General features: G+C 35.3%; 4 protein-coding genes and 1 pseudogene across 8 annotated transcripts in view; 1 reads left to right on the forward strand and 4 right to left on the reverse strand.

The window, feature by feature from the left end:
• Window positions 1-5,037, forward strand: part of LOC126705484 (vacuolar iron transporter homolog 4-like) — a 6,232-nt gene extending 1,195 nt beyond the window's left edge. Inside the window, exons 1-2 of one of the 4 annotated variants that reach the window (XR_007648298.1) lie at window positions 1-415; window positions 2,058-2,333. The exon at window positions 1-415 is cut by the window's left edge and continues 701 nt beyond it. Coding sequence is in view for 2 of the 4 variants with exons in the window: in XM_050404516.1 (XP_050260473.1) it covers window positions 4,187-4,867 (681 nt within the window). In the remaining 2 variants the exon portion in view is untranslated. The other 3 variants (XR_007648297.1, XM_050404517.1, XM_050404516.1) reach the window with 3 other exon arrangements.
• A 9,176-nt stretch (window positions 5,038-14,213) lies between these two features.
• LOC126704802 (vacuolar iron transporter homolog 4-like) lies at window positions 14,214-20,625 on the reverse strand (annotated as a pseudogene).
• On the reverse strand, window positions 16,777-19,986 carry LOC126706945 (uncharacterized). Its single transcript, XM_050406536.1, has 2 exons — window positions 18,356-19,986; window positions 16,777-18,008 (listed from the first exon to the last, which is right to left on the reverse strand). The coding sequence occupies exons 1-2, from the start codon at window positions 18,897-18,899 to the stop codon at window positions 17,974-17,976; spliced, it is 579 nt and encodes a 192-aa protein (XP_050262493.1). The 5' UTR covers window positions 18,900-19,986; the 3' UTR covers window positions 16,777-17,973.
• An 8,375-nt stretch (window positions 20,626-29,000) lies between the features above and the next one.
• On the reverse strand, window positions 29,001-30,118 carry LOC126707099 (vacuolar iron transporter homolog 4-like). The gene has a single exon (XM_050406701.1). The coding sequence runs from the start codon at window positions 30,034-30,036 to the stop codon at window positions 29,356-29,358; it is 681 nt and encodes a 226-aa protein (XP_050262658.1). The 5' UTR covers window positions 30,037-30,118; the 3' UTR covers window positions 29,001-29,355.
• An 11,497-nt stretch (window positions 30,119-41,615) lies between these two features.
• On the reverse strand, window positions 41,616-54,042 carry LOC126705722 (uncharacterized). Of its 2 annotated transcripts, XR_007648412.1 has the most exons (3): window positions 52,404-54,042; window positions 43,423-43,477; window positions 41,616-41,869 (listed from the first exon to the last, which is right to left on the reverse strand). XR_007648412.1 is itself a non-coding variant. In XM_050404895.1 (2 exons), exon 1 carries the CDS (start codon window positions 53,934-53,936, stop codon window positions 52,404-52,406), a length of 1,533 nt encoding a protein of 510 aa, XP_050260852.1. In that variant the 5' UTR covers window positions 53,937-54,041; the 3' UTR covers window positions 41,616-41,869. The 2 variants fall into 2 exon arrangements, 1 of the variants encoding a protein (XP_050260852.1); XM_050404895.1 differs by lacking the exon at window positions 43,423-43,477 and having other exon boundaries at window positions 52,404-54,041.
• Window positions 54,043-70,298: the final 16,256 nt, after the last annotated feature.

A 70,298-nucleotide genomic window follows, 5' to 3' on the forward strand; every position in this document is an offset into this window, starting at 1 on the left:
ATTTTGTGCCATCTGTGTGTGTTTGGTTCCTTTTAAAAGGGTCTTCTGTATGTAGATCCATTATTTACTCCTTTTTTCGGCAGCTGCTTTAAAAGAATATATTTGATGTTTTCAAACTCAACACATTTTATGATATGAGCCTAAAATAAAATTGACCTGAAATTTTATTTATTTATTTTTTTGTGTGTATAAAATTATCCAATAAAGATACATCCAGATGTCTTTTTTATAACTAGTCAACACTAAGCTGCCCTTGATCTTTGAAATTGTATATGGTTGCTTCACTAAGGCATTCAGTTCATTTCGGCATTGGAATATATTACCAAATGATATTGGTACCTCACTCTTCGACAACAAATACAATTTTCTTCACTACCCTCTTCAGCTCCATGAGGCAATATACGATTCACTCTTGGTATGCAACTCTCTCTCGCAGTATTAAAACTTTAGGGTCAAGGCCATACAATCCCTAGAAGTATACTTTATCATCTAAGACCAATTTTTGGGTTAGAAAGAAAAAATATTTTGAACTCTTTTGCTTTCATTCTAAAATTTGTGAAATCATTTGGGGGAACCAACCATGGTGACCCTACTTGGGCTTGACCATAGCAGGTTTCCACTCACTATGGAATGAATGCCTGAGGGCTCTACATAGAGAGGAGGCCACAGGTGCTCCCTTAGGTGTTAGCCTGACCTCAGTGCCACTGATTTTAAGCAGTGGAAGGCTATAGTCCTTTAGCTAAACTAGAGTCACGCTGTCACCCCTAAAGTTTCAAACTTAGGACCTACCCCAAGACTGAAACCATGGGGCCATGACCCTAGGTGGTGTGAAATCAGTTGCATTAGCATGTTACCCCATAACAAGTATAATTTCTTTACTTGTTAATGGCTTTCCTAGTGTTATGGTGGTTGCTAGAAATGATGGCGTTATGCCATGTCGCTTGGGAGGCATTTGCCATCCTCCAATGATACAAATGTGTAAAGAAGGTAAGACATAGAAATAGTAAGATTGGGCAAAATTTGCAGATGAATGAATAACATTTGTTATTTGACAAATAGGTGTACTCATGGCAAAGTGATTGCAGTAAAAGCCGAGTAAACTAAAATAGAAACTGATATTAGATCAGTGATAAGGGCACATTTGGCTTTTCACTAAGGAAAACCGTTTGGTTTTTACTACTAATTTATGGTTATACCCATAAACTTAGTAAAGATGGAATATGCGAGGATGGAAAAGGTAGGGCAGAAAAAAAAGGGATAGAAAGGAGGGAAATGAAACACACAAAGGTAGATCTGGATGGAAAGGAAAATTGGATAGACTCCCCTCTCTCACGACTCTTTGAGGAATTGGAATTCAGAGCTCTCATATAATTGATGTCTTTAAGTAATAATTATCCATCATTATGATATCTGATGGTGTGTTTCCTTTCTCTTTTGTCTAATTTCTGTGTCATGAACTTGGTATAAAAATTTTAGGTGTTCTTCCAAGAGGGCTGTCAGTGCTTACATAAGATATTATTAAAAAAAATCAGAAACGGGGGGGTGTATATATACATTTGGAATTCCCACATGCCAAGTCGCAGAAAATAGGATGACTGACAAAATGGAAATTGCTCACTGATCTTATGAGTGCATAAACTAAATTCATATATTGCTTCTCTGTAGTTGAATGGATAATTCAATTTTACTTTTGATAGATCATGGGATGGCATGGTACGTATCAAGAAATTTTATCTTGTCATGAACAAAATATTGAAAGAATGTCTGCAAATCTAAATCCATTTAGTAGGGATCTTGTACATTGTAACTGAAAATATAGAGAAAATGCCTTCGTAAGCCTTTTACAAAAAATAAAATAAAATATTTTTCATATGCATTATTGTCACTTAGGTTTCTTCTTGTCATTCAAAAAGACTGTTTAATTGCCCTCTCTCTGTGGTTATAGTTTTGCCCTCTTTACCAATCCTCTCTGAACAATGAACCTAATTAACTATGTTTTTTGATTTCCCCTTCTTATAATTGTTGATAATTGTTAAGTCAAGTTTGCATTATTGCAGCTCTTTGAATGAATGCAACAAAATGGGAAGATAAATGCTTCATCTTATAGCAGTTATATGGAGTTCATGAGAAAGAACATAAATCCTGTAAAGGCAATGGAGATATACAATGGCATTAAAGATGAATCAGCAAAAAACAATGTGTTCATATGCAATTCTGTTCTTAGTTGTCTGGTTAGGAATGGCAGTTTGGAATGGCAAGTTTGATAGCAGCATTAAAATGCTTCATCAGATGAAGCAGGATGGTTTAATGCCAGATGTTGTTACACATAGCACGGTATGATATTTCAATTTATATTATGTATTTCCAATTTTCCTCCTAGCATCTGTGTTCAAATGTTGTTCATATAACCTGAAGTTGCTGCCACAGTCAGCTACACGATGATAATACACTACTATATAGGGCACTTATCAAACAGCTTTCAGAACTCCTTTTTTTTTGCCCCATGTTATCACTTGTTTGTACAGAGAATTGAAATGTTTAGAAAATCAAGTGAATAGTTTGTTTCTACTACTGACCTTTCATTTACCAGTTAAAAATATATCCACTCAGATGGTTACGTGAATGTGAACACACACACATGTAGATAGTAGAACCATGACCTATGTCTAGCTTTGATCACCATGTGTAGATTCTTTGAGTTTGTGTTTATAACCTTGCTAAGGTTTTAAAGCAGCATGCTCAAAGATGACGGTTTGAAAATGAGGTCACACTTTTTTTTTTTTGATAGATAAAAAGAGTTTTATTGATGAAAAAGAACAATGTGTTTACGATTGTAAACTCACTACCCTTGAAACAAATACAATCAAATCATAAGGAAAGACTAATAGAGATAAGGAAAGCAGACAAGGAACTACAGTGCGTAAGCTCCCAAATACGAGACCACTTAAACAAAGTCTTATCAAGCAAGGTCTTCAACAAATCTATAGGACTCTCAACGTCCTCAAAAATTCGGGCATTGCGTTTCTTCCATACTAACCACATAAGGCATGCTGGTACCAAATTCCAAACTTTTGAAGAGTAAGTTCCCAACCAATTCCTCCATGCATAAAGAAGAGAAACAATAGTGTCCGGCATCACCCACTGAACCCCAAACATAATAAGGACCTCACTCCACAAAGCAGATGCAAACCTACAATGGATCAAAAGGTGATCCACAGTCTCCCCATCACACCTACATAAACAACACCAGCTAACAAGGGGCAAGTTCTTCTTAATGAGGTTATCTATTGTGAGAATCCCACCCCTAGTAGCAGTCCATAAAAAGAAAGATACCCTTTTAGGTACCTTTACACACCAAATGCTCTGTCAAGGGAAAGAAACAGAAGGGGCTTTCAATAAAGCAATATAAAAGAATCGCACATCAAAGACACCACTGCGATTCAACTGCCAAATCAAGATATCCTCACCCTCCCCACAAGGAATCCTGGCAGAGACATGCTCATAGAAAGAATAAAATCTCCTCAACTCCCATTCATTAAAATTGCGTCGGAAATGGAAGTTCCAACTCCCACCTCCTCCGTTTGGTGCAAAAATAATCATGTCAGAAATCAGAGCTTCCTGAACCACAGCACATGCAAACAATTTCGGGTATAATTCCTTCAAAGGAGTAGGACCACTTCAAGGGTCATGCCAAAACCGAATACGATTGCCCTCTTATACTTAGAATCTTTAAACTTATTAATTAAGAAAAAATCACATGGATTTTGTGTGTTTTCCATATAGATAAACTGACATGTATGGAGGATGCATTTATGAGTGTGTGTCTATGCAAATATGAAACTGCATATGTCAAGTTTCAATTTGCATGCTACTTTATTTCACTGGAGTTAAAACTATTAGAATTTATGATTTTGCTCAGATAGTTGCATCACTGAGAAAAATATTCTCATCTCAAATGTTATGTCAACACAATGGAACTTTCTTGTTTGTCATTATTGTGATGTCTAAACAGCACCATAATCTTTGAACAAATCAAAGATGTTTCATGGTAACTAACTCCAGTTATAGTTTCCCTCTATAAATACCAACCACAAGAGGCATGTGTTCACCACAAGTAATCAACACACCCTTTCCTCATATTCTTCCTTTCTGATCATAATTGCCAATTTGCCTTATTCTCCTCATCATGGCTGCTGCAACTCACAACCAACTCTCAAATAACAGCTTAGAAATTCCTATTTATGCAAATGATATTATGGACTCAAAACATTGCCAGAAGATTGAAGAAGGTGAAAATGTTGACTACTTTCAAAGGGCACAGTGGCTTCGAGCTGCTGTATTGGGAGCCAATGATGGGCTTGTTTCTGTTGCATCGTTAATGATGGGTGTTGGGTCCGTTAAAGAAGACATTAAACCCATGCTCCTTGCTGGTTTTGCAGGTTTATTTGCAGGCGCTTGCAGTATGGCAATTGGGGAGTTTGTGTCTGTGTACACCCAGAGGGACATAGAAGTGGCACAAATAAAGAGAGAGAACTCAATGAAAGTTGGAGGAGAGAATGAAGAAGAGGGTGAGAAGGAGAACCTTCCAAATCCTTTTCAAGCAGCTTTTGCATCAGTCCTTGCATTTTCAGCAGGTGCAGTAATGCCATTATTGGCAGCTGCATTTATAAAGCCACATAAAGTAAGACTGGGTGTCCTAATTTTAGTGGCTAGCTTGGCCCTGGTTGTTTTTGGAATTGTAGGAGCAGTGTTAGGGAAGACTCCAAAGGTGAAGTCTAGCATTAGGGTTCTTGTTGGAGGCTGGGTGGCAATGGCAATCACCTTTGGGCTGACCAAATTAATTGGCTCCAATGGACTGCAAATGTGATTTCTGGGTTTTGACTTTTGTCCTTTTGTTGATTGTAAACTTGTTTTCCTTTGGCTACCTCTACTTTTTGGTTTGACCTTTCTTGAGTATGCTTGTGTTCAGTTTTTAATGTGTCATATGTCATGGTCCAAGAGTTTTCTAAATGGAAGTGAAGGTGTCAATTGAGCTAATCTAACTAGTGATCTTAAGACTTTACTTAGCACCAGATGGCTTTATTCCACCTTCACCCTTTTGGTTGTGGTTCTTTGGACAGAGGAAGAGCTACCCTCTTATATGCGGTTCACCCTTTGGAGAAAATAAAAGTTTGTAAATGGAAATGAATAATAATCGGTTGTTTGAAAGGAAGATATCAACTTGATTAATTTGCTCTGCAACAACGCTCTCTCTCTCTCTCTCTATCTCTCTCAAAATTAAATGGCTAAACAAGCATAACTTCATACAGTTCAATGCTTGATAATATTATAAGATGAAAAATTGATCCCTAGCATCAAGAAGCGGATTGCTAATTGCTTCACCTCTGTAATTTTTAATATCTAAAAATAACAGATTGAATAAATACCAAAGAAGTAGAACCCCTTTTATTTTTGGGGGAGCTTCGTAAGCTTTGGATATATGTATTGATGAATAAGCTTTGGAAATTCTGATTCCAAGCTAGGGTGAAGTGACCAATCTTTAGGTGGTTATAATAACAGAAAAATCAGAAATCCTGGTTTCAATGAACGTGACAAACATGTGAGTTGGAAAGGATTAATTTAAATACTCTCTTTGTTTATCTTCAAATAATTTTTAAAATCTGAGATATTGTGCTAATCAAATTATGCTTTCTATATGATTCTCCGAATGCCCATCTTTCTTTATTCTTGATGATTGTATTCCATAGGGAAAGGAAACTTTATTTATTTAGGTTGAAACAAATGCAACCTAAGTTGTTGGATCACAAAGTTTGCATGTACAAAACATTTAGTTATGTCCCTAAGTTTAACAATCCACACTTTTGTTGCCTCTGGGATTCAGGCTTTCAGGTCGAAAATTAGTGTGTTATGAGTTTCTGTGTGGCATTGGCACTTTAGAATGTAATGAAGGTTTTTCTTAATTAAAGAATGTAATGAAAGGTTACGATAATTCATTGGCTATTCTTTTGTTGTCAATATCAATAAAATGTACCCTGCCTGCCACCTATCAGGAATGAGTTTCTAGCCTCTAGGTAACAATATACATATTTAAAGACTTACTGTTCTTATTTATTTATTTCTTTTTGATAGGTGAAAACTACCTAAAAATCCAAATATAAAAAATTCTTCTAATTCCAAAAGGAAAATAATGAAGATATCATCTTTGACTGAGGAAAGAAAAGAATGATTACAAAAAATGTTTGGAAATGCATATATTAATTATTTAGTTGTGCATTCACAATAACAACAATAATAATAGATTTAGAATATAACATTTTTTGTTATGTTTAGTTGATTTGACAACAATTGAAATAAAAACAATAAAATATAAATATTTTTGAATTCACTTTAATTAATCTAATCATTCAGATTTCCTAACTCCTATTCTAATAATAATAAAAAAAATTCCTAACTTCTTTCAGTGACATGTAATATATATATATTTATATATAGAACCAACAATGTAGTATCTATATAATTAAAAAGAGTATTATTAGGATAAATATATTTATTTTGTTATATTAATTATTTTAAGTGGTGCATTAATTACTTAAATAAAATGAAATTTTGATTTCATTTTTTAAAGATTTATATGAGAAATAATTGATTTGAAGTATGACATTCTTGATTAAATTTAATTAGTTGCTTTTAAAATAATTGAAACAAAGTCTAGCAAAAGGGGAAAAAATAAATAACACATTCCAATCTTTGATTGAGATTTTGTATTCCTTCATCTCACCCATACACAGGACCTTGTGAGTTGAGTGAAGATTCTTGGAAACTTTAGAAGCCATTTTCAAAGATCCTTTAATAACCATCTATCTTATTCTCACAAGTGATGGGGAAAAATCCTATTGACCTTATCTTAAAAAATAAATAATTAGTTTTTGAAGAAATTGTTCATTCTGACCTTATTGCATTGTGTTAGGTTCTAAAGATTTATGATTAAATGTTTAGAGTCTCAATTTTTATATGTTGGCAAACTGAGAACAAAAACATGTTTAGGATAGGTGTTAGAAATTGCTCAAAGTAGTTCATGTCAAGACTCAAGAATATACAAGTTGCAGGAAAATGAATTGAAATTCTATGAAGCTCGACTGATCGAATATCGCAGAAAAAGGATTTCTGCAAAATTTTTAAATAGGCCCAAGCCCCGTGAAAACGTTTAGGGTTTCAGTCCAACACTCTTATGTATAAAAGGAAAACCCTAGTTACATTTTGAAGATTCTTGGAAAATTTGTGAGTTACTTCTGTGAGATCTGAGAGGTTTTGTACCTTCTAACTTTACAAGTGTCTACCGGAATAAGATCTACAATCAAGTGCTAGTGGAATCTAGTTGCTGCAAGATCAATAAGCCATGATTTGAAACCTTTGAGTAGGATCTCAAAGTTACAAGCGTGGGTGCTTATGTGGTGCAAATCCAAGAGAGAAGAAGTTCGTGAATTCGGAGCTTGCATGTGGTCGTGCTAGTAAGTTATTACTGGAGGTAGCAATAGATTTAGGGTTAAATCTTATTGTAAAAAATTCAATTCTCTTACAGTGGATTTGTTTTACCTTGAGGATAGTTAGGTCAAATCTTCCCTAAGTTTTTACCTTGAGACGGTTTGTTTCATAGGTTTTCCTGGGTGATTAGATTGTTGTGTTCTTTTTTTGTCCACTGCTGTGCATGATATGATCTATCCTTGTTTAACCTAGATCTTATTATTAACCTAAGTAATCACTTGGCTAATATATTAGGTTAAACAATCTAATTTAAGGGGTCTAAACAAACAAACACATTGATTGGTTCCATTCATTGAGCCATTGAATAAAAGTCCACATGGCCAATATTGGCCATACTCTAAAACAATATATAATATGATACAAATTACTATAGTTTTATTATGGATCAACTCTTTTTTTTTTGTTGATTACCAAAAATCTTGTAACTAAGTGACATTGACTGGTCTCTTATAAGGGGAGAAACAAGATTTAGATCCCTTCCTTCAATTTATCAAAAAAAAAAAAAAAAAAGACTTCTTTGTTATTACCAATTATTTTCATGTGAATTCTAATTCATCGACTCCTACACTCTTTTTCAATAGGTAAATAGAGAGGGAGGAGGAAGGTGAGGTTGGAGCCACATGCATGAGGCATCGCAAAAAAATGCCAATACTATAATTTGAATCCTAGTTTCTATACTCTCAAATGTACTTAAATTGAGAATTTTAGCCGACTCTAATAAACATAGGCATCAATTAAAATCATTCTTTAAATTGACCAGGGCTAGTTGGTGCCTAATTAGGTGAGTTAGGCCATTGTTTAAGGCCCCTAAATTTTAATATTTGTTTAGCGCCAAAACCAACCAATTAATAAAAAGTATTATTTCTTAAAAAAAACATAAAAAATAATGATGGTAGAGATATTACAAATCTTATTACTTAAAGCTCACATACGAATGTGCTACCATTAAAAAATATTAAGCAATTGAGATTTGCCAATCATACTCATTGCTACATTTATTAGCTACTTAACTTCAGCATTTTACAACTTGTAATTTCATACTCAAAAGCTGAAAAATCATTCTCTCTTAATTAAGAAAAACTAAAATCAATTTTTTTTTAAAAAAAAAAAAAAAATTTTGTTGATACCTATTTTCCCGACACATTTCTTACAAGCTCAATTCAACCAAACCCAACTTCCTTGTGGGTTCAATTCATGTATTATATTTTATTTTATCCTTTTAAGCATGACCCAAACCCATGCGATATACTTGGGGAAATTGAGAAAGTGTTGTTTGGAGGATATGGGTCAGTTTCTTTCGGACCTTTTGCATGAGTCCAGTCCATGCGTGCTACCAAGTGGATAAGGGATACTGATAGCACCTCAGGCTTATGGAGGAGGTTTTGTACCTAAAATTTCCACCCTAAAGAGTTTTTATGCTCTAGCTGATTGTGGCCCAAAGTTTCTGTCATAACTCATTTTTGCCTTTAAACATAGTTGGCTCTCATTGGCCGACTTCAATTGCTAGCCCTCACTTAGGTGAGCCTCCCAATAGTCTGAAGCAATTGAAAAGGAAGAGCCAATGGGGGTTTAGTTAAGCCTTTCCCTTAATGATGATAAAAGTAAGCCTTCCTTTTATCCAAACAAAAGTAAACCTAAAAATTACTACTTGCTTAACACCTTGGAGTCCAAAGACTTTTTTATTGACCAAAAACCAGTCACTAAGAGCACCCAAAACTAGGGGTGACAATTCGCGTTTGTGTGTCAGGTTCGTGTCATGTCGACTAACAAGTATTCGACTATATGAGTCAACACTAACCCAACACATTTATTAAATAGGTTAACATTCCTCAACCCTAACACAACTTATTTATTTAATGGGTCAGTTATGTCGATCCATTTGTCAGGTTTTATCAAAGCGAAAAAAAAAAAATACAAATTTTAGTATTAACCAAATTGATCTATATTATGAAAAACCAAAAAAATATAATTTTTAAATATAAAATTAAGAACAACCGAGTACATGCATCACAAATAATAATTTAAAATTAGAACATATCTCAATATCACAAATAATCGATCATAATATGTTAAGGAAAATAAACCACAACAACTAATAAGCTTATATACCTAGGGTTTGAAGGGTATATTGATAAAATATCATTTAATTAGAGGGGTCAAATGGGTTCTAGGGATTGGATACTATATTAGGAACTCATAGGTAGAACTCACCCTTGAAAATCGACTTGTAAGGGGAAGGTGCTCAAGAGGTTATAAACATATGATTAAGCTTACAGTTAATCAATGTGGGACACTATGATCATAACATACCATCACACTCCATAGCTGACATCTACGACAACTCACTCTAGCGACATTGACCCGTTGGTAGCCCTTTTTCTCTTTGGTGGCTCCACTCAACTATCAGTAATTTTAATCTAGCCTCTAAGTCGCCCTTTCCGAGATCTGACCACAAAATCGCAACTCATTTGATCTTATACTCAATGAGCTATACTTAATTAATCGAGGTAGTGGTTGGTTCTGATACCAAATGTTAAGAGCCTATAGGTAGAACTCACCATTGAAAACCAGCTTGTAAGGGGAGGGTGCCAAAGAGCTTATAAACACATGGTTAAACTTACATTTAATTAATGTGGGACACTATGATCATAACATACTAACCATAACCATTTATTAAATGGGTCAGTCGTGTCAACTTGAATATGACACAAACATATTAATTAAGCCTCAATCGATAACCCACTAATTTTGTGTCAAGTCATGTCGTGTTGTGTTCGCGGGTTGTGTCAAATTTTGCCACCCCTACCCAAAACACAATATAAAAGCCCACAATTAGATTCAAAATAAATCAACCACATTTTGCCCTTAGAGCTAAAATTTAGAGCAAAAGCCCATTCAGCCAACTAACATTCTCACAATTCTGAAGTTTAGGGGTGGAAATATGGGTACAGGAGATCCATTCCTCTCTTCCTCACAACCTTTCTCAATTTTCTCTTGTCACTGACCGTGGGTCAAAGTTTTAGCATTTTTGAGTTTTTATGAATTTTTCAGTATTTTTGTTATTGGCATTTTGATTTCTCTCTTATTAAAGTACCATTAGTCTTTATTTACTAAATATTGGAATTTGATACTCTCCACAAATATTGGAATTTGATATTCTAATGATTATTTGTGAAAGCTAACCTTCGCTCTCACAAAAACTTGAGTATTAGTGAGGGAGAATTATTTTGCCATTGCAAAAAAAAGAAGAAGGTTTTTATGATAACCTATTTCTCGACCCTGGCAAAATAAATGGTGGAAAAATTTTGAAATCCCTCCAAAAAGTTAGATAATTGTAGTAGTTGCTTGTTGGTCCTGGCAAATGGTTAAGATATGGCAAACGGTAGGTTTGGGTCATTCGGGTTGCGGGTCGGGCCAAAAACAGGCCATTTTAAAAGGATTGAAAGCGGGTTGGGTCAATTGTGTAACTTGGGTTTCAGGCCAGATTAGTGGGCCCATATTTTTCACATTAAAAAACCAACAAATAAATGCCAAATTTTTAGAGAGAATGAATCAAATCAAATAGTTAGATTATTTGTTACTAATTTACTATTATGGGAAAAGCACAAACAAACCAAAAAACAGATTTTCATATCCTTGCAATTCAAATAGTTTTGACTTTTTAGCACGACTAAAATTCTTTACATACTTCAAATTCAAAGTTCACTAATGATATCATTCCCATAAAAAAACCCAAAAAAAAAAAAAAAAAAAATACAAAACAAAATATCATGGACTATGTTAAGTTATCAACCTTTTTAAGTGCACGAATTCTTGTTGCATTTAACATAATAATAAAGTTAGATTATATAGAAAGATAATCTAAATTTAAAAAAAAAAAAAAAACCCCTTTAAAAATCAATATAACAATTTAAGGAAGAACAAGTAAATATTTTATAAAAATTTCACCTCAATCTACTCAATGGTGGTAGTAGATTCAGCACTAAAATATTCATACTTGCGAATTAGAGTGAGAGTGAGAGACAATAGAGTTAGGCCTTGTTTTGCTTTTTTGCCTTTTGAGTCATAATTGAATTCTTTTAATTTTTTTTGTTTTTGTTTTTGTTTTTGTTTTTTTGTTTTATCACTTTGTGGCTAGGTTTGTGCTAGTTAGATAGATATTACTATATTAGTTAGACAGACTTGGACATGTTGTTAGTAATAGTTAGTAGTCTTTGAAGTAGAACTAGTTACTTAGTAGTTAGTAGTCTTAGTTAATGAATGTTACAACTAGAAGTAGAGCTTAATAGTTAGTAGTTAGTGCTGGTTACTTAGTAGTGTAATCTGTGTAGAGACACTGGACAATAGATGTTTTAGGCTTTAGCTTTCTTTTTGTATTTTTTTCCCTTTTATTAACTGTTTATTTATTTTTAATAAATAGGGAGCACAACACACAAGTTCATTGTGCCTTTTATGACAATGTTATGTACCTAGGAGCAATCTAGCACACCTTGTTGTGTAGTTTTTAAATATTTTTTAGGGAAAAAAAAGGTTTAAAAATGGGTGGGTCACGGGTTGGGTTGGGTTGGCCCGCAAAAAATGGACGGGCCATGGGTTAGCCCATATTTAATTCGGGCCAAAAAAATCGGATTTGGACCAAGCTAAAATAGGTGGGTTTGGGTCGGATTAGCGAATTTTGGCCCATTTTTGCCATGTAGGGGATCAACGTGGACAAGTGAACATATATAGTTTGCCTTTACAAATAATGTACCTTTTGGAAGGGATTGTTAATTTTCCCTGCAAAAATAATATATATGGTGGGAAATTTTTCCTGAAATATAATTGCAATTGTGATGGCTTTCCGCTTTGGACACCAATAATTTAACATTTTACCAAGTAATTGAAGGGTTTTGTTTTGTCCGCAAAAATAGATTCTGTTGTATAGTACTTTCAACAAAAATAGTTGGTGGTCATGGTGTCACAGATAAAGAGCTATTGGAGTTGGTGATCATGGTGGCATGGTGCATGTGGTTCAATAGGAATGAAGCTCGGCTAGGAAAGACAAGGCAGCAGGGGTCGGAAATTTTGCAGCGAGCTCGATTTCTTCTGGATGAATTTCAGATAGCTAACATCAAGCTCAATACAGGTGGGTTTAGAGAAGATGCCCCATGGTCTCTCCCAAAGGTTCCTTGGTATAAGCTTAATGTTGAGGGTGTCAACTTTCAAATCCATTCATTCTTTGGGAGTTGGGGTAGTAATCCGTGATTTTGCTGGAAGAGTCGAGGCAGTGCTAAGTAAAAATATACCATACCTGCTGGGGCCATTGGAGATTGAAACAAAAGCTTTGGAGGAAGGGGTTCTTTTTGCATGGGATGTGAGGGTTCGAGAGGTTATCTTTGAGTGTGACTCATAGATTGTTGCTAAGGCTGTGAATGGACTGTGTGAACCATCAATAACTATTCACAATATAGTTGAGAGAATACTGCTTAAGCTAAAAGATTTTAGTGAAGTGCAAGTCTCTCATATTCGAAGGCAAGACAATTGTCTTGCACACATCTTAGTGCAGTATGCTAGGAATTTAGTTAGTTTTGTAACTTGGATAGAAGAAAATTTTATTATGATTAAGTTGGTTTTGGCTCAAGATGTAATGTATTTATTTTCATCTTAATAAAGTTACGATCTTCTTATATAAAAAAAAGATCCGTGGAAAGATTTTGCGGCATTATTTTTGAACTGTAAGATTTATTATGTGGTGCGTGCAATTTGTAAACTTTGTTATAAATATAAATTGGGTTGGTGACCGTCAGTTTCTTTCTTTTTTTTTTTTTTTTTTTTTTTTTAATAATGTTTTTAAAATTTAGGGTAGAAATTACAAGTATTTCCATAATTAATTAGGATGAATTTGTGCTAATAATCTTTAGTCTTTTTCTATACAGTGAGAAGTGGGAACGAAATGGGGATTAGAGATATCTTCTCATCTTCTACTTGAGGTGTAGTTATTGATTTGTTTTTGCTTAGAAGCTAATGATCATTAATATATAAAAAATTCTTCAAAGAATGTTAAACAAAAGCTAGATTGAGAGGAAATATCCCATCCCTTGTTCTCAAATGTATGAATCAAAAATGGGTATGCGTTTGAATTAAAAATTAAAAAAAAAATTTATTTAAAAATTTCTCAGTCACCAATATCTATAATCAAGCGATGTTAAATAACCCTCGCACATCATGTGTATTCTTAGCGTGGTGGTCACTTTATAAGTACAAAGTTATTATGGGGCGTGGAGGGTAAAAGCCAGAATTCGAGTACTCTTTAAGACACAACATTTTTTTCCCAATTTTTCCCAATAAAACAAAAGGGAGATTTTATATTCACCCAAACTGATATGTGCTGCTTCAGAAACAAATCATATATAATATAGATTGTTCGATCATCATTGAAGGTAACAATTACCATCGGTGTTCATACATGATATATGATTTTGAAATTAAAAAAAAAAGAAAAAGAAAGAACATTTCTGGAAATTAAGGAAGAAAAGAGGAAGGAATTAAGGAAGAGTGATCTTTAGAGACCAAATAAACCTTATTCAATGAACCTCACCAAACCATGCAATATATATATTAATTCTGTTAAATTGAAAATGAGAAAGGCGTATATGGAAATTGTGTTGCATGTGTAGGTAGGAAATATATAATCACAATTGCAATTTACTACAGCCAATCAACTTGATCATCCCAAAAGTAATAGCCATAGCCATCCATCCTCCAACAAGCACTCTAAAACATGACCTAGGAACAGGAGTCCTCCCAAGTCCCAAGCTTTGCTCCTATTACTCCAAACACAACCAATGCTATGCTAGCCACTGCAACCACCATGCCATGCCTCACTTCATCCTCCTTTATAAAAGCAGCACCCAGAAGTGGCACCAATCCTCCCGCAGAAAATGCAAGCGCTGATGCAAAAGCAGCTTGCACCGGGTTCGGTAGATTCTCCTCCGCCGGCTTTTCCAAACCATCTCCAGTCGTGTTTCGGGTTTTGTTGAATTCCATACAAGCTTTGAATATACATCAATGGCGGAATGAAACTCAGAGAGAGAGAGAAGAATGAAGTCAAACTTGTATATATTGAATTGAATATTAATTTACAATGCTCTGCTCTATATATAGTGGAAATAGAGCGGGTAAGCTGAGTAACAAACTAACCGCCTAACCAACCAATCCAAACTGTACACGTGGAATAAGATCTAACAAACTTCTTAACCTGTATACAAAACTACAGCCGTTTATACTTGTATGCATAACTAATCTAGTCTAAACTACTGTAGCTTAGCTCTATATTTACAAAAGCTTTACAACAGAAAATACTGATCCTATAGCAAAACTCAATACTCCCCCTCAAGATGAACCATAGATGTTGATTAGGTTCATCTTGGAAAGAAGGAAGTAAAACTGCTTGTAACCAAGAGCTTTGGTGAAGAAGTCAGCAATCTGGTGTCTAGTAGGCACATGAAAGGTTTTAATCACCCCATCTTGAATCTTACTTCGAATGTAGTGACAGTCAACCTCTATGTGCTTTGTACGTTCGTGAAACACTGGATTTGCAGCAATATAGAGAGCTGCCTTGCTATCACAGTACAAAGATGTTGGATGATTGTGATCTAAACCAAAGGTTCTAAGTAAAGCCAACAACCAGACAAGCTCACTTGTGACAGTAGCTATTGCACGATACTCAGATTCTGCTGATGATCTGGACACTACTTGTTGCTTTTTACACTTCCAGGATATAAGAGAGTCACCAAGGAAGACACAAAAGCCTGAAACAGATCGTCTAGTGTCTGGACAAGCTGCCCAATCAGCATCATAGTAGGCTTTGAGTTTCAACTCAGAGTTTGCAGATAAGAATAAACCCTGCCCTGGTGTCTTCTTAAGATACTTAAGGATCTTATAAACTGCTTGTAAATGAGGAAGCTGAGGTGAACTCATAAACTGACTCAGTTTGTGCACTGAGTAACAAATATCAGGTCTAGTTAGAGTCAGATAGAGCAGTTTGCCTATAAGTCTTCTGTACAAAGATGGATCTGGTGCAGCCTCTCCCATTGAACTCCTAAATTTGGTTGATTGATCCATAGGGACATTAGCTGGTTTGCATGCTAGCAGACCTGTATCAGATAGCAGCTCCAAAACAAACTTCCTTTGACATAAACTAATACCTTTCTCAGTCCTAGCAACCTCAAGACCTAAGAAATACTTCAAAGTACCAAGATCCTTGAGTTTAAACTTGGCATCTAGGAAAACCTTAAAGGTATGGACTGCCTCCACATTATTGCTAGCTATCAAAATGTCATCCACATAGACTAGCAATATGAGAATTGAACCCTTGCTAACCTTAGTGAAGACTGAGTAATCTGATTTAGATTGGTTGAAACCATGATCAAGGAGTGCAGATGAGAGTTTAGCAAACCATTGTCTGCTGGCCTGTTTCAATCCATAAAGAGATTTAGTGAGTTTGCACACCTCCCCCTTGCTGCCAAAACCAGGAGGAGGGACCATATACACTTCCTCAGCCAATTCCCCATGTAAGAATGCATTGTTTACATCTAATTGGGACAAATGCCAACCATACACAGCAGCCATAGCCAAAAGAGTCCTAACAGTCACAAACTTCACCACAGGAGAAAATGTCTCAAAATAATCAACACCCTCAGTTTGAGTAAAGCCTTTAGCTACCAATCTAGCCTTGTACCTCTCAATGGAGCCATCAACCTTAAGCTTGATTTTGTAGACCCACTTGCACCCAATTGGCACTTTACCAGGAGGCAGTTTGACCATGTCCCAAGTCTTGTTAGCCTGAAGTGCATCAATCTCAGCCTTCATGGCAGCTTGCCACAATGGATTAGGTAGGGCTTCAGCATAAGAAGTGGGTTCCTTAACAATAGACAAGGCAACAGAGAAGACTCTATGTGCAGTGGATAGCTTAGAATAAGAAAGAGTTGAAGAGAGTGGATAGAGGATACCTGGACTGTCACTGGAGATTGAATCATGGGAAGGTAGAGAAGTGGAAGCCAAGTTGCAGTGATGATAAGGAATAAGAGTGGAAGCTAAACTACAATGGTAGTCATGAAGATAGGAAGGAGGTTTATGAGTCCTAGTGGACTTTCTAACAGGAGGTAAGGCAGGTTGAATAATGGAAAGGTCAGGTTGAATGGGAGGTTCTTGTTGGGAAGGAATAACAGGGGTAAGATGAGAAGAATCCAGATCAGGGTGAACAAGATCTGGAAATTCATCAGGAGGTACAGCTGTATCAACAGAACTAAAAGGAAGGGAAAATTCAGCAGAAACTGAAGCAACAGAATCTGGAAAATGTGACTGAGATGGAAAAATGTTGTGAGAAATTGAAGGAGAAATAGGAATAGATTTAGAATGCCAGTGTTTAAAGGGAAAAACATTCTCTTTGAAGATAACATCTCTTGACAGAAACATAGTTCTAGAAGACAAATCATACAACTTATACCCTTTAGTCCCAAAAGGATAACCAAGAAAAATGCATGCCTTGGCTCTAGGATCAAATTTTGATCTATTCCTAGTTAAAGTAGAGGCATAGCATAGGCAGCCAAATGATTTAAGGTGCTGATATGAAGGGGAATGACCTAAAAGCTTCTGGTAAGGTGTAAGATTGCCTAAAAGAGGACTAGGAAGCCTGTTGATGAGATATGTGGCTGTGAGAACACAATCTCCCCAGAATTTAAAGGTAAGTTGGCATGAAATCTCAAGGCTCTAGCAACATTCAATAAATGCTGGTGTTTTCTTTCAACAACAGCATTTTGCTGTGGAGTTTCAACACAGGATAGTTGATGTAAAACACCTTTGGCAGCATAAAATGAAGAAAGAGCAAATTCAGGACCATTATCACTCCTAATGACCTTAATGGACACCTTGAATTGATTAAGAATCATATGAAAAAAGGTTTGAAGTAGGGAAGAAGCATCAGATTTGTACTTCATTAAATAAACCCAAGTGCATCTACTATGGTCATCAACCAAGGTAAGGAAGTATTTTGAGCCATTTAAGGAAGGAGTAGAATAGGGTCCCCAAATATCAGCATGGATTAAATCAAAACAAGCTAAGGAAACACTTGTGGATTTAGAAAAAGGTAATTTGTGCTGTTTAGCTAAAGGGCAGATATGACAATCAAAAGAGTTGTTATTATTGCAAAGATTCAGATCATGTACAATAGGTTTCAACAAAGCTAGTCTTTGTGAAGAAGGATGACCCAATCTATAGTGCCACAATTTAACAACATCATTTGAAATAGCAACAGAAGAAGAAGAATCAAGATTACAGGTATTGACCTGTTTATTACAAAGGAATGAAGGTAATTTGGATAATACTTCTGAAACAGAGGACGGCAAGGTGATGGAATCATTGCACTGCAAGATATACAGTCCTCCATGTCTCTTACCCAACCCAATCATCTTCCAATGCAGTAAGTCCTGGAGAAAACAGTAATGAGAAAGGAAGATGCAACAACATGAAGGGTTTTGGGTTAGTTTGCTTATGGAAATAAGATTGAAAGAAAAAGTAGGAATGCAAAGGACATTTTCTAGAATCAATGTGGCTGAGATTCTAACAGTTCCAACATGAGTCACCTTAACCATTTCACCATTAGGGAGTCTAACAGAAATTTGAACAGAAGAAGTAACAGAAGTGAAGAAGTGAATGGAGTGTACCATGTGGTCTGTTGCACCACTATCCAGAATCCAATCATATGAACTAATATGAGAGGTATTTGTACTGGAAGAAAAGACTGAATGCTCAAGGGAAGGGGAAAAACAAATACCTGAGAAGGCTTGGGCTTGAACATCCATTGAAGGCTGAGTAATGATGGTGGCAACTTGATGAGCATCTGCCAAACATGCCTCTGGTGGTGCTTGAGTGCCAAAGTGGCATTGAGAGTTCAATAGACCAATCAATTGCTGATATTGAGCCTTGGTCAGAGCCACGGGTTCACTTATATGATCTTCAGCAGCAACAACATTGTTTGCAAAAGGTTGACCACCTTTGTTTTTGAACTTATATCCAGGAGGATATCCATGTAGCTTGTAGCACTTGTCAACAACATGCCCCATGGCTCCACAATGAGTGCATTGTGGCCTGCCACTCTTGAACTTAACAAATGTCTTGGTATTGCCAGGTTTAGACCCAAAAGCTGCTAAAGCTGCTGAAGTATCAACCAAAGCCTTCTTCCCAGCACTTACTTTTCTCTGCTTCTCATCTTGCATTAGAAGAGAGAACACTCTGCTCAAGGTAGGCACAGGCTCCATAAGCAGAATTTGACTTCTGACAGCTGCATATGTCTCATTCAACCCCATCAAGAATGACATGGTACATTCCTCAACTTGATGACCACATGTACATGTCCTATAATTAGAGAATTCATCCCAAAGACCTTTAAACTTGGCATAATACGCATTGATTGTTAAATCCTCTTGAGTCAATGAACTAATTTCTTTTCTCAAATCAAATATTGTAGGTCCATTTCCTTGCCCAAACCTGTTTTGCAGATCAACTCATACATCTCTGGCAGTCTTGAAATAAACTATACTTGACTGCAACTCCTTGGAAACAAAATTAAACAGCCAAGCTAGGACTGTACTATTGCATTTGTTCCATGCTGTGTAATTTGGATGATCAACAGATTGAGGCTTAGGGATAGAACCATCAATAAAGCCCAATTTAGTTTTAGCATCCAAAGAGATAAGAATCGCCCTACTCCAGATGTTATAGTTTTCTTCAGTGAGGTGTTGAACCACCAAAGAAACTCCTGGATTATCCCCACTGGACAGAAAATAGGGGCTAGACGTGTTTTCCCAAGGTTGGACAGTAGGAACAGTAGCACTAGAAGTACTCTCAGTCATACTTAACCAGAAGAAAAGACGAAAATTCAAGGTCTCAAACAACTAAAACCAAGAAATGAAAAGAAAAATCAAGAATTGATTTTTCTTTGAGAATTCTTCAGGAATCAAGATCAGGAATCAAGAATTTGGATTCTATGTGACAATCAAGATGTAATTCACAATCTAGATGAAATCACAAGAAAACAGTGAATAGAAAAAGAAACAACCCTAGGATCGGGAGAAAAAATTGAATTGAAAACCCTAAGATTGAAGATTTCAATTTCAATTATCAATGGAAGAACAAAGCAAGATTTCAACACATTAAAGAAATTGAAACCTCAGAGATGATGAACTTAATGCAAGAATCAACAGAAATACAACAAGTAAATTTCTAGTTGATCTGAAAGAAGCACTAAGAAATTGAAGAAGAACATAATTGAACTAGGAAATTCAGAATACCATACTTGAATGATCTCTGACCTAGTTCATGCTCTGATACCATGTTGAATTCCATACAAGCTTTGAATATACATCAATGGCGGAATGAAACTCAGAGAGAGAGAGAAGAATGAAGTCAAACTTGTATATATTGAATTGAATATTAATTTACAATGCTCTGCTCTATATATAGTGGAAACAGAGCGGGTAAGCTGAGTAACAAACTAACCGCCTAACCAACCAATCCAAACTGTACACGTGGAATAAGATCTAACAAACTTCTTAACCTGTATACAAAACTACAGCCGTTTATACTTGTATGCATAACTAATCTAGTCTAAACTACTGTAGCTTAGCTCTATATTTACAAAAGCTTTACAACAGAAAATACTGATCCTATAGCAAAACTCAATAGGTTTTCTTCTCTCTTTATCTGTGACATCTCTATGTCATATTGAGTGTAAACAGACACAAATTCACCTATTGCCATACTGCAAGCCCCAGCAACTAACCCTGCAAATCCAGCAAGAAGCATGGGTTTGAGGTCTTTTTTAACAGCTCCAACCCCCATCATCAATGAAGCAACAGAAACTAGCCCATCTGTAGCACCCAACACAGCAGCACGAAGCCACTGTGCCCTTTGATAGTATTAGTAGTCAAAATTATTATCTTCTTCTGTCTCTTGGCATTGGTTTTGCTCTATATCATTTGCATGAACTAGAACTCTAACATTGCTTACCGACACTTGGTGATCATGAGCTCCATTGACAGCCATGAAGGCATGAATTACGTACAAAAGGGTGGGGAAATTTTTTTTATAGGGAAAGAGAGAGAAAAGACGACAAGTAACCAGTGGTAGTGATCAATGAGAGAGAGGAAGTATCGTGAGACACTAGGCCGAGCATCTCTAACAGCTTATTTAAATTTTTGTACTATTTTGACAATGAACAATGACATTTAACTTTTATCTATCTACTTTTTCAAATACACTTTTCAACAGATTTTCTATCATTTTCTCCATCTCATTTAAATATTATTTCTTCATTCATTCTTTATTCTTTTTTTAATCATCATTTATTCTTCCTATGTTCATTCCTAACAACTATATTTTTAAATTTTTTAACAACTATATTAAAAAAAAAAAAAAAACTTCCTCAATTTTCAATAATCAAATTTCTCAAATGGTAATATTTCTTAAGGGAATTTTATTTTTATGAGTAATGTTACAATCACAAATTATTTTACAACATTTTTATAAACTGTTGATGTAACCAGTTTGTAGGGACATGATTCTTAAACGGCCCAACGATTACGTTGGGCTCACACATGAAGGATTCCACACAATGAAATTTGTAGAGAGTGGACTTAAAAGGCTAGCATTTGGTCACAGGGCGTTGGTCCAAACCGGATTTTAAGGAACTCAGATAAGAAAAGGCTTCGGCCTAGATATACAAGCCCCACAGTTTTATAACTTGTGGGATTGGGCTTCTCGGATCATGTCCGAGGAGCACTAATGTTTTTCTCCGGTTATCCGGCGGTGACTTTTTCGTGGTGGTTTACATATATTATCCGGTCATTCTCACCCCTGGAGTTTTTTCCGCAGGAAGTGAGATGGATCCCTTACCTAATTAGTTTACCTTTCCTTTTATACTAGCCTACGTTTGTTGTCCCTCGTCCACGTGTAGGGTCAATTTTTTCAGGACTGATATTTGTCCCGTCAATCTAATCCCAGAATGGTTGGAGACGATCAATAAAGCCTAAGAATCCGGTTCTGTCAGGTGCAATGTCATATCAATGAAGGGTATTAAGGACTATTTCCCCGAGATATTTTCTGATCTTTTAAGTTTGCTTGTATGCCACTTTCATCAATGAGACTTTAGGTCTGCCGAGGACTAAGCTGTCCTCGGCTGTATCTTCGGGCCACTTTGGACTTACTATTTTTGAGCCTGGGCCCTGGCTTCCTTCAGTTTGGGGCCTGTGGACTCCCCATAAGCGAGCGGGCCGAGCCCACAAACTATCGTGCCCCACACAGTTTTTTATTGGTTTTCATCTAAACTTACCATTAACATCACATTTTTATTAACCAATAACTACTCTCTATTCCATTAAAATATTATTTCTTTATTATTTTTTTAATATTTCTTAATTCATCTATAACCATTAACACCACATTTTTATTAACCAATAACTACTCTCTATTCCATTAAAATATTATTTCTTTATTATTTTTTTAATATTTCTTAATTCATCTATATTTTTCAAATTCCAAACAACATTAACAATTATATATATATATATATATATATATTTATTTTAATGAGAAATGTTGTGTTTATAACATTTTTTCGCAATACTTTTACAAGAAAATTTTATATGGTAAGTTGTTACCAGGGGCGGAGCCACATTGTTCCTTGGGGGGGCCGTGGCCCCTGCAAAAAAGAAAAAAAATCCATTAGTGTATGTAAGAAAATTGATTGGGCCCCTCCAATGTTGGACATCCGCGCCCCCCCCCCCCCCCCCCCCCATCTCCACTATTCTCACAGCTTTAGTTTTAGGCCTCTATTCTCCCTGCTAAAAGCCTTTAGTTTTAGGTCTCTATTCTCACAACTTTAGTTTTAGGCCTCACAGCTTTAGTTTTAGGCCTCTTATACTCCAAGTAAAACAAAAAGCAGGCCCACTTACATTTAAATACTCAAAATCCATACACAAAAACAACAAAATTTCACTTTCTCCATCTCAAAAACCCACCCACGGAATCCCTATTCTCTTTACTCTTTTTTTTTAATACACTTTCACCTCCCACTGGTATCGCCTACCAACCTCCAAAACTCAGCATCACTCCTTCGGTCCGAAAAAAAAAAGTAAAATCTTGACCAATTTTTTCTTTCTTCTTGCTTTCTAAAACAAATCACTCAGCATATTTTATTGTCAAATTTCAGGATTTAGAATTTGGTGATTGCCTGGTGAGTTTTCTTCTCTTATTTAGGCACTAGACCTTCATCTCTTTAGACTCTTTTCACTGCTCGGCTCAGCTCTTCTCTCAAACTCAGTCCTCACGATCCAAAAAAAAAAAATTGACCATTATTTTCTTTCTTCTTGCTTTCTTAAAAGAAATCATTTAGAGCAGGGGTGTAGCTAGAGGGTGAGTTTTTAGTTTTCGCTTCATCTCTTTTTAGTTTTAGTTTTAGTTTTTTTAGTTTTTTTTTCAACTATCTACACTTAAATATTCATATGCTCTTTAATTTTTCATAGATTTTTAGAGAAATATATGGTTGAAGGCATGGGCATGGGGAGGTTATTTGTGATGAGTCTTGAAGGGAAGATAAAGTTTGCACTTTGTGAAGATAAAGTTTCTAAGGTAAATTTTTTTTTATTTATTTATTAACTATTTTTGATTAGTTAGATATCATGTGACAGTGGGTGTTGTTAAATTGTTTGGTTTATGCTGTGTACTTGTGTGTTTAATTTTTGCTTTTGTTTGAGGGGTTATTCTTAATTAAAAAAGATTAAAATACAGGAAAATTTGAATAATAGGAATGATGATGGGTTGACTATTTAAATTATAGTGGAAAATTTTTTTTTTCTTGTGTATGAATAACATCCATATAATTAAGTAAAAATTTCTAATTAAGATTTTATTTTTTAAGTTCTTTTCAGGTTAATTTTTGAGTCATATTCTTAAAGCTAAAAGAATTATGAGCAAACAAAAAACAATTGATGCATTCTTAAAGAAAAAAGATGTTAGCAATTCAAAATTTAGGACACCTGTGGCTGTAGAAATAAATGTTGATACTTCAATGCTTGATGAACACCCCTCTAAATGTTCAAGAATTCAATCTGAAGAGAGATCGTGATCTAGGATCACGTAAACAAATATGTGAATTTCCTATCAACAAACAAGATGAAATCCGACGAGTTTATCTCAAAGAAGGTCCATATTAACTTAAATATATAGACTATCCATACAACGATGATAATCATCATTGTTGAAAGTTGGCCCCCCCATGTAAAAAATTCTGGCTACGCCCCTGGTTGTTACTAGTTCTAATTTGAACCCACTATTTAAATTATTTTTTTACTCACCAATGTCAACTAATAACAATCTGCTACTTAAAATTTATTGTGAAAGTATTGTGAAAATATCATAGTAATGTTACTCAATTTTGACTTCTTATTTCTTATATTATTTTTCATTTCTTTTTTTAGTTTTTTTTTTTCATCCATACGTTTTTTCTTTCTTTCTTTTTTTCTCTTGTTTTTTCTCCTTCACACACGTACACCTACCCCTATATCTATCTTCACTCTTTTTTTGACTTTTTGTTTTTCTAGTTCTTAAGCTCCAGACTCCAAAACATATCTCCACTTCTCCCTCTCTCTTGCTTTCTCTTTCTCTTACACACACACACACACACACACACACACACAAATTTCTCTCACTCTATCTCACACAAACAAATTCTCTCTCATACACATATAGATCACCGGGCAGAGAAGTGGAGATCGGTGTTCTACATAGATCAGCGTTCTACATGTTATGTTTTTTATTATTATTATTTTTTTGGTTATGGTTTGATTAGTTTTATTTTATTATTCAGATTTCATTAGGCTTATGAGAAAGATTGTTTTTGTGTTTCAAATCTTTCAATTGGGTTTTGTGTTTTTGTTTTGATTGTGGTATGTTTTAGTTTGTAACCGTTGAGATAGAGAAGCACAAGAGAGTAAAGAACGAAAGAGAAAAGGAATGAGAGAGAAAGAATTTAAAATTTTTTTTTATTCAACTGGGTATTATTTTAAGGGAGAATATTGTTTAGAGTTGCTACAGTGTTTTCTATATCTACAGAAGCACTGCAGCAACTTTAAAAAATATTTGGAAAAATTTTGCATTTAGAGAATCTGTTCAAGTGTAAACAGTGGGGTTTTTTCTCCAAAAAAATAGATATAGATAAGCTATTGGTGATGCTCTAAGGAATAACCTTATCAATTCTTTAAAAAAGAAAAAAGAATGAGTTTCCAAGGAGCTCTTCGGCTGTTGCTTCTCTAGTTTGGCTTTTGGTCCAATTCAAAATTTATTATTAAACACCATATGGTAGATGAATGAGTGAATAGTACTGATCATTTTCAGTTATATATATATATATATATATCTATATTATATATAAGAGGATTCACCTCTTTCAACTAGACTTTTATGTAGTTCAAAAATACCTTTATTAATGAAGAGTAACTTCATTTAGAAATAAGGTCATAAATGTCAAATAACAAATTTCATTTTAAATTCAAAAAGAGAACTCCTAAAATTTAGGATTTTTTTCCTTCACGTTCAAAAAAGAAATTACAATTACTGCTTATCTCTAAAGTTTATCATTTTTATTTGTTTGAAAAAAAAATTCTAAATTATAATAGATGTAAATTATTAAGTTTTACCTAAAAAAATAGAAAAATATTGCGCGCGTGCTCAGAGGCTAGTGTGTGTATATATATATATATATATATATATATAGTTTTATTAGTCACTACATGGAAAAAGTTGAACAAAATGAAGTCGTTTGGGCCACGTATCTTTTTTTAAAATCTCAAAAACATAATTGATAATAGTTTAAGATCCAAGTAAAGAAAAAATAAAAAATTGAGTGTATATATATACATAAAATACGTTTTTTTTTTGTTTTTTTGTTTTTGTTTTTGAGGGGGACATAAAATACGTCTTAGAAAGCTGTATTTGCATGCGATTACACTCTCTTTATGTCAAGTTGTTATTATTTAATAAATATTGCGTCATTTCCCTAAAACTCCGGGGTTATATCTCAAATTAAAAACTAAAATTTTAAAATTTTATTTATTGAAATCTTGAACTTGTTAAATCATTCCAAATCACAACCTCAATAAGTCTTTATTAACTAACTAAAAGTAGCATAAAAAAAAAAATCTAAATACAAAAATAATTTTTAAGACATTTGTTACAGCATATGAAAAATGTGAAATATATTAATAATTAGTCATTTTTTTAATAATTTTTTTTTTTACACACATTTTTTTAATAAGGTAATAATTAGTCTTTTTTTTTTTTTTGAGAAAGAGAATTTTAACCTATGACGTCCGCTCCCGATGATAGCTTTTTATTATCAGATCAAAACATCAATCAATTTTTGGTGTAGGCGAGAATTGAACCCCAGATCTCTTATACAACTATCAGGGACTTTACCAGTTGAACTAAATGAAACCCACATTAATAATTAGTCATTTAGTTATTGTCATCGCATAAAATTGCATATTATATAAAGCTCATGTTCCTATCATATCTTATATAATAAAAATGTGCCTTATACATTGTGGCTACACTAAGGAGATGGCTTATGTTCTTTTTTTGGCTACACTAAGGAGATGACTTCTCTCTCTCTCTCTCTCTCTCTCTCTCTCTCTCTCTCTCTCTCTCTCTCCATTAGAATTATTAACATAATTTTCTAAGCCGAGAAGATTCCTAGTCTCTACTTCAAGATTTGAGCCATCGTTTCTCTTTTCCATGGGTGTGTGTGGGGGATTTTAATGAAATTTTAAGAGCGAATGAAAAGCAGGGACTGGAGAGACAAATGCAACGATTTTAGGATGCTCTAGATTACTATGGGCTTAACTACTTAAGGATCTTGGTTACAATGGCTATCCCTTTACTTGGTGTAACCGGTGACTTGGTAATCATAATGTTTGGGTTAGGTTGGATCGAGGAGTGGCTTCAGTGGAATGGATGCTCAAATTTCCTAATACTCATTCAAATCATAGACCAATCATATTGGTTTCAGACTCAAAGCAAAAGAGAATCAGAACGGTGGGCGTTTAAGGTTTGAAGCAATGTGGTTGAAGGATAAATCTTGTGCGGATGTTGTTAAAGATTCCTGGGAAAGCTTTTTGGGTTTATCACCGGTTAGGAATTTTACAAAAAAGATTGATCTTTGCCAAGAAAATCTTAGAGTATGGAACCAAGTGACTTTTGGGAATGTCTGTAGCACACTTGTGAAGAAGCTAAAGGAGTTGAATAGGGCCAAGGAGATGGGTTTGTACCAATCTAATCCCAGCTGTATTTTTCAACTTCATGATGATATCCAAGCTCTTAAACTAAAGAGGAAATAATGGGGAAACAAAGATCACAGAATGATTAGTTAAAGGATGGAGATAGTTACACAAAATTTTTTCATTGTCGAGCTAACCAAAGGAACAAACAAAATTTTGTCATAGGTTTGGAGGATGAAAATGGTGTATGGGTGGAGGAGGGCCGAATGGGTGAGTTAGTTAAAGAATATTTTTCCAGCTTGTTTTCCACGTCAAGCCCGACAGGTTTTGATGAGATCCTTGAGGGAATTCTACCTACTATTTCAGAGGAGACAAACATTGGCTTTAACCATGAGTTAAGAAGTTCATGTAGGGACCCAACAAATGGCTCCCCTAAAAGCTCTCGAGTTTGATGGTAAGTCTCCCATCTTCTACAAATCGTTTTGGCATTTTCTAAAAACGGTGCTATAGGTTTATTTATAGCCACAGCATTTTAAAAACACCACTATATAGGTTTTGGGTCTTACAAGGGCCTATAGCAATGTTTTATAAATGCCATTATAAGTCTGGGAAAAACTAAAAGCCCAACCCAAAAAAAAAAAAATGCTTGAAAAAAAAAATTTAGGACCTATAAGTCCTAGGGCATATACAAGGGCCTATAGTAGCGTTTATACACTACTATAGTAATTAAAATTAAAAATGACCTATAGTGGCGTTCATGAGTGCCACTATAGAAAGACCTATAGTGGCATTCATGAATGCCACTATAGATCCTTAAAAAAAAGGCCAACCAAAAGAAAAAAATTAATTAAAAAAAAAAAACCTATAGTGATGTTCATGAACGCCATTGTAGTTCAATTTTTGGCTATAGTGACGTTTATAAAATGTTGCTATAGCCTATTTAAAAAAAATTCAGCCTATAGCAATGTTTTATAAATGCCACTATAGGTTTATAGTTACGGTACATTATTAATGTTCATAACCACCACTATAGAAAATGCCATTATAGCCCAAAGGGACTTATAGTGGCGTTTTTAAGACTTCTAGTGGCATTTCAAGAACACCACTATAGACCTAGTTTTTTGTGTGTCTCTTTCCTCTCTCTCCTTTCCTTTCATTTGAAAAAAAAAAAAGCTTGAATTTCAAGTCATTTGTGTTTTATAATTTTACACAAAACATTAATTTAAGGATCCACTCGTAAATAATATCCAATTAACATAAAATTTGGTATGTATACTAAGAAGAATGAGAACATATAATCCATGTCAAAGAATAAATCTAATAAATAATATTTGTTAAAGTGGTTTAACAATGACTAGGAGTTACATTTGGTGTAACATTTTGGGTAATGTTACACTTCCACCATTCAGTAGCTTTAGGTGGGATTGGTATTTTGGGAAAGTCTATAGGCACAAGGAAATCTTACAATATTTTCACAATAGCTTTATTTTGAGTTGTGGTGGATCCATGTATAATCTTTTTTATTTTTATTTTATTTTGACTTGTGATGAACTGACACATTTGTTATAAAAACGTTGTAAGATTTTGGTAGACTTACACCTTACTCCAATAAAATCACAATATTATATTCCACTCTCTCCATGTTCTTATACCCATGTTCAATTTTGCATTAATGGATTGTTACTCATTATCCAATCTTTCATCACATGGTTTATGTATAATTTAAATGAAGAAAAAACTTGAAATTTAAACATATTCTAGATGGTATGGTAATTAATATCTGATCATCTTGAAACTTAACAAATATGGAAGTTATATGAAAAAAAAAAATGTAATACAATTAGGAGTTTACAGGAATTGTTAAAATAAACATCCAATAAAATATTATTCCTATAAAATATTATTGAGTGATGTAATATTTCCAAAAGTTACACTAATTGTAATTTAAACCTGAGAGAGAGAGAGAGAGAGAGAGAGAGAGAGAGAGAGAGAGAGAGAGAGAGAGAGAGAGAGAGAGAGACAGAGAGAGAGACAGAGAGAGAGACAGAGAGAGAGACAGAGAGAGAGACAGAGAGAGAGACAGAGAGAGAGACGGAGAGAGAGAGAGAGAGAGAGAGAGAGAGAGAGAGAATTAATCAAGTTGATATCTTCCTTTCAAACAACCGATTATTATTCATTTCCATTTACAAACTTTTATTTTCTCCAAAGGCTAGGCCACACATAAGAGGGTAGCTCTTCCTCTATCCAAAGAACCACAACCAAAAGGTTGAAGGTGGAATAAAGCCATCTGGTGCTTAGTAAAGTCTTAAGAGACATCACTAGTTAGATTAGCTCAATTGACACCCTTCACTTCCTTTTAGAAAACTCTTGGACCATGACATATGACACATTAAAAAACTGAACACAAGCATGCGCATGCAAGGAAGGTAAACAAAAAAGTGGAGGAAGCCAAAGGAAAACAAGTTTACAATCAACAAGAGGACAAAAGTCAAAAACCCAGAAATCACATTTGTAGTCCATTGGAGCCAATTAATTTGGTCAGCCCAAAGGTGATTGCCATTGCCATCCAGCCTCCAACAAGAACCCTAATGCTAGACTTCACCTTTGGAGTCTTCCCTAACATTGCTCCTACAATTCCAAAAACAACCAGGGCCAAGCTAGCCACTAAAACTAGGACACCCAGTCTTACTTTATGTGGCTTTATAAATGCAGCTGCCAATAATGGCATTACTGCCCCTACTGAAAATGCAAGGGCTGATGCAAAAGCCGCTAGAAAAGGATTTGGAAGGTTCTCCTTCTCACCCTCTTCTTCATTCTCTCCACCAACTTTCATTGAGTTCTCTCTCTTTATTTGTGCCACTTCTATGTCCCTCTGGGTGTACACAGACACAAACTCCCCAATTGCCATACTGCAAGCCCCTGCAAATAAACCTGCAAAACCAGCAAGGAGCATGGGTTTAATGTCTTCTTTAACGGACCCAACACCCATCATTAACGATGCAACAGAAACAAGCCCATCATTGGCTCCCAATACAGCAGCTCGAAGCCACTGTGCCCTTTGAAAGTAGTTAACATTGTCACCTTCTTCAATCTTCTGGCAATGTTTTGAGTCCATAATTTCGTTTGCATGAATAGGAATTTCTACGCTGTTATTTGAGAGTTGGTTGGGAGTTGCAGCAGCCATGATGAGGAGAATAAGGCAAATTGGCAATTATGATCAGAAATGAAGAATATGAGGAAAGGGTGTTGATTACTTGTGGTGAACACAGGCCTCTTGTGGTTGGTATTTATAGATGGAAACTCTAATTGGAGTTAGTTTAAAATGGACAATGCATGGGATGAGAGTGTGGAAGACACACACGCCCCAGAACGTTTAACAAAAAAAAATATTAAAATATCTTTTGGTGCATGGTTGATTGAGATAGTGATTGAGACTTTCATTTCAAAAGCAAAACTGATCATGCAGGTTTCTTATACAATTGAGCACTACTAAACCACTATAGACATGGAAAGCTGAATAGACAAGCACCTTTGGGAGAAAAAAACATATGATGGGAAAATACCATTTGAAGTATTATTAAATAATTGAAGCATGTGTGCACTCCACACGTAAGGAAATTGTATCTTAAGCTTTCAGATCTTGGGAAGATACATCAATAGTTAATTTGGAAGGATATTAATTGTGCATATATATAATATATTCCATCCGAATGCAACAATTAAATAATTTGACATTTTCTTATCTTCCTATTGCCGTCAAACTAATTGTTTAACAACAACTGGGTTTTGAGGAACAACCATCATGGCTGGCTTTGCTATCGGTTACCTAGAAAGAAAACAAAAATATAATGAAGGATTTGTCGTTTCTGATTTTTGAGTCCACTGAAGAGAAGAGAGAAGGGAAGCTTTGAGCTTTGTTTTTTCGTTGGGTCAGTTTTTTGTCCTTTTCAGCTGCACAGCCTGCACTACTCTCTATTGAATACACTACTCCTCAAATAATTTAGCTTGAAACTGATAAGTATTTAAAATGTAGTCATTTCTTCCTAAACGCAAAAACGAATTTACAAGCCAAAATGGGCTACAAGCTAATTAAAATCACTTGAAGTCATCATAAAGGATGATTCATAGAAGCAATCTGCAATATTTCAGATTATGATACTTGACCAATAAAAATAAAGCTTATTTGATAGTACCAATTAATATGCTATATATGGATGTTTATTTATTTTTTATGCTACCACTGTCCTTGGTTAGCCAACGAAGTTATGCGTTGTGTTGTGTTGTCTGGAACAAAGCAAAAAAATGAAAAATACATTGAAACTAGCCTAATTCAAATATATAATTCCTTTGGTCGAATGTGTATTCAGTTTGAAAGACTCGAATGAATTTCTCAAAATTGTCCCAAGTTAAGCCACACATAGTCCTGAAATTTTGTATGCACGTACGTTTTGTCGTTTTCACGAAGTGACCATCCAGTACAAGTTAATTTAGGATGAAGCAGAACTTGATACCCTTTTGTTGGGGTCTTCTTCGTGTTTGGCCACATGATAGTTGTACAACAAGTCAAAGTCGATTAATGATTATGGTTGTGCTTGGGTCAACTAGTAAAGTGTCTTGTTGTCAAATAAGAGATTGAGTGTTCAATCTCCACCTACATCAAAAACTAATTGATATCTTGATTTAATAATAAAGATAAATTATTAGAAACAGACGCTATAAGTTAAAACTTTCTAAAAGAAAAAACATTTTAACCTTAGTAATTATATTTGGACAGGACAAGGTCAAATAAAAAATTTAAAATATATATATTGAAAAAATAGACATATTCCTAAAGTAAACTTCCCATAGTAGAAAGAAACTTAAATTATTTTTTTATGAATGAAAAAATGTAAGTTCATGGAAGCAAATCACATCCTATCAGGCAGGATATATCAATATATCACGAGATTCCCTATTGGCTTGCAACTCTGGCGTTAATGAGCCTCACACTACTCAAACCCAAGAACTAAATTGAAATTAGAATCATGAATATATCCCTACAGTGGTGATCAAGTTGTCATTGGCACTTGGCACTCATGAATTAAGATCATACGATTTACAAACCGAAGAAAATTGAAGCACAAGGCTAATAATAAGTGATGATATTTGAGTGGATTTCAGTTAGTTTAATTGGTAAAATTTTTAATAGTTGAATAAGAGATTTGAATTTAATATCCGCCTATACAAAAACCGATTAGTATCTTGATCTGATGATAAAAAATTATTATTAGAAGCGGACACTAGTTGAAACCCTCCCAACAAAAAAAATGATGACACTTAGTAGCATAGCTTGGTGCTTTGATAGTTGATGGGACACGGCACCGGTAAATCTGCCAAGCAGTAGACTTTTGCAATCCATGTCGCAAGGTTTGTGCGTCATAAAAGAATATTTGCAAAATGGAGAAAATAATTTGGGTTGTGAAGCCCAATCTATGAAGTTTCAGTCCATAACTTTCGAGCCCTCATACGTGAAGTAATTCGGGCTCCATTATAGGCCCATTGTAAGTAGAGAAATTAGAGAAAAAAGCCTAATCCTTGTAGGCAAATATCCAAGGAATTATCTGGGTCTTTGGGCTTTGCATTAATTAAGCCCAACACCAAGTCTTGTGATATGGCTTTTAAATTATTATTATTATTATTTTTTAAAAATATATAGTTATTTCCAAATGGGAATTGCACCTTAGCTTCTAAGTTTTATTGAAATTCATTTCAGTTTCTAACTTTATGTTAGTTTAATTGAGTCATTTAGCCTATAAGGGTAATATAGACTATGGAATTTAGAACAAATATATATATATATATATATATATATAGGCACATATTTACATACAGGCACATGCATGCTAATGCGGGTGCGTGTGCAAACTGCAAACACACATGTATAGTATTTGCCTAGTCTAATTTGAATAAAGTCATTTACAAGAATACTAAATAGTATTTTAATGAAATATAAGAATAAAAAACTCACAAAAAAATTAATATTCATATTCATATGATGTGTTTAGTAACGATATTTACACATGAATAAGTCATATTTACAATCTTTTCAAAGTCAGATTTCCACCTAGGTTTCTCAAAAAAAAAAAAAAAAAATTCCACCTAGGATTTACATGAAATTATTTTTAGTTGTTAGATTGATCCCAAGTACAATTTTTGTGGCTTTTTTTTCATTTTTTTTAAATATAAAATTATAAAGTGTTCAATTTTAAAAGTTTTAGAACTATACTATAAATATTTATGCACTTTAAACTTTTGAGTTTTATGTTGAAATTAGAATTATGCACTTGAAACATTTATGCACGTGAAACTCTATTCAAGATGGAAATTCTGGCTTTTATGTTGAAATTCACAATTTTTTTTTCCCATTTTTGAGCTTTATGTTGATATTTGTATTAAATTCTATACTAGGTGGAAATTTTGAGTTTTATAATGAAATTCACAAGCTTTTTTCAATTTTGTTAATGTAAACTTAAAAGTGTTTAATTGTAAATATTTGGATAAAATACAGTTACATATCCTAAGGTTTTGGAGTAATATCATACACATCCAAAACTTCTCAGAAATGATCAAATTTGGTCCTTAAACATAAATGATGTGTAATGCCATTTGTGCACTCTCTCCCAAAGTGCAAAGCTACATTGTGATTTTTGAAAGAAGACTACAAAGTCAACAAGCTAGTGGAACATTGACACCACACCATTCTGTGTTTCATCAACACAACACCAGCAATTTTTTTAGATTTTTCATTATAAAAAAAAAAAATTATCAATAATTCTGTGTTTGGTAGCCAAGAAAATCAAAAGTAAAAGCCCATTAATCTTCTTCACTCCTAATTTAGTAGCCAAAAAAAATCAAAAGGACAAGCCATATAAGTCTCATCTACTCCTTAGACTCCTTTAGTTAGTGTTTGGTTGTTGAGAAAACCAAAAGAAAAAACATCATCTCCTTCACAAAGAAACTCAAGAAAACCTGAATGGCCTGACCACAATCACATCGGGCAAGGTCCAAAGTTGCACCACCATATTGCCATAAGCCACCAAACAAAACATCAAACTCTTGATACCTACATCAGCCAAACCTAAATCTAGTCACCCCATCAAAAAATGCTGACCTACCACTGTAAGATTTCCATCAACAAAATAGAGAGATAAGAGAAAAAGAGATGGGAGAAAGAAGATTCATGAAGGGTAAGATTTGGCCATGCAAAGGAAAAGAAAATAGAAAGAGAAAGAGAGAGAATCAGATGAGATTAGAGGAAAAAGAAAAGAAACAAGAAAGAGAGAGGTGTTGCTGATGATTAAAAAAAATTCAATGAATTATTTAAAGGGTCTAAAGAGTGCACAAACAAGGCCTAAATTGGTTGTTTTTAAGAAGTTTTGGATGAGCTTGGCATTACCCCCAAGCCTCATGGTAGGTTATTGTATTTTACCCTAAATATTTTAAAACTATACCATAAATATTTATCATCTATGTACTTGAAACAAGAATTGATAAAGGTTACAACAAATTTGTTCTCTAGATACAACCAAGTTTATTGGGTTTTACAAATAGCAATTTGTTGGAGAGAAGAAGTTAGTTACCAATTGAATATGAACCACTATATATACTCAAAGGTTAATTACCCTTCAACAAGTACCAATGGAGAGTTACATCAGTTCATATAAACATTCATAAGGTATTAAAACCTTTTCATATCTTCAAAAAAATTAAAAGAAAATTCCATGGAAAAATCCACTAGCTCCAATCTCTATTTCCTTTTATTTATAGTCTGTTTGGCAAAAATTATTTTTGTCAACTTATTTTACTATTCAGCTTATTTTTGCTACTATTTATGGGTCTCACTATACTTTTTGGTACTATTTATGAGTCCTACTGTACTATTTCGGCTAACTTTTACCTTTATCCACAGTATTTTCAGCAAAAAAAATTCAATTTCAGCAAAATAAGCAAATCCCAAACGGGCACTTATTGGTTTTCTTTCCTTAATTTTTCTTTTCTAGATGTTAGATATTTTAGAATCTATTAGGCCAAAATGTGTTTTAAATCCCAATTAATTTGTATTTGCAGGGCAAGTAACCTAATCTTGTTAGGATTGAAATAGGGTTCAACTACGTTTCTATAATTACTCTCTAATGTGTAGTTTTGCATAATGAAATCAATTTATTTTTCTCTCTTCTTTTACTAGATGTGTTCTCCTTCATTTCTCTCTTTTATGATTAATTTGAAGAATCGAACTGTTTCCTTTTTTTTCTCCATAAGATTTTTTTTTTTTTTTTTTTGAGCAATCTCTCCATAGGATTTAATAATCCCATAATCCCATGGTTGGGAGCCAAAAATATAAAAAGTGAATATATATATATCTTGAGGAAAAAAACATAATTATGTGTCTTCATTTCATTAATTTAAAAAAAAAATTAATATACTCTATAATTTTTAGGGTAACTTCATTATAGATTTCCTTAAATCTCATTCATCTATTTTGAAATAAATTGATTGGATTTTGTCACACCATCAATATTAAAATAAATGTTGACTATTACCATTTTTGTGTCTACTTAATTTTTTTTTTAGGAAGAAAAATAAAATAAAACAAAAGATGAATGGCTGATTAGGACCACTTGAAAAATGGAAAGAATAGGGAAAATAAAAGGAAAAATTAGGAGAATATGCATTCCACACGAATAGAAAGATATATAAGTGGCATATAGGTGCTCTCCAACTCAAATCCACCACCACAATTCCACAATGAAAGTGAATCCAAAAACTTTGCTTTATTTTTTTCCAAATCAACAAAGTAGTAGTATTAGAGTCAATTTGGGAATGTGCATTCCACACGAAAGCCACAAGGTCCTCCTTATAATAATGAACAAGAGAACTTTCTTTATCTTATCGACATATTTATGAACTCCCACTTGAGACTTTATCGGTTATGTGATGCTTTTCTCCTTCCTCTCTCTGAGCCAATTATTTTATTTGGTGTGTTGATTGAGCCAACCAAACAATTGGAAGTGAATCTTGTTCTAAGTTCCACTGGTTTTGGTTTTGATTGGTGGTTCCTTTTTACCTAATTTAATACACTTGTAGTCTTGTCCCAAAGGTGTTTCTTAAAGAAATAGTATATATTATTGGATTCAAATCAATGAAATGGAACTTAAATGGAAATTAATAAAATAGTGTCCTTCAATGGCATCACATTCCAGACATTCCAGTTAAAAATTATATTTTTTGAGTGAGAGAGCATCATTGGTTATATTAATGGTTTGGGATTGTGAATATCTCCTTTGTGAGTTTATTTGTTGATATTGAGAGTGTATTTTGGATGTAATGGGATTTGAGTTAATTTGTGTTTTTGAAAGGCTTTTCATGTGTTTGTATTGGTGATGAGATTTGTGACTTGTGATTGTTTTCTTTTTCTTTTATTTTTTGGTAGAGAGTGGGTTAGTTTGTTTGTTCTTGTTAAGAGTGGTTGTAATCTATATTATTAATAGTGAATTTGATTGGTATTAGCACATGGATGTGAGAAGTTAAACACATAGTTAGACCAATTATATTAAATATAAATATGATGTCTTGCAATGGCGGCTTTAGGAATTTTTTCCATGGTAGTTATTAAGAAATTTAAATTATACAATATCTAATAAATAAATAAAAAGAACTAGAATATATCAACATCAAACACACACACCAAAAAAAATATACACAAATACATGAAGTTTTACAATTTCCTTCTACTAACAAAATGAAAATGCAAAAAGGGACTAATGAGAAATAACGTGAGAACTGAAAATGTTAAAGATGAGAGTAATTAAGTAATAGAGAGTCTGAAATGATGATAAAGAAGAGGTATGAGTGTTGTAACACTGGAAAATAACAGAGTTGCTATCCGATCGGGAGGGAAGGGCTTGTGGAAATATAGGGCTACAAATGAACCAAGTTGTTCATAAACAACTTGGGCTTGGCTTGATAAAAAACTCGTTCATATTTGTTTATTTATAAACAAGCAAATTCTTCCTGGCTTGCTTGAGATAGCAGCTTCCCCTCCTAGCCTTGTAATTTCTTCCAAACCTGTTCCTTAATGTAATTAAAGCTTGCTTTCTTCCCCCTCTACACTAAAGATGGAAGACTCAATTATTTTTCATATTGCATAATCTAAGGTAACCCTAACACATCCTTAATTATAATTCTTGTATCTTCAAGAGTAGACTTACTAAAAAAGAGGGTTGTTTTATTTCTGTTCACTTTTTTACCTGAGGCAACCCTAACAAGATCTCCAGTACTTTGCCACATTCTTTAGTATTTGCCCTACAAAAAAGAAGATTTGTCATCTACAAATAACAGATGAGTTAGCTTTGGACCATTGTTTTAAAAACCGGACTAGACTGGCCAGTTCAACCGAGAACCGAGCACCAATTTGGTCTGGTAAAATCCCTCAAAATCGGTAAAAATCGGGCAAAAATTAAGTTGAACTAGGAACCTAGGCACAAACTAGTTCTTTGACCGAATCAGTTTTTAAAATCATACTTTGGACCTCTGTTGCACAAAGAAAAGCCGGAATGTCACCCACTTTATCAGCATGTTTGATTTGCCCATTTAGACCCTCAGTACATAACAAGAAAAGAAAAGGGGATAAATGATCTCTTTGCCTTATTCTTCTAGTTGGGTGTATCAATCCTTGTGGTCACCATTGATCAGAATTGAGTATGTGATAGACCTAACACATATCATGATCTGGCCAATCTATCGCTCATTGAAGTCTATTTTTCTCATAAGACCTTCTAAGAAAACCCACTTTACCCAGTCATAGGCCTTACTTATATCAAGTTTCAGTGCTATGAAACCCATATTACCAGAATTTTTAGTTTTCATATAATGTAAGGTCTCAAAAGCAATAATAATGTTATTAGATATAAGCCTATCCTTAGCAAAAACCAATTGATGTTCAGTGACAATTGTGGGAAAAACATTTTTCAATCTATTGGCAAGTACTTTTGAATTTTTTTTTTTGTAGAGAACATTACAAAGGATTATAGGGCAATACTCACGTACGTGCTCCGGGTTTTTTGTTTTGGGTATGAGAGTTATAAAAGGGTAGTTAACAGGATGAGGTAGAGGACCTGTATTCAGCCAAGAGAGCATAGAACTAGCAACATCACTATCAACTGTATTCTAGAAAAAGGCCGAAAATACAATATCCATACAATCTTAGTGGTCCGTTCCCAAGGTGCTATACAATACCTTCGAATTGTTTATTGCTATCTTTATCGGCCTAATACTTGGACTCCATAGCATAGAGTTTGGTTACAATCTATTCAAAGGATGGCAATGGGCTGGGTTTGGGTTGGGTATACCTAAACCCAACCTGAAAATTTTATCCATGAATATTCGGACCTCAAGACCTAATTACTGTCCATTCTTGATGCCTGTTTGAATTTTTTGCCCGTTAATACCAAACCTGACCCGAACCCCCTTTTAAAAAAAATAATAAATAATAATAATATGGATCGGATTAAAAACCTTAACTAATGGGACTCTTAAAAATTCTACAAAGCCAGTATAAGGACTTGGTTTAGGTTCAGTGTATCCAGTGCATTGGACCAAGTCAGATGGTGACACGTGTCTAAAAGTGGACACATGCCATGATCTTAATAAGTCCAGTACTACTGGACATTGGACCTAAACCTAACCCCCAGTATAAAATTGGGAAGGCTACCATGGTCCAGAAGTTACAAATCAATTTAGAAGAGAACTTAAGGAAAGAGAAAATTTTTTTTTTTTAAAACAACAAAGAAATAGAAAGGACTAAAAAAAAGAGCAGAAACCTGCCATAAGATGGAATTTCAAAGCATAATTAAGCTTACTGAAAACAATTTGCTCAATAGCTACAAAACTTATTGGCTTTTACTTTGTTTCTTCTATTATCATTTTGCCGTTTATGTTTGTATTCTGCGGCTAGTGTGATTGTTGTTGGTTCAGGACCTTCAGGTTTGTCAATATTTTTGTAATCAGATCTTCTCTGTGGTTGTGTTATTCTTCTATAGTTTCTTGATGGTCATAAATCTATGATAGAATGGTTACTGGAAAAGTAGTATTTCATTTTTTGTTGTGATCTTGCTAATGAGATGGAAGGTGGGCTAAAAACTAAAATATGATCGATTTATTGGTTCAAAAATTTTGTAACTATCATTTGAGGTGTGAGTTGGAAAATAGAACACCGAAATTGGAAATTACACCAAAATAAGAATGATTGGTTTGCTTCAGAAACATGCCACTTATTGGCTGTGGTGATGCTCTGTGCAATTGTATTGGGTTCTAAATTCTACTAGTTTTGTTCCAACTTACCGAAGCTTCCCTATAGAAAAGGCCAGAAAGGTTTTATTATTATTATTATTATTATTAAATTATAATAATAATACGGATTGAATTCAGAAAATACCCAAACATGACTCAATCAGGTTCCGGAGAATACCCAGCCCCATTCTCTTTGCCCATGAGAGATCAGGTTATACCCAGAACTATCGGGTCGGGTACCTGTTACCCCAGTGGGTTCTGGCTATCCCTACTTCTCCCAAGTGAACGTACCTGCATATTGTCAAGTTTTTCTCTAATAAAGCCAGTAAAGGAAAAAGAAGAGACCAGAGAAAATGGCCTGTACATTTGGGTTAAAATACTGGTAAATGAATAAAAGCACCTCTAGCGAATGGGTAAGTTTCGAGTCCCATACTGCCAAAAGAGGAGAAGAAAAAGAAAAGAAGGGAATCATATGGGCTTTCCGCTTTATTTCTGTTGTGTTATTGGGGCCAAAATGGCCCAATACCATGTTTTTTTGAAATTTTTAGCAACAGAGCACTGTTTCGGAAATAATTTGGGATTTACCACTTCTTGTGGTACTCGAGCTTGGTGAGCTCGAGTACCACATTTTTCCATTCAACCGTCGCCCTATATTCAAGGAGCCCTATAGTGGCGTTTTTAAGCCCTATAGTGACGTTTTCTGGCCCTATAGCGGCGTTTTCCTACAAAATTTTTATAAGTCCCCATACCAGGTTCAAGGGGCCCTATAGTGGCGTTTTTAAGCCTATAGTGACGTTTTCGGGCCCTATAGCGGCGTTTTCCTGCAAAATTTTTTATAAGTCCCCATACCAGACCAGGTTCAAGGGGTCCTATAGTGGCGTTTTAAGCCCTATAGTGACGTTTTCGGGCCCTATAGCGGCGTTTTCCTACAAATTTTTTTTATAATACCAGGTTCAAGGGGCCCTATAGTGACGTTTTAATCCCTATAGTGAGGTTTTCAGGCCCTATAGTGGCGTTTTCGGGCAACTTTTTTTTTTGAGAAGATGTTGACCAATGAAAAGATGGTACTCGAGCTCACCAAGCTCGAGTACCACAAAAAGTGGTAGATCCCAAATTATTTTCGAAACAGTGCTCTGTTGCTAAAAATTTCAAAAAAACGTGGTATTGGGCCATTTTGGCCGTGTTATTGGTGTACTGCTTTATTTCAGTAGGTAGATTATCACCAGGAACATGACTACAATGTAAGTACAAACCACTCCATTAGGCCCACTACTCAGCAAAGAAAAAGTCTCAGCTATTACAATTTTGCAAATTCTACTTCGCCTGGAAGGATATAGGCAATGATGTGCAACCCCAAAATCTGCACCTGATCAAAACTAGGATTAAGTAATTCAACATTTCTTCAACAAAATAATTGGATGACCTCTCAAAAGCATTTGCACAACTATGTTACATATCAAACTAAACTTTAGGCACAAATGAAATTTGAGGCTTTCTATCACTTGAATCAAAACAGCAAGACATGTCATATCTAAGAGAAATTAAATGAATAATTCCAGAGACAACCACACGCCTATTTTCACAATTTGCTGACTTGTGCAAATATGAGTGGTGAATATTTTCTGCCTTGTGCGACCCACCATTTTACGTACCATTCACAATCGCATCAATCAACAAATTGAGAAATTGAGTGGAAATGGCTGTCTGTTGGCAGACTGAAATTAAAATAGTAATTTGACCTGGCTATATACTAGCCTGTTAGTTTCACTAATGCATCTATCAGGATTGAATCCATATAAGTTGGCTTCAAATTAACAGCTAGAAACCTGTTCCAGACTAAGCTAATGGTCGTTTCTTAAATTTTTTTTTAAAAAAAAAAGGGTTAATGGTCCAAATTCTCCAGAAGATAGTATTTTTAAGTTGAGAAATAATGGATTTAGAAAGTCAATGATTTACAAGAGAAGAAATTTCTGTTACAGAGATGCCAGTCTCATTGGAATAAACATATAAAAATAAACAAGTAAAGCTACAGAAGGAAGACTGACAGATTAAAAAAGGGTCAATGATAAAATGCTATTTGATCATAAGCTAGAGGAAAACCAAAGATGATTCAAAAACCAGAACAGAATCCAAGATGATTGCACTTGAAGTTTTCCAGTATTCTCAGCAACCAGCCAAGAACCTTCCATTTTCACGGCACTACAAAGGACAGATGGGACAAGTGGTAGCGAGCATCTTCAAATTTATGCATTTATCATACAAGCAAATGAAGTAATCAGTTCTTAAGTGGAAAATTCACAAGAATCAATACAACTTAATTAATACTTCACAAAAATACTTCAATTCGAGTGCTCAAAGTGATTAAAACTACTCATCAAAGAACTCACCAGGTGATATTTCATAACCCCCCAAACCCCACAACCCCCCCCCCCAAAAAAAAAAAAAAATCCCTTTTTCCCCCAGACGAAACAAATGCAAGTAGATAACTCACCAATTATACAATTACCTCCTATATGAAAGGATATTACTTAAATCTAGCTTTCAGTTCCTTGTACAAGTCTCTTCAAATCCTAGTATCAACATTGTTACTGCCGCAAGCAACTATGTGACTACAAGAAGTTAGCACTCAAGCATCAGCTCTTCTATTCCACAACTTTTGTTTTGTCAATCTAGTTATCAGGATTACACATCTGCAAAACAAAAGCAATCATTGTGACATAATCAAAACTCTAGCATTTCAATCTAAGAGACAACCAGAAGGGAAAAGAAAATAGAAACAATTTGAAAACTGAAATGAAGAGAAACCATCATAATTTGATAGAAATCCAGCACTATGGTAAACTAGAAATCATCATTGACTTGATTTACAGCGTAATGCCAATATGACAAAACCTGCAATTTTTGGGACACTAACTTCCAATAATAGAATAGCGTATAACTAAATGCCTAAGATATAAACAACCAAAACTGTCATTTCAATATTTCAACGTTAACCTTCCAACATTTCATTGAACTTAAAACATGAAAATTAAGACTCCCAAATACATCCTGAAATAATAATAAAAATTAACAAGTTTACAATCCCAAAATCATAACAGAACAGTCAATTTATATATATATTTTCTAAGTGTAGTCTACTTGTATAATTGCGACAATCACTAACCAGTTGTCTTCAGAAAGTTCACTACACTAATCTTAAAAGGTGGAGAGAGATAGTGGGTGAGCTCAGCCACTTAGTGAGATAGAATATCACATGGCATTTTTAAACTGAAAATAAATATTTAAGCAATATATTAAACTTTACAGAACATTTCCATTTAGAATAGATAAATAGTTATTCAATACAAAAGGTAAAACAGGGAACATTTAACCATTCAGTGAAAATTATATAGCTTGATAAATGATAAATAAATAAAAATTCTCTTAAAATTAGCTAATTTCAATAAACACTAGATTAATACAAAGAACATAATTCCATAAAAATAAAAATAAAAAGTTAATAAAAAAATCCCATACCCAGTGCACAAATTCCTACTTTTTAAGGGGTCTATGAAAGCTGATTGGTAGGCAACCTTAGACCCTTTTGTGTGTTTGGGGGGGAGGGCAGGTTCCTGGACTCAAACCCGTGACATTACACTTTTGGTGGAAGGCATTTGCATTGCAACATTATTCCATAATTGGGTAAATTAATTACAACAATAAGAACGATTTACATGACAGTAAAACAATTTTCCACTTACAAATGGTAAATAACAATAAAATAATATATATTAATATAGAAAACGTAAGCTAGACAAATGCTAAACAGTTGGTGGATGAATCCCATGGAAAATAGGAACAATAACCTTCGAGAGGTAGATAAGAATAATAACTCACGAGCAAAAATAACAATAACAGTAGCTCTGAAAGCTATCGGGAACAATGCACAAGACCACTATAAACAATGGTTAACACTTGATGCAGTGTTGGCTTTTACTGTAAACAATCTAGCTGACCGTTTTAAAACATTTACTTAACTATATCATAAAATAAAATTCATATAATACAACATAGTGAATATTTCTCATGAAAATTTTTTTGCATAACTTTCTAATCTTTATAATTTAAAAATACTGGTACAATAAAAGGATAAAATCTATGTTATCTATAACAAACAATGATTCCTAATTTGGAAAATTCGCTCTTTGAATTTTTGTATGTAACATACACCTTAAGAGATGTCATTTTTCCAAAGTGCACTTACCTTTGATTCACCAATCAAAGTTATCTCAAAGTGAGCAAGCAATATCAATTAGGACCTAATTAAAAATAAGCCACTTATCAGATAGTTATAATAAACATAGAGTAATTAGAAGCTAAAAATATAACTTCTATTAGATAAAGGGCTAAACGCCTAGAATTATGTGCTCAACTCCTCAAACCCAATAAGGCAGCCACTAAAGTACCTAAACTTCATTTTAAGTCCACCAAAACTTACAAAACTTTTGTTACTCGGTTGCCGTAAATGAAGATGAACCCAACTTTCTTTAAATACTAGAGCATCCAAAATAAGTCACCATCATATACATTCACAACTCTATCCTTCTTACCACAAAAACAAGTAATAAAACATATTTTAGGACTACTTATAAAGTTTCAACATCTTTAAATCAGTTTCACAAATTCGTTTCAATAGAGTAATTAGAAGCTAAAAATATAACTTCTATTAGATAAAGGGCTAAACACCTAGAATTATGTGCTCAACTCCTCAAACCCAATAAGGCAGCCACTAAAGTACCTAAACTTCATTTTAAGTCCACCAAAACTTACAAAACTTTTGTTACTCGGTTGCTGTAAATGAAGATGAACCCAACTTTCTTTAAATACTGAAGCATCCAAAATAAGTCACCATCATATACATTCACAACTCTATCCTTCTTACCACAAAAACAAGTAATAAAACATATTTTAGGACTACATATAAAGTTTCAACTTATTGAAATCAGTTTCACAAATTCGTTTCACAAAAATCACCTAAACTGGGACATTATTTAAGCTTAGAGTCCATTTTCAAGGACCTGAAAGATTATGGCCTAAAACCATCAGTCATCACTAAATATAACGTTAATCTCTACCTTTATTTTTTTTTGATAGGTAACGTTAATCTCTAACTTATGCTAAAACAGTTTTAAAAAATTCTCATGCATTCATCACAAACATGCCTACTGTCAGTTTTTAAAGCTTGTTCCATGCACTGCTGGACGGATATCGAAGGGTCACTAAAATCTCATATTTTAACCATAATAACAACCATCTATCATCACTAAATAATACTAATATCACTGAAATTCCATCAATACCAAACAACCGCAAACATGGCACATTCCAAACAAAGCACTAAGTATCAAACCTTATGCCTACAATAAGAAACTTAGCCTCCATCAATCCATGTAAAGATTAATCCACTTCAATTTATAAGGATTTCAACACTGATCTCTATGAATTTCAGCACCATATTTCAAAGGATTAGTCTAACCATAAAAACCCCCAAATCAGTTGTTACAAAGATTACATTTCCCCGAATCAATTGTAGGAATTTCAGCACTTGTCAATAATTGTAGTTCACCTATTTCTTGCAGTCCCTAATATCCTTATTATTCCTTAATTCCTTCACAAAATTAACACTTAAATTTCAAAATTATCAAATTTTCACAGCCCCTACACGCCTGGCCTCAACAAATTAAGTTGCCTAAACTGAAACCCCTACACTAAATTAGAAACCTCCAAATTTAAAATTAGAGATTTCAGCCCCCTAACTCCTCAGCCCCAAAATCAACACTAAATTCCTTAATTATTTATTAATATAAACCCTCAAATCAAATGTCCAATTAAGATTAAAATCCCCAGATCAACTGTGAGTTTTGGATTTACTCAATCCCCAGGACCCCAAGTACCTGATTGCTTCCAACCCCAAATTCTCTCACAGTTACATAAAATTCCTCCATAATTGAAATGGAGGGGGTGGATTAAGGCTTGTGTTACTTCTGTCTGTTTTTCAGTCCTGGTAAATGGATCATCTGAAGGTTTTTTTGGAAGCTCTCATGGGTTGAGACAAGGAGACCCATTATCCCTGCTTTTGTTTCTCTTGATAATGGAGGTTTTAAGCAGAATTTTGAAGAAGACAGAGGAGAATAACCTTATTCGGGGTTTTCATGTGGGAGCGGTGAATGCTGTTGGTGTGCGGATTTCCCATTTGTTGTTTGCGGATGACACTATCTTTTTTTGTGATGTCTCTAGGGAATAGTTGCTGCCCATAAGGTTGGCGTTGTCTTGTTTTCAGGCTTTTACGGGTTTGAAGGTCAATGTTGGGAAAAGTGAGATTGTCCCTGTTAGGGAGGTGAATAATCTAGTTGCATTGGCTAGTATTCTTCAATGTAGAGTGATGAGTTTGCCTATGAAATATTTGGGGATGCCATTGGGAACTTCTTTTAAGACAGCTTCAATTTGGAATCCTATTTTGGAGAAGATGGAGAAGAAACTATCAAGGTGGAAGTGTCTCTATTTATCTAAGGGCGGTAGGCTCACATTACTAAAGAGTACTCTCTTAAGTCTTCCAACGTACTTTTTATCTCTCTTCACCATTCCTAAAGCTGTGGCTGCTAGAATGGAAAGTATTCAGAGGAATTTTCTTTGGGAGTCTTCTGAGGGGAGTTTCAAATATGTTTTGGTGGCTTGGGAAAAGGTGTGTTTACCTGTTAAATTGGGTGGTTTGGGGATAAGAAGTGTGGCGTCGTTGAATCAAGCTTTATTAGGGAAATGGTTGTGGCATTGTGGGCATGAAGTTACCCATCTTTGGCGGAGAGTTATCTCCACAAAATATGGTGAGGGTCAAGGGGGGTGGTGTACGAAAGTGTGCAGGAGGACCCATGGATGTGGCCTTTGGAGAAGCATTCATGAAGGGTGGGAGAGTTTTTCTAAGCATCTGTCTTTTGTAGTGGGTGAAGGCATCCGTATCCGCTTCTGGCATGATAGGTGGATTGGGGATAATACCCTAAAAGATCTCTATCTTGAGCTCTTTGTGTGTTCAGCTGCCAAGGATGCTTGCATCTCTGAGGTTTTGTGGATCCCGGAAGGAGGTACTATTAGAGTGTGGGATTTAAGGTTTTACAGAGCTTTTGAAGATTGGGAGCTAGCTGCATCTTATTCTCTACTTCAGTTTATCCAATCTCATATTCCTCGAGGTGTTAGGAGGAATACTCTTTGTTGGCGGCTCAAAGGTGATGGTAACTTTGACACCCGATCTTATTACCAAGCAATTCAAGGTACTCCGAATTTTTTGTTTCCTTGGAAGGGTGTTTGGAAACCAAAGATTCCTAAGCGAGTGGCTTTCTTCTTGTGGACAGCTGCTCACAATCGGATTCTCACATTGGATAATCTCATGCTTAGGGGTCGCCCTTTGGTAAATCGGTGTTGTATGTGTTGTTGTGATGGGGAGTTAGTAGACCATCTTCTTCTTCATTGTCCTGTTAAACATACCTTATGGACTCTTATGCTTAGGCTTTTGGTATTCATTGGGTTATGCCAGGATCGATGACGGGATTGTTATCTTGTTGGCATCAGTGGCTTGGGAAGCATAACTCGAATATTTGGAATTTGATTCTAGGGTGCTTAATGTGGATTGTTTGGTTGGAACGAAATCGTCGCTCCTTTGAGAACATGGAGAAGACATTGGATGAGTTAAAGGTTTTATGCCAGCGTAGTCTTTTTGAGTGATCTCATTGTCGAGGTTTTACTGATTCTTCATCTCTTTCAGAGTTTATGTTTTCCCCTAGATTAAGTTTCTGATTTCCCTCTCTTTTGTTTTGCTATTTGTTTCATCTGTTTCTTGTTCATCATCATGAACAACTTGTACTATTCATTTTTTACTCATTAATAATAGTTCTCTAATTACCTATAAAAAAAAAATAAAAGTAAAGTAATCATTTTTTTTAATGAAGTAAACATAATATTCAAATATTTATCTCCAGGGAATTAAGAGAATATTGTCAACCTTAATTACTATAGCAAAAGCTACCATTTGATTATGCCATAATATCCAGTATATACAATACAACCAGCAGGACAATAAATTGATAAATGAAGAACATTTGAGCGTGAGAGAGAGAGAGACAGAGTGTCCTTCCATGATTAAAATTTCTAAAATTTCTGTCATAGGAAAACATCAGCACTGAACAATGAATACATAGCCAACAAAAAAGTATGATTTTAAAATCATATTTTCTTCCATTTTTCTCTAGACATGAACCTCTTTACTTATGAGCCCCAGCTTCTAGTGATATCAGTAATTAAAAATTATATATTAAAAAAACAAGCAATCAAGTTGAACTAAATAAAGTTTAAAAAACTAATAATTCCATTCATAGAAACAAAACCACATTAGAATTCTTCTGAAAAAAGAAACCTGTTAACTTTTGTGATGAAATTTTTCTAGACATGAACCTCTGTACTTTTGGGATGAAAGCAGGTGTTAATTAAAGGAGGTGTTACTTTAGCAAATTGGGTGAGATTGCTTAGCAAGTTAAGATGAGAACCCTGAATAGTTTTCCTATGAAAGCATTTATGAGCAAATCACCAAAAGTAGGGACTGAATTTAGTAAGGACTATATCAAGGTATATATAAAGGTTAGCCCAAAAGTACAAAGATTCATATCTAGAAAAATTTCATCCCAAAAGTAAAGAGGTTCATATCTATTGCTTTTTTGGATGAATTCTAATATATTTTTGTTTCCATGAATGGAATTATTAGTGGAAAAGAAGGATAGCGGAAAAAGTTGATGAAGCAGTGGGATTTTTTTTTTTTTTTGTTTCCTGTAAATTCAAGAATGTGGTAGACCAACTTGAATGGGCTTTCACTGGTATTTATGGTCCAAATTCTGATCGTGATCAACGATTGCTTTGGGAGGAGTTGGCTGGAATTCATAGTTGGTGGAATGTGCCTTGGTGCATTGGTGGTGATTTTAATATAGTGAGATTTCCATCAGAGCGCTTTGGTTCATATTCCTTTCATTTGCTATGCATGAGTTTTCAGACTTTATTTCAAAACGTCTAATAGATCTACCAATAAAAGAGGGTAATTTTACTTGGTCTAATTCCAGAGAGGTGGCTTTGCAATCAAGGCTTGACAGGTTCCTTCTATCTTCAAATTGGGAGGAAAACTTTTCGAATATTTGCCAAAGACGACTCCATAGGTTTACTCTCAAACCACTTACCAATTCTTTTAGAAGAGGGAAATTTTCAGAGGGGCAGTTGACCCTTCCATTTTGAGAACACGTGGCTGAAGGTTGAACCTTTTGAGGAGAGAGTGAGATTCTAGTGGGAGTCCTATCTTTTTCAAGGTTCCCCTAGCTTTCGGATTGCTAGCAAACTAAAAGCTTTGAAGATAGATTTGAAGAAATGGAGTGAGGAAGAACTTGGGAATGTAGAGGATAAGATGCACAAGCTATGGAAAGACCTTGATGCACTAGATTTGATTGAAGATAGAAGACCTCTAAACAATGAGGAGATATTGAAGAAGGACCTCCGCATTGAGCTTGAAAAGGTAACTCTTATGGTAGAAATTTGCTGGAGAAAGAAATCTAGGGCCCTTTGGATTAGAGAGGGAAATAGAAACACTAAGTTCTTCCATAGAACAGCACACTCCCATAGAAGATTCAATACCATTAACAATTTGTTGGTGGATAGTGAGTTGACACCAAACACAAGTTCCACAGCTGCATGCATCTCTCATTTCTATAAACAGTTATACTCTGAGAATGAGGATCAAAGACCTGTCCTTGATGAAGTGGAGTTCTCAAGGATTTCTGAGGAGGAGGCTGCTTGGTTGGACAGACCCTTTGAGGACGACAATGTATATGGCGTCATCAAAGGTTGCAACAGCGATAAATCTCCCAGACCTCTCAATGGCTTTTTTCCAATCACGTTGGAGCTTTTTAGAGCAGGAAATTATGGAGCTTCTTGCAAACTTTCATTCCCAAGCCGTTTTTGAGAAAAGTCTTAATGCAACTTTCCTTGCTCTCATTCCAAAGAAGATAGATGCTGTAAATGTATGAGATTTTAGACCCATTAGTCTGGTGGACGGTATTTATAAAGTCATTTCCAAGGTGCTAGCTAATAGGCTTTGAAGGGTTATTTCTGCTATTATTTCTAAGTCTCAAAATGCCTTTGTGGTGGATGGGAAAATCCTGGACTCGGTTTTAATTGCTAATGAGTGTTTGGATAGTAGGCTCAAGGCGGGTGTTCTAGGTGTTTTATGAAAATTGGATGTGGAGAAAGCTTTTGATCATGCAAGTTGAGATTTTCTTATGTATATGTTCTAGCGATGTGGGTTCTCCGAGCAGTGGAGAAAATGTATTATGTTCTGTATTTCCACGGTGAGATTTTACATTTCGATCAATGGTAGCCCTAATGATTTCTTTGGGAGTTCTAGGGGATTGTGTTAAGGTGATCCACTCTCCCCGCTTTTATTTGCTATTGTTATGGAGGCTTTAAGTTGTTTGTTGGATGGTGTGGTTCTGGCTGGAAGTTGGATACATTTCCAAAGTCACTGTTGGTTCTAGAACTCATACACCCTTGATAGTGTCTCATCTCCTTTTTGTGGATGATACCTTAATTTTCTGTGATGCTATTCCTAGTTAGATAGATAAATTGAGAGAGATTTTATATTATTTTGAGTAGTTTCAGGGTTGCATATTAATCTAGCTAAATTGGAATTGGTTCTAGTTGGAGAGGTGTCCAATATGGGGGAGCTTGTGGCCTTATTGGGTTGTAGGCGATCCTCACTGCCAATGACATATTTGGGGCTTCCATTGGGCGCTAAATCCAAGAATAGGGCAATTTGGAACCGTATTCTTGAAAAAACTTGAGTGAAGACTAGCAAGTTGGATGCAGTTATATTTATCAAAGGGTGGTAAGGTTACAAAATAAGTAACAGATCCTTATGGTATTAGTCTTTGGAGAACCATAAGACAAGGCTGGCCAACTTTCTCTAAATCCATACTTTTCAAGGTTGGTACTGGTAATAGAGTTAAATTTTGGCATCATTTATGGTGTGGGGGTTGTACTCTTCTAGAGGCTTTTTCGGAACTCTATAGCATTAATTGTAACAAGGAGTCTTCTATTGCAGATGTCATGTTTTTTCCTAATCAGAGGCTCCATTGGGATCTTTATTTTTGTAGAGCTGTCCAAGATTGGGAATTAGAAATTTTAACTTCTTTTTTTAACCTAATTTATTCTATGCCTCTTACTAGAGAGGAGCATGAAAAACTTTGTTGGAAGCCGGAAAAGAATAAGGGTTTTAAAGTTAGTGAGTACTACTTATCCCTTTCCTCGACTCCTGAAACTTTTTTTCCTCGGAAACATGTGTGGTGCTCAAAGATCTCACCTAGAGTTGCTTTCTTCTCATGGACTGCCGCTTTAGATGAGATTTTAACTCTAGCTTTCTTCTCATTGCCCCATTGCTTTTGAGCTATGGTCTATGGTGTGAGCTCTTTTTGTTCTATTTTGGGTTATGCCACAAAGTGTTACTGGCTTATTTTCCGCTTGGCAAGGCCCTTTCGGTAGATATCAAAACATAGATTTTTGGAGGGCTGCCCCGCATTGTGTTTTATGGTGTATTTGGCGAGAAAGGAACACAAGATGCTTTGAGGGAAAGGAAAGGTCTATTCTCGAGATTAAATCTTTCCTTCTCCACACTTTGCCAGATTGGAGTTCTATTTCTAATACTTTTCCATGTTCTAATTTTTTAGATATGCTTGATCTTTGTAATTTACGTGCTTGATGTATTGCTATTCATGTACATCTCTAGTGTACCTAGCAATTTTGATTAATGAACTTTCGTTATTTATCCCCCGCCCCCCCCCCCCCCCCCCCAAAAAAAAAAAAAAAAAAATTGAATGGAATTATTAGTTTGAACTTTAATTAGTTCAACTTGATTGCTGCTATGTGATATTCATTGTTCAGTGTTAATGTTTTCCTATGACAGAAATTTTAGAGATTTCTGAGTAGCATCAAATTGTCTAATATTAGATTAGACAATTTCCCATTGAATTCTCTCTCTCTCTCTTCCCCAGCCCTCCCCTCCCTTCCCTTCCCATCCTTCCCCCAGCACTTTTTTCTTTTCTTCTTACTCTTTTCAACACTGGTATTGTTCATATCACTATTCAGTATTCACAGAGCCATTCACATCTTCAAAGAGTCTTCTTTCTTGCCATCTTTTTTATCCTAAATACATAACCCTTTCCTTACTCCTTTTGAAAACCAAAACTTTGTTTTCAATACCTTTACACCGCTTCACAGCTGCTGTAACGACATTCCAGCAAGCTGCTTCTCTCAGTTTTTAGTTTCCCCTGCTTATAAAGAATATCCTGAAATAAACAGATTCAGGAATTTGCCTACCGTTTTTTTTTTTTTTAATGGTGGGATTGAGTTCTATAAATGAGTAATTTAAAAGGCTTGGGCCTGGTAGAATTAGGTTTAGATATTGAATATGGTTTGGGAAATAAAGTATTATGACCATTGAAAAAAAACGGGTAGCCCAACCAGGTGCAGCAGCCAATAAGAGTTTTATCCTAAATCATTTTGCATGTCACGAAAGTTCTGGCCCATAGCATTAGCAAAACCTATACTCCAGTTTATTATCCTAAAATCCCACAGTTAATTACAACTTGCTACAACATTTATCCAAGAAATGATGAGCATTTACCCACTAGCAAAGCAGTTGGGCATTCTCCAGTACTCACAGGAGCATGAATGGACGTTATGCCACAAAACAGGGGCTCATCGACGAAGTAGAGGTTTGTTATATTATCTAATTTATTGAACTCTGTTCACTCAACTAAATCGCAAGCACCAAAAGAAACTTTTAAATTAATATTAAGAGAAGAAAACTACTGCCTCCAATATATAGCCACATTATATCTTTCACACATGTCAAGATCAAGGAAGTAGAGGTTTGTTGTATTCAAAAAGAAGTTCTACATGCTAACTAAGATAAACAATAATAATCATAATTATGAAACAAATTACATAGCTATTCACTCTAAATTCCCAAAATCAGATAGAAGTTACGGAACTCAAACTTAGACCACCTCATGGAACATCACAAGCTATGGAAAATGAAATCAGTAAAAATTTCTGATCAAGTTAAAACGAAAATATACATAGGGAAAGCATGATGTTTTGTCTTACCTATTGCCTTGATGACTGGTCTTGAAATGAACCACTTGCACAACCAGAAGGTTGTAAAGGAACCACACAGCACTGCAATAATGTAGCATTGGAAATTGTCATCGATTCATTGGAACAAGCCGTAACTAGTCCAGGAGCAGGAGCAGAAGCAGAGCCCTCGTTAACCAGGTCAAACCCGTCGCAAGAGAACTTGGATTGTTTACAATCAACAAGTGTTTTCAATCTAAAGTTTCTCCTACAATACTTAACTCGATATCTATCCTTAGGCCTTGCAGGTTTGCATCTACAATACTTAAACCGATATCTATCCTTAGGCACATTAGCAGGCTTGCATCTACAATACTTAATCCGATATCTATCCTTAGGCACATTAGCAGGCTTGAATCTACAATACTTAAACCGATATCTATCCTTAGGCATAGTAGTAGTAGTAGAAGGTTTGCATTCATTACCAGAGGATAGATTGGCAGAGTCCATAGTATTGTCATCTCCATTAGAATTGGAAGAATTCCCATCCCCATCTGAAGGCCGAACACAAACTGATGGTTCTGAAACACTTTTATCAGGATTTTCACACAACTTGTTATCACTGCAAAGTTGAAGCTTCCCACAAACGCTAGGATTCCCCGAGGCCGCCGACCTCGGAACAATAGCCAAGCAACTGGTATTCAAGGAGCAAAAGTTGCTGGATATCCTTGGGGAGCTATTCATAACCCGGTGCAACCGAAACGCTAATTCCACATCATCGATAAAAACCTCCTCCTCCTTATTGTTAGCGTCAGAAGCAACCAAATCAAGAGCAGTATTGGCCAACTCCACGGCCTTCCTAGCCACCAAGGCTTTCCTCACGGCCTCCTCTCTGGCCTTCACGGCGGCCTCGATCTTGTTCTTGGCCACAGAACTGGCATCATTGGCGGCGTCTTGGAGCGATTTGACAGAATTGAATTCAGGCAATACCCTAGACGACTCGTCGGAATTGCCCTTGAAGTTGTTCTGACTCTGACTCCGACTCCGACTCCGGGAAAGCGCAATGGGCTTGGGCACCCAGCAATCGACGCAGACGGAGAATTCATCGGAAGAAGCGTAGGACCAGGGCGCGACGTGCCGATTGTTGTGAAAGCAGTGGCTATGGACGCGGCGGTTACAGAGGCGGCAGAGGAAGGAGGAGTGGTCGGCTTGGAGAAAACAGTAGGAGCAGATGTGGGAGGAGTTGACGCGGAGGAAACACTTGTTGCAGAGAAGAACGATGCGCCATTCGCTGCGCAAGGTTTGGAGTCTTTGCCTTTTAGGGTTAGGGTTGGCGGTGTCGGTTCTCAACCCGCAAGCGTGGCATTCGGATAGATTGGGGAGATCTCTGGTTATCTTCTTGGGGACTGGAACGGTGTCGTTTGGGTTTTGGTTTGGGTTTGGGGATATAGAGGAGGAAGAAGAAGAAGTAGAAGGAGAAGAAGAAGAAAGGGGCTTCTTTTCGTTGTTGGGAAGGAGCGATTCATTCTTGTCCTTGATTTTGGGGGGTTGACTCGGCTTCTTCATTGCCTGAGGCTGAGACTGAAGGTGAGCGTTTGCCGTTCGACGGAATATTATTCCCACCGGGAATTTACTCGCACTTATAAATTGCTTTTCTTTTCTTTCTTTCTTTTTTATTTTATTATTTTTTTTAAGGCAATTTGATTATTTTGAACGGAAAACTCTTTTTCTTTTCTTTTCTTTTATTTTATTTTATTACAGAAGCATTAGGAAAACCTCAAAAAAGTAATGCCATGCAATTATAATAATTTCGCAATTTACATAAAAATAAATAATAAATAATTTCACAATATTTCTAAATTGGGAATGTTGTAAAATTGTTGTGAATTATTAATTTTACAATATTTCTAAATTAGGATTTTAAGTTGTCAAAATACATATGGGTTCACACAATTTCTAATTCAAATTGTTTAGTATGCTAATTCACATATCCAATTAGATTTTTAGGCCATTTTGGTCAACTTGTTTTGTGTTGGTTAAAAAAAAATTCCTTAAATTTTACGAAAAGTTCACCTTTTGTCCCAAAAATTTTGCTAAATGTTTTACTATATATCATTCGTCTATGTTCATTAGTTAATATCCCAAGTGGATTAACATCATCCTAATGTGGTATCTAACTTGGACCAAAATATTTTATTTTGAAAATTCTTGACACATGACTTTCAATTATTGGCACACATGTAAGCAACATATTAATGAGACAAAAATCGACCTTAGAATCCCCCCTCCCCCCCAACCCCCAAGAAATTATTGGGACCTCCTAGAGGACCACTGATGTGGTCCTTCCAGCTCCTGCCACCTAATAGGAAAACGCCACTTAACCTTTATTTTTTACTCAGCTCCACATCACCACTTAGAGCATTAGCATTAGAGAATGCTAATGTTACTCTATTTTACCATTCTAAAACACCACTTTATCATTATATCATACCATTTTACCATTTCTCCTACATCCCAAAACTCTACTTTTATTAAAATATTATTTTTTAATCATTCTTTATTATTTATTTCCAACTGCTACGTTTTTTCAGACTTGTTGGAATTTCATCATTTTTTTCATCCTTTTTTTCACTTTCTCTCCCATGCTCTCTGTCACTTTCTCTCTGCCCCTCCATTTCCCTTTCTCTATGCCTGACTGCCTCTTGAGTTTGTGGGTCTCTCTGGTGCTGGGTGTGGCTGGGCGGTGGATCGTGGATCGTTTTTTGGTGAGTTTTAATTTTGTTGGGTTTTGATTGATTTTGGTGGGATTTGATTTTTGTGGTTGGGTTTGTGGGTTGATCGGAGTGGCTTTGGGTGCTGGTTGTGGATGGCTATGGGTTATGATGTTGGTGGCGGATTGATTTTGGGTTGGGGTTTGATTTTTGTGGTTGGGTTCGTGGGTTGATCGGAGTGGCTTTGGGTACTGGTTATGGATGGGTATGGATTACGGTGTTGGTGGCAGATTGATTTTGGGTTGGGGTTCACGGTGATGGAAGGTAGGTGGGTGAATGGGTTTTGGTTGATGGTGGGTATGGTTTGTGGTGGTGGTGGCTAGTGGTAGGTTGATTTTGGGTTGGGGTTTACGGTGGTGGCAGGTGGGTGGGTGAGTGGGTTTTGGTTTATGGTGGTTGATGGTGGTTGGGGTTGAGGTTGTGGGTGGTGGTGGTGGCTGTGGCGGCTATGGCTATGGTTGTGGCTGTGGCTGTGGTGACAATGGGTGTGGGTAGTGATGCTTCAGCGATGGAGATGAGTGAGAGGCTTGGTGAAGTTTCAGCGATGGAGGATGGTGTGTGATGTTGATGTTGATGTTGGGAGGAGGATGGTGTTTGGGTCTGAAGAGAGGAGAGAGCAAACAGAGAAACAGAGAAGGAAGAGAGAGAAGATTTCGTGGAAAAAAAACATAATAAAATATTATTATTTTTTTACAATATTGTGAACAGTGCAATTCTATGTTTAGAATTGTACTGTAGCAGTATTGTAGAAAAATTTGCAATACTGCCGTTTACAATTCCCTTATGCAAGAGTTTTTGGGGCTTAAAATGCCAAATTTCCCTTAAATTTGGCATTAGCATTCCCCAATGCTAATGCTCTTACCCATTAACTTAACTATTGTTAGAAAATCAAACCAAGGTTAAAATTAATAGAAACACATTAGAAACATTCTAACCATGTTAACCCAAATTCAATTAGCCACTTCTAACCCCAACTATGTTAACCATTGTAGGGGCCTTTTTGTGTATGGTGTATTAGGCTTGGGCTGCCTTCGGCGGTAATGGGCTGGGCTGCCTCCTGCGGTAATGGGCTCGAATATTTCTGAGTAAGGGAGTTGGGGCCGGTCCAATTGTAACTCAACTTGGGCCGGTTTGTGCACAAACTTATGCCTTGTCTACCAGGAGTAAACTTACAGCAAGCAGAACTGTTGCAGACGAGTTACGGCAGGCAGATATAATAATAATAATAAAAAAGAATATTCTTGACTATTTAAACAAATGACTATGTAATCCCTACTTATAAAATATGATTACAGTCATGATAATGTTAATCACAGAAAAAATGAAGAAAATAATACGAGCTAATCAAATGGGCATAAATCAAGTTTTAAGCTTAGTCTGCCGAAGCAAAGCCAAAGAGGGGAGAACGCCTCTTCTCAATGCAAATAATCTCCCAGGAAAGGATCCTGCCGTGGGGATTAATGGCTTTGAGGGAGTCGGACCTGAATGGTTATTGCCCAAAAAAGGAGTCCTTGTTTACGTTTTGGAAGAGGGGAGGATTTGAAGGGGGAGAGAGGGAAACCGATCTACTAGTGCATGCCCATTGAACTATCTCTCTTGTTCCTTAGTTTCCTCTTTTTTCTTTTTTGTTTTCTTTCTTATCTTTTTTGTTTTCTTCTTACTCTGTTTTTTCTTTTCACTCGGTAAAAATGCTCTGTTTTTCGACCCCTTTTTCAGGGCATGGCAAGGGCCTCTTTATAGTGCCTGCCGTGACCAAGGTTTTACCATTTTGCCCCTTAACCGCCTTTGTCTGGTCTGGGCGTACTTGCCGACCACCAGAGGTGTGTGCCACTCACTCTTGCCAGATAGAAGCAGGTTTCATTTCTCCGTCTACCGTAGCACCTCTTTCCTGCCACGGTATAAATACTTTCTCTCTCTACTCTCAAGGTATGCACCCAACAGTTCCCCCTCAAACTTGCCTCTTTTAGGTGGTCTGTCATCCTAGCAAGACGTACCTCCCAAAAGGGCTTAGATGGCCCCACCATGTCCTATATTGGCTGGGTACAGGCTGGTGGTGCCTGGGCCTTGCGCGTGCTTCCCTTTCAGATATGTCCAAGAGTCTGCTTGCTACTCATGCGTCTGCCGTGATCTAGAGACTCTTCGTCTGTGTTTTTTGACCTTTCATGTGGGCCTTTCTTTGGTTTCCCGCTCCATTTAGGAGCTAGGCTTTGTATGATGATGGGCTTTACATTTCTTTGGCCCACTTTTGATTTTCTTTATTTCCTGCAACGTTGAACTGTTATTCTTGCTGTAATAACTTAATCCTGTTGTACCTTTTTTAAGCCAGCCGTTTATCCCTTTTCTCAGTGGCCTGTTATGAGCACTGTTTTGCTTTTACTCATGGGCTCCTATGTCCCTTTGGGCTTTCCTTTGGGCATCTACGGCCCGATTGCTTTCTTTGGGCTTCCACGGCCCGTTTGCTAATTCCACACTCCCATGGGCTTTTTACTAACTTCATTGGGCTTCCCCGGCCCAATAACCTTATTCTTATCTTTGGGGTTCATGGGCCTGCCATAAACTCCTTACTCTCTTAGTTTGCATTGCCTTGGGCCTGCGGTGGCCCTTTCTCACTTTTCTACCTCATACACTGCCCATGGGATGCTATTTCTTTCTTTCCTGGCTTCTTTGAGCCCGCTTGCCTCTTCAAGACCCATTTATTTATTTGTTGGGCCTGTGATCCATTATTCCTGCCGCTTGGGCCTAATGGGTTTTTTTGCTATTTATCTTGTCAATTCTTTGTAGCCCTCATTATTGGGCTTTTCTGTCTGCCTGGGCTTCCACAAATGGCCCTTAACAGCCACTTCTCACCTAATTTCTGAAATCCAAAATTTTATTTTACCTGCTCAATCCTTTTCCCTCTCCCTTCCGGCATCATTGGCCGAGTCTTTTGAACAATCTTATGCTGGGCTTGTTTCTTTCTTCTCCCTTGGATGAATAGTGAGTACAATTGACTGTAAACAATGGCTGAAGTAGTTGCTGGAATCCACACACCACCATTGTAACTGACCAAGATTGATCAAGGTATATATGTTACAAAGACTCATTTTACTCTTCAATGTATCATTTTCTTAGCTTTGTTTTGTTTTTATGTAGTTTATAAATATGGTGCCTTCTACATGTTTGATAAAAGCCCAAGATGAGAAAGAATTAAAATAATGAAATTTTTATGTGTTGTTTTCTTTCTATCTAGTTTATAGATATTAAAAATTAAATTTTTACGAGTCTATGGTGTGAATTGTTAGAACCCATTCCATTCCCCTGCCTAGTTTTTGTTTTTGGGTTTATGAAATGCTACTCTGTTTCTTTGGTCTTGAAATAAAGCACAACTTCTAAACGAACCTTAAGTCCAAAATGTAAAAATAGTTCAACATTTTTTTTCTTACAGTTAATAGTTTATACACACACACCATTCTAATTCTTTTTTTTTTTTTTTTAATTATCCTTTTGATTTGAGTTTCCTTAGAAATGTGTTTCATGATGTTTTTAATCATAGATATTAGAGCCGATAAAGAACTACAAGATGTTGAAAATGTGCTTGGAATGGTGGTGCACAATGAGGAGGAAGCATATAAATTGTACAATAATTATGCTATACAAATTGGGTTTAGTGTTCGAAAAGAAAAACTCAGATATGCAAAAAATGGTGTAAGACAATGAGAGTACGTGTGTTCAAAAAAAGGATTTCCACGAGATGGTTGTTGATATCGTATTTTGTCCACTCTCGATTTGCGTGCCAGACCCCAAAAATCCAAAAATATTATTTTCTCTCCGTAGGGTTGCGAGAACATCTAGAATAACGTGGCACAACCTGTTTGGACATCGGAGCACCCAAAGTTCATTTTTCAACTAAAATGACTAAAATGCCCCCAGTCACCCTAGGGTTGACCAAAGGTCAAACGAGGTCAAAATCCATACAAAATAACATTTTTCATAGTTTTACATCAAACTTGAACTTCTCAGAGATTTTTGGCCACTTTGGATAAGTTTGACCCGAAGTTAACTTTAGGTGGGCCCAAAAACCCTAATTTTGATCCGACCGTCAAAACGGGTTGAAACTAATGCCATTGCGAAGATTATCAAATTCTCATTCCAATGAATTTTCATAGGTCGAAATTGGAGTTAGAATGGTCGAGATATCACGAAAAACCGAGATAACACATCGATCGATGCACCACTAACTTTCGGAGGCCATAACTTTTGATTCAATGGTTGGATTTTCAAGATCCATACCTTTTCAGAAACAGGAAGTCAAGATCTTTTTAGGGGTGTCAAGATCAACTCGATCGGAGAACTTTTGAAAGGGGCGGCTCTTGAAGGGCCACCGCCTTGAAAATCGTGTTGGGGCTATAAAAAGCCCCAGCACCCTCTAGACCAAAAAGAGAGAAGACTTCCTGACCGCCTGCTCTCTGCCTGGACAAATTCTGAGCTTTTCTCCTCTCTTCCAAACACAAAAGACACATCAAAGTCTCTTGATTCTTCCCTTTTCACCAAAAACACAATGTATTGTTCTTATACCTAATCTTCTTTTCCTTGGTTCCACACCTTGGATTTTGGGTTTAGGGGTGTGGATGTAGCTTTTTAGCTACTATCCACACCCCATAACTCTCTAAATCTTTTTCTAGCATTTATCTTACTCTTTTTGCCTTAATAACATGACTTATTGCTTTCTTTGCATGTTGCTTGCTTTATTTATGCTTCTAGCCTAAATCTCCTTGTTTTTTATGCCTTATGCCATGTTTCATGCTTAGATCTACATCCTTACGTGCTTATATGTTTAAATCTACATGCTTTATGCTATATGCCATGTTTTCCTATGCTTTTTTCCTCCTTTTGTTTTAGGTTAATGTTAGGGTTACATGCTCACATGCTTGTATGATGTCTATGGCCATGCCTTGCTTAGATCTATATGTTTACATGCATGTTTCTATGCTTATATGTCTAGATCTATGTTGTCACATGCTTGTGTGCTCGGATCTATGTTCTCTACATGCTTTATGCTATCTTTCATGTGCTTGTGTGCTCCATGCCATGTTTGTGCACCTAGAACTAGGTTATGTTTTTCATGCCATGTGCTACTGTAGCCCTTTTGTCGCTTTGTCTTTCTTGTGTTTTGGCTAATTGGTAGAATTTAGATCTTGACCCCTTTATAGTCTTGATCATCATCCATACACCTTGGCACATATCAAAGGGTTTGGATCATTCCCATTTGCATGTCTATGCTTGCTTGCTTTTATGCTTTATGCTTGTGCTGGCCTCTTTAGTTCTAGGCTTTGCCATGCTTGACGCCCTTAGCGAGTTTGTGGTTGTGTGGTTACATTCGATGCCCATAAGGCCTTGTTTGGATGTAACCACTTGGGATGCATCACCATGATGCCAGTTGCTTCGTGCATACCTTTCCCCGTTTCCGCTCCTTGTGATGATATGCTTGCCATGCTTGTTTGTGCCACCCATTGGCTTTCTATGCATCTTTACACGCTTGCCTATATGTTCATGCATGAGTCTTGCTTGCTAATGTGTTGTGCATACTTCAACACGATGAAGTTATGGACATTCGATCCAAACCTACATTTGTCCCCCATGGACACCACCTTTTGTTAGCCTTTTTGCTTGTTTGTCTTCTTTTCTTGTTTGCTTGCTTTTTTATTTCTTTGCTTGCCATGTCTATCACGCTTGTTTTCTTTCTGCCTCTTTTACATGCTCTTTGCATCTTTTTCCTTCCATTGCTTGTCTGCTGGTTTCTTGTCTTTATCTTTGCATGTACTCACATGGAGTGAGGATGCATGGAACTAGGGCACGATCTCCCAAGCATAAGCAAAAAAGGCGAGGATGTGAGCATGTGAATATAAGCCAAGCGGCTATGTTCAGTAGATTTAGGGGTCTAGCTTCTCCCATTTGGTTATGTACTCTTTTAAACCCCATTCCTTCCTCCTTCCTTTCTCTCTCAAATGGATTGTATTAGGTATATCATGCCATGTACCATTCGTCCTCATCTTTAGAGTGTGGCGACCCTTGTTTACTTTTTTGCACCTATATTTTGGGCCATGCTTTAGGGATGTAGGCATTTACTTTCCTGCTCTGTGTGCTTGCATTGTGCATGATGTATGTATATATATACCTACTTGCCCATTTCGATGTGATTATCATAGTTCATGTCACTTAAGGCAAAGCGATGCCTAATTCTGCCACGAAAATAAGGTGACATGTCGCTAGATTTTCACCATGGAAATCTAGTACTTTGCCTGAATACCTTAGGAAAGCATAGATTGGAACCACACCCATTCAAAAGCCAAACCTCAAAACCCCCATGCATGCAAAGTCCCAAAAGCCAATGCCATAATCATGTTTTTTACTATCAATCTCCGAAAATTAAGGTTTTATCAAAACAAAATACTGTCCTTGAACAAGCGTTGTGGGGGTGCCTAACACCTTCCTTACACGTAACCAAACTTTCGGACTCAAGAATCAAGATTTTTGCCATCCACATTAGATTAGGAAAAATGCCATTTTTCTTAGCCTAAGATTGGTAATAAAATCAACTAGAAACAGATGACCAATCATACCTTAGAAAAACCCAATGATTGGTGGCGACTTCACTTACCTTTGGTAATTCCCTTAAAATTTGGCAAAGATTCATGCCACACTGCCAAAGGTAGACAAATACCTTCCTCCATCGAGAGAGAGAGCACTTGAAGATTCGTGCGAACCACACACTACACACGCACAATTGTTGTGAAGGGCCTCCAGCGGGCCCCGCACATGCGAGAGCGTCGCCATGGCTGGCGATCAAACGAAGGCCCGACAATGGCGGTTTTTCCTCTCCGATCGAGGTCGAGTGTCGACAATGGTGACCATTTGGATGATAAGAAATTCAAAAGATTACAAACTAGGATTGGTTGTGAAGCTAGTATTCGATTTACGGTGACAAATGGTGAGTGGAAGGTTACTCATTTCAATCTTAATCATAATCATGAGCTTGCAAAGCTTGAAAAAAGACCGTTTTTAAGGTCAAATTGAAAAATAACTGATGCTCGGTTAGGTGTAATAAGAACTTTCAAAGAAGCGGGCATAAGAACAGTAAGTGCATATTCCTATTTAGTTGAGGAAGCTAGAGGGTTTGAAAATGTTGGGTTTATAAAATGAGAATGCTATAATGTGGTGAACAAGTAGAAGTTAATCAATGTTGAGGCTAGAGATGCTCAAAGTTTAGTAAACCATTTTAAACAGAAGCAAGCAGAAAATCCTATGTTTTTTTATGCAATTCAAGTTGATCAAGAAAATCGAATGACAAATTTTTTTTTTGAGAGATGATAGATCAAGAATTGATTATTACTCTTTTGGGGATGTAATATGCTTTGACACTACATGTCAAACTAACAAGTATAATATGATATGTGCTCCAATTGTAGGTGTTAACCATCATTGGAAGAATGTACTTTTTGGTTGTGCATTTCTATTGGATGAAACAACTGCTTCATTTACTTGGTTGTCTAAAACATTCTTGGAATCAATGGGAAATCAAAAACTAAGGACAAATTTTACTGACCAATGTCAAGCAATGAAGAATGCCATTAGAGTTATGCTTCCTGATACTTGTCATCGTCTATGCTGATGGCATATCTCAAAAAATGCTACAAAAAATTTACCAAGGCATTATGGGAATTCCGAATTTAAGAGTAGATTTAATAAGATTCTTTATAATTGTGAGACAAAAATAGAGTTTGAGTCTTGTTTGGATGTCTTGCTTAGAGATTACAATTTAGTGGGCAATAAGTGGCTTAACACTATATGAAAATCGTGAAAGGTGGTGTTCAGTTTTTAGTCATAACATTTTCTCTTGCCAAATGAAAGCTTCATCTAGGAGTGAGAGTACAAATAATGTTTTTCAACATATGGCATGCAAAACAATGAGGCTAACAGAATTTGTACATGAGTATGAGAAAGCTTCAAAAAATACGCATGGAAGAGTTAGAAGAAGATTTTCATTCAAACAAGGTACATCTTTTCAAATAGTCCAAAATTGTGGATTTTTGCAACATGCATCATCTATTTATACTTGTATAATGTTTAAAAGATTTGAGTTAGAAATTACTTCTACCTTAGGGGTCACACACCAAGATGTTAATTCTGATGAAGTGTCTTTCACCTATGAAGTCATTGAAGGAGGTGGTCAAAGGGTTCATGTTGTCCATTTTAACTCCTCAAATAATGTTGTCACATGCAGTTGTAAAATATTTGAAATATTGGGATTATTAAGTCGGCATGCTTTGCGAATACTTATTGTGAAAAATGTAACAGAGCTTCCTATTCAGTATATTTTGAAACAATGGACAAAAGATGCAAAGAAAGATAGTGTTGTATGTGATCATGCAAAATCAGTAGATGCAAATGATAAGTTGTCAATGACATCACGCTGTAATGAATTAATGCACTTAGTTTATGAAATTTTCACAAGAAGTGTAGCAACAACTCAATAGACTGACATGTGCAAAAGAAAAATTAGAGAGATGATAGAATTAGTTAAGACAGATATGGAGGTGTTAAGTGTGGCAAGAGATGATGGAGAAAGAGAATATAGTTTTGTTGATAATAACGTCTCTGGTGATGTTGAGAAGACCAATTGCTCACTCAATAATTTGCCTATATTAGATCCTTTATGTGTGCTACCAAATGGAGTCACAAATGCAAGAATGAAAAGCAACATGGAGAAGCATAAGAGGAAGGTATTAAAAGATATTACAAGAACAAGTAAATCTTTTTCTTTTTAAATTTTAAATTGAAAAAAAAAATGTTAGTTCAATGATTCAATTATTTATTTGTTGTGAATACTGCCTAATATTTCCTCTTTTTTTAGAACAATTGTCCACGAGGGGACTTCCAGCAAACTCTAGTCATGTTAGAGAAGGTATTGGCTTTTATCTATAAATAATTTTACACAGTATGACTTCCAAGTGACTTTTTAAACTTGGGTAACCCAAGTTTGCATTGGTCAATTTTTTTTTTTACTACCCTTTATTTGTAGACACTTACAATTTTTCTTTTATATATATATATATATATATATATGTTATCTTGTCTATATTGCCTTTGGAATAGTTGTCAATAATCTATTATATGTAGCCCATAAGTCCTATGAAAATAATATTATTACTTGCATTGTTAATAATGATAATGGCATGAAAATAACACTACATGTCTTACAACAGTTGTCACTAATTCACAAATCTCAACATATGCACCACAATGTACAAGTCTATGCTATCCGATGTACACATCTAGTGTACCCATGGATGAGAACTACAATAATCAAGTATGATCTATGCCCTTTGCATCCTCTTTTTTATTTATTTTTAAATGATCATTAATTTTAATCTCTTATAATATTTTATAGGTATTCCATTCTCTGGGCATGCCAATGACCAATAGTTCAAATCATTTTCAACTATCAAATCAAGTACAAGTAAAAAATAAAATAAAACGATTTATGCACTTGTATTTCATTTTTATAAATATCTACCATTTGATGTTGAGATAATTTGAATGTAGATCCCTTTTTCTTATTGGAGCGGTGTTTTTCCAAATGTTAGCTTAACAAGCATGCTTCAAAGTAATAATTGCTTGATTTATTTAAGTCAAGTAAATATACTTGCTATTATTTTTTTTTTAATTCCTCGTTAGTTATATTTATTTATTTGTATCAATAGTTATTACTTTGTTACTAATAACTAAAAATGTCCATATCTGTCCATATCTAATTTTGTAGAATTCTTTCTTAAATGGTTTTACACATCTAAATCCAAGACAAAAGTAATTTGACTTGAAAGATTTTTTATAAGTATTCAACTCGAAAGATTCTTGACAAGTATGCAACTAACAAATATAGATTGATGATGAGGGGAGTGAAAGTTACAGGAAATGTTACTTTTGTATTTTGATAGTAATGAAAATAGGCTGATTTTTAGGATATGTTAAAATACATTCCTTTTTGTATATTTTCTTTTGTTATGCCTTCTCATCCTCTAGACAAAAATTGTACTATTCAACATTGTTATTCATCCAATTGAATATAACTAATATAAATGAAAAGTATTTTCATTTCAAATGTGCTTATAAGCAATTTCTTGTGAACTATAAAGGTGTTTCATTGTTTGGATTGTGTGTGTATTTTTTACTTTTGTTCTGGCTTCATTTGAATAATGTTTTGGAGCAAGGGGGAAAATATGGTACTTTTGTTGGTTTAGTTTATGATTGCATATGAATTTCCTGGAGGTGTTCTGGGGATTGAGTAGTTTGGCTTGTAAATATCTAACGTTTTATTTTTTGGATTTGGGGATAATTAAGCTTGATGATTGTTTTCTTAAACTTTTACTTTCGGATTGTACAGATACTGTGGAAGTGTGGAAGTATACTTTTTTTTTTTCCCAGTCTCAACATACTGTACAGTTTTAGAATTTTATGGATTTGCTTTGGTTTCTTTGGGATACTCAACAATGCAATGATGATGCCTTATCTATTGCTATTTCCATTGCTTGGGCCATGTGGACAAGAAGGAACCAGAAAAGAAATGGTAAGAAATTCATGACTAATTCTTTGCTAGTGCAGTGGGATGGGCAGTTTAACAGTGATTTCAGGGCTGTAAATGTGAAGTCCTCTCTTGAATCTGCAAAGTGCTCACAAACCTGGAAGCTGCCTACTAATGCTGTGTTCAAAGTCAATGTGGATATTGCAATTTTCTCTTCTCAACGTATGTGTGGGGTGGGTGTTGTGATAAGGGATGAGATGGGATTGGTGGTTGGTGCTTTTAGTAAAAGGTTTAAAGTTCCAGTTTCCTATAAAAAAAAAATGGTGCGTTAAGTTATAAAGCTAAAGATGTCCCACTTGATTGGTCTATCAGTAATTGTGTGGTTTATTCTGCTTCTGGATGATTGCCTCCACGTACCTTTTCCTCGAATGAAATTTGAAGTTTATCAAAAAAAGTTATAACGTTTAAATATGCCATTTGTGAAAAGTTGTATTGGAGATGTTCCTACAGCTGTTAGATATTCTAGGATAATTGGGTTGTTTTTTTTCCTTTACTCATTCTTTAGTAAACCAAACTAGGATGCAAAAAAAATGGGGAAATTTAACTGAAGATGTAGTTGCCATTTGACCCAAAAAAAGTGCTAGTTTTGCTGTTTTTCAACTTATCTGCTCACTGCCTAGGTCCCAAAGTTGGGCTCTATTTTTCTTTCATTGTTTTGGCGCTGGAAAATGTAACATTGGGTTGTAATGTAACTTGTTGTGGCCTTCATGTGCTATCCAGAATGCTCATGGCCAAAGTTTTTGTAATGCAATAGCTTTACATCAATAAAATTTCTAACATTTCTCTCAAAAAATCATCACTAATAGTCTACCAAATGAGAAATTTTATTGTCAAAATGAACAAAATTTACAATAAGATCCAAACACCAAAACAAAAAGATGAATCTCATCTATAAACACAAAAATTATTTGCAAATACAATAACTAAAAGCTAACATAGCCTAACATACAAACTAATACAAGGACAACTGAGCTTCTAAAGAGCATTTACAACTCCAAATTAAAACAACTATACCAAAACCACATAAATAATTCATATCAAAACCAATTCCTCCAAGTTAGTAGCAAGCCTACAACCAAATACCACTAATACAATCTTGCCCACAACCAAATACCACTAATACAATCTTTATTCAAAACTTTGGGACATCAATCTTTGCAGCATCAACAACAACATTCAAATGCAAAAATCATGGAACCCAGCAACTAAAAGACTCACAATCACAATCTTCCCCACATTACAAATTGAAAAGAACTTAAAACACTTGTATGCCTTCATCTCATCAACCACGCCCTTATTAAGATCGAATGGGCATGGGTCTTAAAACCTAAATTACAAAATTCCCATGTCCCCATCAGATCGAGTACAAAACCGGCCATCGTGGAGCTTGTGGGCCTTAGGTACTATCTTTGCTTCTCGATAAAGAACATGCAACCCAAACCTTCTCTCGTCCCCACCAAGTCTGAATCCACACACCACCATGGAACTTATTGGTTTTCCCTTTGGCCCTCCACTGACTGTGTCACTGTCGGAGTTCTTATGGTGATGGTGATGGGTGAAAACAGTAGCCTTCCATGGCCTAAACTTTTGGAAATTTCAGTTTTATATGGAAAGAGAAAGGAAATTTCTTCTCTAGAGAGATATTGGGGAAATAGAGTTAGAGGGAGAGAGGAAGAAAGAGTCAGATAATGTTAAGGGTTTGAGAAAAAATTTGAATCACTGTTTAGTTGACTTTGGGTTAAATCTGGTTGTGTTTCTATTAGTTTTAACCTTGGTTTGATTTTCTAACAATAGTTAAGTTAATGGATAAGTGGTGATGTGGAGCTAAGTTAAAAAAAAAAAAAAAAGATTAGGTAGCGTTTTCTTATTGGGTGGCAGGAGTTGGGAGGACCACATCAATGGTCCTCTAGGAGGTCCCAATAATTCCCCCCCCCCCCCCCCCCCCCCAAAAAAAAGAACTAGGTTTGAGCTTAAAATCCCAAAATGCCCAATACCTAAGTTGTGAAATCCCCACCCTTACTAAAAATAATGAGAGAGTTTAAAAAAAAAAGTTCACTTTAAGGATTTGTAGTGTTAGAAAGCCATCAAGATTAAGGCACTTGGCAGCCACATCAGTAGCATAGTAGTGATTGCTTTGAATGCCTCTGATTGTGATGACATAATCAGTACCCTATGCTAGCATAATTGCAATCCTAAAAGGTTAGTACACTATAATTGCAATTGTTTATGTAAGTGAATAATAAGAAGAAACATATTCACAGTGGTGCTCTTATTTTAATAAAAAGCTATTTGTAGCCCTCAAACAACCAAAACATGCTTTATTGGAGTTGCTATAGCTAAATTTTTTAGCAACTTGATATAGTAAATTGTCATTTATAGTAGATATTGTAGCAATAAGCTAAACTTAAAAAATAGATTTTTTGAGGTGCTAAAAGCTAAATTTTTTAGCACCACCACTATGAATGCTTAGTGATAGTTGATTTTGTCACACCGGTGTTGTTTGGAAAATTAGGAAGGTTCCATTTGTGGTTTGGAGTGGGAACTTGATAAGAACAAGAAGAAATTGCTAAAAAAAATTACATTCCCAAATCCAATTGTAAACACAATCTCAAATATGGAAATCAAACAATTGAAAATGTTACACAAATGAATTTTTGTATTAATGAATGATTTAGTACAATTCTCTGTATTCTGGTTCTATTACAATAAAATAATCCTCTAATTCAATCTCTTTGGAAAAGTCTTTGATTCAATAAATTTCTTAAGTTGAACGCAAATTGCCTTCACTTTGATTGAAAAATGGATTGAAAGATCTTTGGAACGGAATTACGATGGATCTCTAGCTATGAGTTTGTTAGAAATTCTTCATTCTTCATTCTTCGTGTTCTTCATGTGTTTTTAGAATGTTTTTCATCTTCGAAAATTTGTAGTGAAAGATCCTTGGAGCTTTAAAGCTTAAATCTAATGATGCTTTGATTGATTAGAGTTCTTGAAGTTTATGGAGACTTTGAAACTTGATTCCAGTAGAATTTTGAGACTTGGAAGGATGATTTGGATGAATGTTCTTCGTACTCAAAGATTTGTAGTGGAATTTCTTTGGGGCTTGAGAGGCTTGAATCTGTATAGCTTTACTAATTTATAGTCTCTTTAAGTTCTTGGAGGCTTTGAGATTGATTCCATTGAACTTTGAGATCTAGAATGATGCTTTGAATGATTTCTCTTCAAATGTTCTTTGTATTCTAAGGTTGAAATTCTTGAAGTTCTTGGAAGCTTTGGAGCTTGATTTTGGCAAAGTTTGAATGTGCTTGAATTTCCTCCTACAAGACTGAGAAGAGTCTCTATTTATAGGAGTCTCGAGGAGATTTGTAGACATGTGACTGGCTTTCATTGGTGACACATGTTCTAATTAAAATAAAGGAACTTTATGTCTTGTTCTCCTAGAAACACATGTTATTTTTTTATTAGCCAAAGTATAATTTGAACTTGTATATGTGTGTAATTGTGATTGTTTTTAATTTTATCATGCATATGTACAAGTTATACACTAGTAATATACAAAATCATAAGTTGTGAGAAAGTTCCATGAAGAATCCAATATAGATTCTAATTGCAATCTAATTTTGTGCCAAGTGTTATTCTAATAATCATATTATTTGATGTCAATTATCTCTATATTTTAAATACACTCCAATCTCATGCTAAAGCCTGATTCTAATATACACTAATTGTGTATCAATTATGTTTTTAATGAAAATTCGTGCATACAAACTTAGAAAAAAACTCTTTACATGAAAAAGGACTCCATTTGAATTTATTATACTTCTGCGTAATACTATGAATATATACCATCTATTACTTTTTAGGTAGAAATGTCATCCATGCATATGTAGGGGCTATAAGCTAGTTCAATTTTTGCAAAGAATCATATTTTAATTATGTAATAATTCCTGTAGAATCTAATACTCCTAATCAAAAGATATGACTTAAACATACAAGAAGGCAGCTAATTGAAAAAAAAAAAAAATACATACATACATACATATATATATATATATATATAATTCTTGTAAAACCTACTAACCTTAATCAAAGGACATTGCTTAAACAATAAGGCAAATAGTTGAAAATTTATTATTCTTACAAAAGCCACCATTCTTAAACAACTTTTCATTGAATAAAAGGTTAAAGAATAAATAAAATTTAAAAAATATATTTTTTTTCAATAAAAAAAAAAAAAAACATTTTGTTTCAACATCACTCAATTGTAATATAAAGCTAAAGTCTTTAATCCCTATAATCTATGGTTGTTACACATTTTCCATAAAAATGATTTCTATAGTGGGAGAAAACTGAGTGTAAGAAAATGTATGAGAATACTTATAATCTATATATATATATAAAACCGAAGCCTCTGCTGGCACCACAATTTTCCACGTCAGCACAATATTTAAAAAATAAATAATAAAAATAAAAACATTATAATACCTCAAAACCTTAGCAACCTTACATAAAAACATTATAACACCTCAAAACCCTAGC

The sequence above is a fragment of the Quercus robur genome, chromosome 11 (assembly GCF_932294415.1).
Source record: "Quercus robur chromosome 11, dhQueRobu3.1, whole genome shotgun sequence".
Classification (NCBI taxonomy): Eukaryota; Viridiplantae; Streptophyta; class Magnoliopsida; order Fagales; family Fagaceae; genus Quercus; species Quercus robur.

Coding starts and splice junctions, on each gene's coding strand:
- LOC126706945 (XM_050406536.1), bottom strand. CDS start 18,899: ATGTCATTCTTGATGGGGTTGAATGAGACATATGCAGCTGTCAGAAGT. Junction 18,009..18,355: donor TCAAGCCCAAGCCTTCTCAG/GTATTTGTTTTT, acceptor TGTTTTCTCCAG/GACTTACTGCATTGGAAGAT.
- LOC126707099 (XM_050406701.1), bottom strand. CDS start 30,036: ATGGCTGCTGCAACTCCCAACCAACTCTCAAATAACAGCGTAGAAATT.
- LOC126705722 (XM_050404895.1), bottom strand. CDS start 53,936: ATGAAGAAGCCGAGTCAACCCCCCAAAATCAAGGACAAGAATGAATCG.